The sequence below is a fragment of the Amphiura filiformis genome, unplaced genomic scaffold (assembly GCF_039555335.1).
Source record: "Amphiura filiformis unplaced genomic scaffold, Afil_fr2py scaffold_29, whole genome shotgun sequence".
Classification (NCBI taxonomy): Eukaryota; Metazoa; Echinodermata; class Ophiuroidea; order Amphilepidida; family Amphiuridae; genus Amphiura; species Amphiura filiformis.
In genome coordinates, this window is record NW_027305493.1 from 260662 (window position 1) to 320755 (window position 60094).

At 36.8% G+C, this 60094-nt stretch overlaps 2 protein-coding genes across 2 annotated transcripts; one reads left to right on the top strand and one right to left on the bottom strand.

Annotated features, from left to right (window-relative positions):
* Positions 1–24769: 24769 nt before the first annotated feature.
* LOC140143845 (uncharacterized) lies at positions 24770–35490 on the bottom strand. The gene is made up of 2 exons (XM_072165656.1): positions 35333–35490; positions 24770–25855 (listed from the first exon to the last, which is right to left on the bottom strand). The coding sequence occupies exon 2, from the start codon at positions 25853–25855 to the stop codon at positions 24839–24841; it is 1017 nt and encodes a 338-aa protein (XP_072021757.1). The 5' UTR covers positions 35333–35490; the 3' UTR covers positions 24770–24838.
* Positions 35491–46009: 10519 nt separating this feature from the next.
* On the top strand, positions 46010–52990 carry LOC140143830 (uncharacterized). The gene is made up of 7 exons (XM_072165640.1): positions 46010–46227; positions 47308–47653; positions 47785–47845; positions 48604–48708; positions 49332–49474; positions 50906–50963; positions 51833–52990. Exons 2-7 carry the CDS (start codon positions 47327–47329, stop codon positions 52060–52062), a joined length of 924 nt encoding a protein of 307 aa, XP_072021741.1. The 5' UTR covers positions 46010–46227; positions 47308–47326; the 3' UTR covers positions 52063–52990.
* Positions 52991–60094: the final 7104 nt, after the last annotated feature.

The following is a 60094-nucleotide window of genomic DNA, read 5'->3' on the forward strand; positions in this document are numbered from 1 at the left end:
GTCGTTGTCGAGTTCCTACGGGAAGATCATTTAAAACAAACAAACAAACAGACAAATATAGGTTTTTCACTGATAGTAAAATCTCCATTTTGATTGGGAAAACATTTACGATCTGACTGTCCTCCTTTATCCTGGATTGTTACTTGCAACTTTATAAGCAGTTCTTTACTTCCAATTCTACATAAATAAACGCATGACAAATTCCAGAAATGGGAGATTTTGTGCGATTTTGGCCAGATAATATGGTCCTGCACCATTATGGTCCTGTACATGAGCATGTTTGGCTTATAGATATTTCATTGCATACCCCAGTAGCATGTTTGAAATAGAAACATGCTCCAGGAGCATGTGCTTAAATTGGAAATTATTTATAAGTCAAACATAATCCTGTACCATATGATGCAGGATCATATGGTCCAGGACCATCGGGGCAAAATCGCACAAAATCGAGATGGGATGGCGATATCAGCCTAAATACTACCTTCTATAATCCGTGTAAATATTGCGTTTTGTCTTTTTGTAGGTATATGTATGTATACAAACGCATCGAAGGAACTCTGCACCTTTACATGGACCTAGACCTCTAAGCAAAAACAACAAGTTCTCTCTCTCTGCTTTTACAAACACCAAAAGAATGAAGGTACCAGTTAGCTTCACCATTGTACATCCTATACAAAACAACAAATATGTTAAAATTAGAACTAGCAGACAATAGCTGCATCTTTTAGATCGATTTTAAGACTACATTTTGTTGAAATCGGTCAAAAATAAAGACGCGGTGATCCAAAATGCCAAGGAAGATGCAAATTCAAAAGTTGCAGATTGCTCCATTAATATGGATGCCCTATTCATTTGTACACACGTTCTCGAAGAAGAGAACTAGCGCGAACTAGAAAATAAAGTTCAATTATCGTTCACCATTTCTTTAATTATCGACCGATTTCAGCAAACGAGATCTTAAAGCAGAGCTAAAGAGTACCAGGTAATGGCTGCTTGTTTTAATTTTAACGTATTTGTCTTTGTTTAGGATAAGGGGTGAACATAACTGGTACCTTTATACTTTTGTGGTCTGTATTGTATTCTCCAGACAAGACGGAATGGTTGTTGTAAATTGTAATCTTATTCAAAAGTATAACTACTATAAATGCATATGAGTTCGTGGGAGCACGTGTGGCCGAGTGGATAAGGCGCCCGACCCATAATACATAAGTTGTGAGTTCGAGCCCCGTTCGTGCCAACGTTTTGTGTCCTTGGGCAAGGCACTTTATCCTCATTGCCTACTGGGGATGGGGTTGGGTTGGATTGGATGTTTGTATAGTTGTTTGTTTCTATGTTGCAATATTGGCGCTGATTAAGCTACTGCCTGCAAATTGCATTGTGTCTGTTTAGTTGTGTTTAATGTACAATTCTAGCATTTTGACCTGCGGGTCACCATTAGAGTTTGAAATTGCTTTTGAAAGTATAATTTAAGCTAATAGTTTCTTATTGTGTTCTTTATATTTGACGAGTTATATTTTTTTCAAAATCTCGATTTTTTTTTCATCTGAAGTCTTCGTTCTACACAACAAAAACACACACCTACACCTTTATACAGGTAATGAGGAGTCTGTTCTATTTCATACTGTAAAACAGTATGCAGACTCCAAGTATTAGATGTACAATATTGTATGTAACATATCTACGTTATTTAATCCATTGCCATTCTATTTCCAGTAATGTTGAAGTTCTAACGAATGTTTGATGACGTAAAATCGATAATATGTTACGTATAATATCTGGTAGAATTATATTATCGATTTTACGTCATCAAACATTCGTTAGAACTTAAACATTACTGGAAATAGAATGGCAATAGATTAAATAACGTAGATATGTTACATACAATATTGTACGTCTAATAAAAAGTCTGCATACTGCTTAATTTTGGCTGGATTGCCATGTTTACATCATACATGTCATGTATGTGGAGAAGGGCACCTTTTGTCTGGAAAAGCTCAATGGAACCAAATTAGTTCGATCTATCGATCGACCATCTATGCTTGGTCGATCCTTATTATTTATGCTTATTGACTATTGTCAATTGTGATGACATTATGAAGTATTGACCAATACAATTTACCATTAATTCTTATTAACTTCAATCAATTTTGTTCCGTGATATCCTTTTCGTTCTTTTTAAACAACATGGGAACCAAGGGAGAACAGTGCCAGTGCATTGATTGGTCACCCAGGTTAAATAAGTAATAAATAAATAAATAAATAAATAAATAAATAAATAAAACATGTTTCTTGCAAAACATTTAATTAGGATTCATTCAATTTGAAAACGATATTAAAAATGAAAGCTTACATGAAAGATGATGCTCGGTACTTGTAAATATCAAACATTGCATGTATAAAGAATTATTACATTAAGAATTCCAACTGGCTTAAAAAAATTCCCTTTCCGTTTTCTATAAACCATCACTATCTAAAACACGTGAAGCAACCAAGCGGAAAACAGACAAAATTCATACAAAACAGGCTATATAATCAGACGGTATTCAGCAATACAGGGTGTCCCAGAAAAAAATACCGATTGAATAAAATTGAACGTAAGTCGAAAAATGGACATCAGAATCAAAAAATATTGTTTGGACATATCAGAACAAAAGGAAGACGTCCGCAACGGCAACAAAAAATTTATATCGATATTATTACACATACAATATTTTTAAATCCTTTAAGGGCTGGGGTATGAACGTTTGGACAGTATTTATTTTAGGACATTAGAGCACATCAGACATATCGAATTGCATTCTGAATACGGAGAATGTCTTTCTGATATCAAATAATTTTGATTTTTTGAAATTCGCAATTTAATACACATTTTATGGCGAATCATTAAAATTGATATTTTGATATTTAACAGTACTCGAAGTAAACTTTATAAATCTGATGATTTATACTTAAAGTATGTAGGTGGGATGAAAAGCCGACGATCAATTGAAAATTTTGACCTTTCGTATTGAAGATATGGATTTTTTTTCCAAAACACCAAAAAAATTAGGTCTTTTTGGGATAAAAATTCATATCTTCAATATGAAATGTCAAAATTTTCAATTGACCGTCGGCTTTTCCTCCCTGCTACATACACTTTAAGAATATATCATTAGATTTATATAATTTACTTCGAGGACTTTTATATATCAAAAATTTGAAAAAATATCAAATTTGTATAATTTGTCATAAAATTTGTATTATATTGTGATTTTCAAAAATGAAAATTATTTGATATCAGAAAGACATGCTTCGTATTCAGAATGCAATTCGATAGGTCTGAGGTGCTCTCATGTCCCACAAAAAATACTGTCGAAACGCAATAAACGCTCATTCTAGATCCCTTAATGTGGATTTCAAATTCAACAAATTTCCCGTCACAACTATTTACAGTTTTTAATAACTGGAAATTACTCTTTCAAACTTTTAATGCAAACAATTCCTTTTATTGTTTGATAAAAATATGTTTATAAAATTTCCTTGTTGCTTGTTTCACCTGTTCCAACTGTTTTAATGGTAGTATTAATCACCTACCCCTTGCAAATAAAGAAATATGATTTAGGATAAATAGCGCCATCTATAGTTTGCATTTAGTAAATAATGAAGCCAATTCTATATACATCAAACAACCGTGAAATGAGGGGTTAACAAAGTAAGCGGAGTGGGGCCAAAGCTGCACTGCTACCAGAGATATAGTTGATATCATGGGATGCGTACACAGCAAACACACAACGTTTTACAGAAAGATTTAAATGTTATATAAAGGGTATACAATCGTTTTAATTACATTCATATTTTGTTATATTAGGGTGTTAATTAATAATTCGTGATACTTCTGACAAGTTGTCACAAGACAATTCTCGAAAGAAAATATATTGATATTAATCCACGATGTTAAAAGGCATGCCGATTACAAGCTGTAGCCTTTAGCGAGAAAAGATCATCATATACATAACTTTATACTGGGTCAAATTTCAAACGTGCGCAAATTTATGTTTAAATCATACCAATGTATTTCTCTAGTTATAAGGATTCAGAAAATAGTTGTTGAGTTTCCAAAGCTCAAGAATAGTACATCCTAGAAAGGTCATTATTATGTTTTGATGAGTCCAAGTGTGTGAAAATATTTGATCCAAAACATAATAAAGATAAAATTTGATACTTTACGCCCAATATTTATTGGTCTCGCTATGAGTTTAAAACTCATAGCTCGACCAATAAATATGGGCTTAATTGATCCAATTTTATATCAAACTAAGCCTATATATTTTCTTTATCTTTATGGCTATATGATTGTTAACACAATTGGAACAAGTTTGAAATTTGACCCTGTATAAAGTTCGATGACCCTCTGCTACCAAAAGCTACTGCGGTAAGACCAGTTCAATTACTTGCTATCATGCAGTTCCGTACCTTTTATGTCATCTCTGGTATAGCAGTACAGCATTGCTTGCTTATTTTGCTTATTTGCTTCCTGAAAGTAAGAGACTTACTTCCATGCTTGGACTTACTCTCTAAATGTAAAAAAGTGAATTTCCACTCGTTCAAGGAGTTGAACGACGTACAACCCGTTTTTTAGCGGAAAACACTCCAAAATGAAAGAAAATACATTTTCTTTAGGCAATATTCACTCTTTTGAGAGTATACAAATTACTTTTTTCAATCCTTTTAGAGTGAAAATTTTCCACTCAAAAAGGGGGTGTCGTCCATTTCACTCTTTTTTCCCCCACTCATTCCACTCGGTGTACATTTACAGAGTACTGTGTCTTTGCGAGCTTATTAAGGGCTTAACGTTCCTCTCGTGCTTCCCTGATAACAGCAATTGCGTACTGCAGTTGTGTCCACTTATCTGCATCCCCTCCCTTGTCAGGATGGTATATTAAACAGAGCTGTCTATAACGGGTGTTGATTTCATTGTTAGAAACGGTTGGTTTCAAAAATAAAACTCTATATGCGTTTTCCAGAGCTTCAGTCTTGGGTAATCCAAATATCCACTGGGTAAGCTTGTCGCTGAGTGATTGTGCCGCGAGCGACGCGCTCATTGATCCAACTGCTGCCCCTGTAATACCCCCAACTACCGTTCCTACAGGGCCGGCTACACTTCCCATGGCGGCGCCTATCATTTCACCTCCTATACCACCGGCGAGTCCGGCGGCAAGACCCATACCACTATCAATTATATTTTTGACACACCTTACGCCCGTTATCTCGCCTTTCCACCATCTTCGTATGTTGCGTATAATATTGATATGCAGCAAAGCGGAATCTAGAGCATCTAACAAGACAGCTGTCCTTTTCTTGTACACGTCTGTAGTGCCAGGCGATGCCATATCTGAAAAATAAGAAGAATTACTGTTCTTAAATAAGACAACAACGCCACAGATGAAGACCATGTTCATAATAAAGTTTTGCATAGATATTAAAGTACCTGGAATATTGGTAATGTTTCGGGTAGGAAATAATTAACCAGATGGTGAATACCGGTATTTCTTGGTGAATACCACCAAGGACATACTGATATATACCGTGAAATGGGCCTACTTTTCATGTTGAAAATTGAATTTACTTTCACAATGTGTGCCAAATACAATTCCAACAAAAAGCTCAATGACGATTACATCTGTTCCAACACTCTATATTCAGTTGACCTTCAAACTTCTCTGCTGGAGGGTGATCATATCCACCAAGTTTCATGACAATCCAACAACATATACTCACTTTTACTTGGATGACCTTGACATAACCTTGAAACATTTTCAGTGCTTAATTGTGATGGAGCTAGTAAATCCTGGAGGAGCACTTACGTAGCGCATTGTTCCTTTGTGCCGATTTGATTTTCCGACTTGCATCGAAAGGTACCTTTTGTTCATGACAAAAGAGTTCCGCCATTAAATCGGTAACTGATCTGACATAATAGGGTCTAATGCATTTAGAAATAGTCTGGCAACCGCAAGTAGATCCCCCCACCCCCTTTGCTCACGACAGTGTTTACAACCAATACAATTTCTGAACAATTTCTATTAATTTTGCCAACGTGTGTGGTATACAGTGGTGATTACGACACCGCTGGCTATTGCAATTACAAAAATGGGAGAGAGAGACAGGGTAAAAACTGTACAATTGAACCCTATTAGGTATTGATATAAATTGGGCCTGTTGGAGTACATCCTTGGGCCCAGTATAGTAGTATCCAATTATTGGATACATACTGGGCCAAAGGATGTTATGGATGGCAATGATGGGTGCATGAAATGATCATGCAAGATTGGAAATAATTATGTGTGAGCTGTCCTCCACCCCTCCCTCCACACCATTCATCAGCGCAAGTGGCATAGGTCCTATTGTGCATACATACTGGGACAGGGGTATTCCCTGCCTCGAAATGCAGAGATACAAATATTTGCGATTTAGCATTTAGTTTTTGGGGTTTAGTTTTGAACTGCATTAACCCTATTTTAAGCCTATTTTAGCATTAAAATTATAAATTTTCTCGCGCCTCTCGCGCATCAGAAAATAACTATACAAAGGTGTATCGATACCGATACATCTGACTGTCATGCATGATGTATAGGTGCAGTGTAATGAATCACTGTTTCTAAACAATTCAATAATTTTGGCCTCATATAATGGCTAAAATATCACTAATTTTGGATATCAAAGATAGATAAATTAATGAAAATCTTACCTGCTTTACGACACACAATAACTTGTAGCAACTAATGTTCCTTTTTTTCCTCTTATGGCTGCCAATGTCATATATACATATAAGGAATATGTAGCAAAATGTCATTGATTGGATTTTCCGCTCCAAAGAATACCACACAAACATGAACACAGTACAAAAGATTTTAGTTATGTTTCGAGTTCAGGTCCAAGGTCAAAGTGAAACTGGTGATCTGTACCATTTCCAAAATAGACACTAGACTACAACGAGTATGACGCAAAAGACAATAATGTTTAAATCAATCATTCTCCTGATTTAGATCTTCTGGGGAAAATGTGTATCTTCAATACAAAGGTCAACATTTTCAAATAAAATGATGAGCGGCTTTTCCTCCCAGCTACATACACTTTAAGTACATATAATTAGATTTAAGTTTACTTCGAGGACTGTTAAATGTCAAAATATCGTGTTTGATAATTAGCCATAAATTTGTATTATATCGGGCATTTCAAAAAAATCTAAATCATTTGATATCAGAGGATATTCCTCGTATTTAGAATGCAATTTGGTGTGTCTGATGTGTCTCCTTATATTATAACACCTTCGATTGTTATTCCACCATTTATTCTAATTTAATGTCAACACATGTATAATGCAAAGCTTTTGAAAAGTATTTTACATAATAAAAACAACATACACACATCATTACGTCTCCACTGTATTGTCTCATTAACATTACAAAACAATTACCATATTAACCCAAGCGAACATTAATAAATGTGCGTTACAACTACATAATTAAGAAATAAAGAGTAATGCAGTATCCTAGCCATGTGTCAGATACAGTGAAAATGTAAATATGCGCCTCATCCATTATTTTATACGTTTTTACTGCCGAGGACACATTATTTGTGTGTAAATGATAATAATACACCGTTCATTTCTATAATTAACATAAAATAGTGCTGTTTAAAGAGAAAATATCACTTTTTTTGCCCAAATAATTTAAGTTGTTAACTTCAAGGTGGATCGCGTACGTGTAAGTGACAGCGTGTATCGTGGAAATATTGTACGCGTAACTAAGCGTAATGATATGCGTAGAATATGTTATCACGCATTGTTGCGAATAAAGGTCTCTCACGTGATGTGATTTGACAAATCACAGTCGCGAGGGTAAAATAGTTATACATAATTATGTGTTCTGTTTAGTTTTTGCCTTTTAAAGCAAATTTAAGCAAAAAATTTCGTTTTCCTTTTCAGCTACAGGTAATATGCATTTACATAATAATTCCAACTTAGACACAATCCCTAAACTATGGAGAAAAAAGACATTTCTTATCGTCTGCAATTTAAATTAAATCTACATACTTGGCAAGTATCTTTTCAGCAAGAAATAAACATATTATAAAAAATAAAAAAAACATAATTATACATACCGTAATATCATGTTCTTTCTCCGCTGTACAATGCTCACAAACATTACAAAAGAATATACCACACTAAGTCAAACAGGCATACTAATTGTGCTCGTTACAGGTGCTTTACTATACTTTAGTTTGTTTGTTTTTCTGCCGAAAGCAGTATGTATTCGAATTGGAACATGAAACACGACTATTGGGCGAAATAATGGCCGGATTGCCATGACAAATCATTCTGTCAAGTACATTTGGGCTACGTTTTCCATGTTGCCACGAAGTTCTTACAGTACAAAATGCTCAATGAGTCTGCATTTCGGGCTAATGAATTATGCATTAGAAAAAAAAAAAATGACAGGGACGGTCATAAATTCTTTATACGGGGTTGTAGTAAAATGTTTGCCTTGAAGAGTGATTATAAAATGTTTGACTTGATTCTGGACTTTGAAAAGAATATAAAGCTTTGAATGTGTAAAGTTTTTATTGTTTTAAAGAAGTTAATCTGAAATAAGGTATCTGTGAAGGATTTTAGGGATATTTAAAGGGCCTGCACCCCCCGTCTTACAAAAATGTCGAATTTTTTTGTGAACGGTAGCTAAATAGTTCAGCCTGAGACGAATATTTAGGGGAGATCGGGGCAAAGTGGAACACGGGCAAAGCGGAATCATCAGTCGGCTGCGGAGCAGGTGACTACAAGCTCCTATCTTTGGCTGCATCCTTTTTTGTACTTTGTGTACTTAACCCTCTATCTTTTTAACCAAATATCCCACAGAGTCGTGCGATATGTCAAACTTTTCCTCTGGTCATAAAGAACAAAAAGTCAGTGGTCACATCTCTGTAGGATCATTGGTTGATGAGATATAGTCACTTTTTTCTACTTTGTGCATTTAACCCTCTATCTTGTTAACCAAATATACCACAGAATCGTGCGATATGTCATACTTTTCCTCTGGTCATAAGGAACAAAAAAGTCAGTGGTCGCATATCTGTAGGATCATTGGTTAACGAGATATAGTCACTTTTTCTACTTTGTGCATTTAACCCTCTATCTTTTTAACCAAATATACCACAGAGTCGTGCGATATGTCAAACTTTTCCTCTGGTCATAAGGAACAAAAAAAGTCAGTGGTCGCATTTCTGTAGGATCATTGGTTTATGAGATATAGTCACTTTTTTCTACTTTGTGCATTTAGCCCTCTATCTTTTTAACCAAATATACCACAGAGTCGTGCGATATGTCATATTCCTCTGGTCATAAGGAACAAAAAAGTCAGTGGTCGCATATCTGTAGGATTATTGGTTAATGAGATATAGTCACTTTTTTCTACTTTGTGCATTTAACCCTCTATCTTGTTAACCAAATATACCACAGAGTTGTGCGATATGTCAAACTTTTCCTCTGGTCATAAGGAACAAAAAAGTCAGCGGTCGCATTTCTGTAGGATCATTGGTTTATGAGATATAGTCACTTTTTTCTACTTTGTGCATTTAGCCCTCTATCTTTTTAACCAAATATACCACAGAGTCGTGCGATATGTCATACTTTTCCTCTGGTCATAAGGAACAAAAAAGTCAGTGGTCGCATATCTGTAGGATTATTGGTTAATGAGATATAGTCACTTTTTTCTACTTTGTGCATTTAACCCTCTATCTTGTTAACCAAATATACCACAGAGTTGTGCGATATGTCAAACTTTTCCTCTGGTCATAAGGAACAAAAAAAAAGTCAGTGGTCGCATATCTATAGGATCATTGTTAATGAGATATAGTTACTTTTTTGTACTTTGTGCACTTAACCCTCTATCCTTTTAACCAAATATCCCAGAGTCGTGCGATATGTCAAACTTTACCTCTGGTACGTGAAGACGGCCCGATTGGCGCGAGGTTCATATTTATCTGTATCTTGTAAACCTTAAATTTTGCCTTGCCTTCCTTCGTAATCCTGATTGGGCCACAAAAAAATGTGTTCCACTTTGCCCCGGTCTCCCTATACTAGGTATATTCGTCTCGGGCTGTCTCCGGTTTTAAAGCATCGCTCGATGGGTTAAGCTTTACTGATTTTCTTTATTTTAATACTAGTATATTGTAAAAACCAAGTAGCTGTGGTGTTAGCTCAATATGCTAGGAAAATATTATAACCGATGACTTCATGTTCACTTTGGCTAAATCAGCTGTATTTTTGCTGATAAGGGTGCATAAATTAGCATTCGACATGTTGGAGAAATTCGCGTCAACTGTTTCACTATTGAAGTAGTAGCACTCACAACGTTCTTCTTCTTCTTCTACCGGTGAGTACATTCCTCTCTTCGAGAGTATCGCCGTACACACGACGAAATGATTGCAAATTTACACATTTGTAATCATTTTGACCACAAAATATGATGTGAAAATACCGGGGAAAATACAGGTACCCCCGGGTAGGCCTAAGCAATGAGAACAAGTCCTCAAACATTTGAAATTTGTAGCGTTACTATAGGTATGCCAGGCAAACCTTAGTTAACACATTTGCTAGTCAGCCAAATTCGCCTAGAACACAATACATATATTTACATAGAAATATAAAAGAACTGGCCGGTCAAGGAAACCTACATAAATATGTTGTCTATACTTCACTGGTGATAAGTCACTCGCACATGGAATTTTAGAGGATTTTGATAGCAGTTCCATTAAAAAGCTGCTATCAACATGAGGTCTAAGATCTAGAAACACCACCGGGAATTTTGCTAGATGAATCTTTTTGATGAAAGTCAATCTTTGACAAGATGTAACTTTACTATGGAAAGTGCTATGAAAAAAAGGTTTTCAGTTTTGGCTTTCTTTACTCAAGGGCTTTAATTTGATATATAAAATGATGCAGTTTGATGGCAAATTTGAATTCACCTGGCATACCTACTTGCTACAACCGGAGGCTGAGACTTTTGAATGAATTAGGGGTTCATTCATATATTTTCATGACTAAACGATTGTTTATGCCCGAGGGCTTTAGCCCGAGGGCATAAACAACGTTTAGTCATGAAAATATATGAATGAACCCCGTTCATACATACGCAACATTTTGCGTGCTGTTATTTTCCTCCACAACTAAAAAATATCGTCATTTTAGACTAAAAACTACCAATTTCTTATCCTTTTTAAACGTTTTCCCATCGCTAATTGTAAGAAAACGTTTTCTTGCTCAGTCCACAGTCCTTGGACGCGCGCGAACATCGCGTACATCATTCGCGCTTTGCGTAAATAGCTCGCGAGCTTACGCGCGCATATCCTACTCGCGAGCGTCCATCGGTTCTGACGCGGCTTGTTTACGACCAGAAAGCAGGGCATAAACGTTGTTTATGCCCGCCTATCGACCAATCACGCATGCTGTTATATAGCGCGTATGTATGAACGCAGGTTTCAACAGCTGCACTCGATCCAACCGCGATCGTATATCGCGTATTTCAAACTACAACGCGAACGCACGACCTTGGATACAATGCTAACCAATCACGAGTGCATTCCCAGACAAACGAGCACCTAGACCAGTGACTTTGACTCGCGTAGTGAAGCGGACACTGCTTAGCTAGGTATGTTCATAAAATTTTGAAGTTCAATATTTTTAGCTGAAAGTTCTTTCATTTGAAAGAGAATCAAATTACCTAAACAATAAGGGGTCAATCATGTTTCTAGTGCATATACTTTTGAAGTTACAGACAAAAATAGTGTCACCAAATTGTCCAAAATGTTGTGTGTGAAATTGTGACAGCAGGCACATGTACAATGTACACTACTGTATGTGACCCCAGATGACCTCCTATTCTTTACTGTAAGAAAGCTGTTTTGGATGGTCTTGATTTACACACAAATTGCTTTTGAGCTAAATCGAGTGTCGACTTGGTGGAACATGGATTGCACTATGTGATAGTTTATGAATCCATTATTATCCCAGTACCAACATAAGTCAACATCACTTAGGTTTTGGTTGTCAAAATTAATTTTTAGTAATTTTTTCCATTGAGCCCCACAGTAAAGCCATTTTTGGACCGTACAGGCACATTCCACTTCCCTATGCCCAGACAAACAAGTACCTAGACCTAAACAAGTACCTAGACGCGTAGTGAAGCCGACACTGCTTAGCAACGACTTTGACAAGGACGCATACCCGGACGCAAGCAAGCAGATATGTTCGCGTCTATGAAACATGTTGCATTTGACGCATGCGATATTGGCGCAACAATCACGCAAACGAGCGCGTCTTTCTCTCCAGACATGAACGCTTATTTCTCCGCGTTTGACCACCCGACCAAAATCACCTTGGATACGTGGCTTCACCTACTGCCACAGTCAGGGATGGGCACTCATAGGTCTAGGTTGGTATGTCTATGTCCCTATGGACGAATAGCGCCACCTATAGTGTGAGATGTGAGCCTGGCTAGCTTAGCAACGACTTTGACACGGACGCATACCTGGGCGCAAGCAAGCAGATATGTTCGCGTCTACGGAACATGTTGTATTTGATGCGAGCGATAATGGCGCTGGAATCACACAAACCAGCGCGCCTTTCTCTCCAGTCGCGTGTACAGAACATGTTGCATTTGACACGAGTGATAATGGCGCAGCAATCACGCAAAGCGCGTCTTTCTCTCCAGATATGAACGCTTTTTTCTCCGCGTCCGACCAACCGACCAAAATCACCTTGGATACGTGGCTTCACCTACTGCCCTGGTTAGGGATGGGCACTCATAGGTCTAGGTGGTATGTCTATGAGTGCGTTGGCATGGTTGGATTCACTTCCGCGATACTCACACACAATCGCACACGCTGGCGTATATCGCGCAGTGTACGCAAAAATTCGTCACGCTATTGAAAGTTCATTCAATTGGAATTCCCTCAGCCGAATTCCTACTGAAGACATAAATCATCTACACATGTCAGATGTATATATTGTATTAGCAAATATCCACAAAAGCATTCATTATAAATTTATTTTGATGATTTGTCATATTTTATGCCATATATTATATCCTTAAAACTAACCGGTGGATTTGCGAACAATTTGTCGACATAAATGACGTTATTTTTAGTAATTTAATATGAATATGCAGACGAATGGCCAAATTACCTGTTGTGATAAATTTATCTGTACAAATTGTCGCACTCTGAGTGACATATGGTACGGTATATTTGCAACCCTGCTGTGGATATGTGAACAATTTGTCGACATAAATGACGCTTGCGGAGAAATTATTAGAAAAAAAGGGTTTTTTGCCTAGGCCTGTCCTAGGCCTATGCTAGGTATGATCATCAAATTTCGAAGTAGCCTTTTTAGTACTTTTTTTGGGCCTGGTGACAACCCTGCAAGTAGGATATTTCACATTGAAATTGTTTTGTTTAGAAAGGTGATTATTTAACTTGGGCAAATGTATTTTTCCCAATTCTGTGACCATCATTGATGGTACCTTACAATGAATACCTGTACAAAAAAGCAAGTACCCATTATGCAACATTTTTCAGCACAGCAATCAATTTTACAGAAAAGAGATTTTATTTGAAAAAATCTTACTATCACTTAAATCTTACCACCACCGGCGTGGTGGCCTAGTGGTTAGAGCGTCCGCCTCACGATCGGCAGGTCGCGGGTTCGAATCCCGGCCGGGCCATACCAAAGGCTTTAAAAATGGTACCTACTGCCTTCTTGCCAGGCGTTCGGCATTGAAAGAATGGAGTAGGGAAAGTTGAACACATGGCTACCAGTGGACTAACCCCCTGCTGTAGTTTTTCTGCTTGCAGACATGTGGCCTAGGGTTATGAAACGGAGATAGGCACCGCCAAATGGGCCGAAAGGCTTGGGAAGGATTTAACTTTTTTTAACTTACTATCACTGTATGATAACTTCTGCTGTATAAAGGTGTACCAATTGACACTTTTTGACTTTCAACCTTAAGTTTCTGGTGTCCAAATTTCAATTTTTTTTTTTTTTTTACACAGTTATTAAGCTATTTCTGTGGTCACAAGTTGGGAGTTGAAGGAGGCCCTCTATTATATATAAGCATCCGGGGCTCATGATACGTGATTATAGCCTAGTTTCCTTGTGTGTAGCCTCAGTACGAAGGCTACAGCATCAATGTATTGAAAAATGCAGGGTCCATCGATCATGTCATGTCATTTTGTTTTGGGACTGATTATTCGGACTACCACCCGGCATGCAGGTATTCCTACATTAAATACAACAGAATTATTACCATTGCAAGATGGCTTAAAGCTAGCATTTCAAGTATCTCTTATAAGCTAATAACAAATGGTGCCCGCTGGAATCTCTTGAGGCATTGTCTTTTTTAAAGACATTTCTTGTTTAAGTTATTTTGAATTTCGGGGTGAAAGAATATTTTTATAGTGCAAATACAACATTTATATCTATGCATATTTATAACGGCAAGAGGGTTATACAAATGTATTGTACGAATAGCTTGAGCATAACATTCAAAGCAAATCGCTACATACTTTTGTTGTAAATAAATTATAATGAATAACAAGCATGGTTAAAAAGATATAAAACATGGACTCAATTACAATGTTTCCTTTTTCAGCTACAGGTAATATACATTTATATAATATTTACAACCAAAACACAATTCCTACCCCCCGATCAGAAACAAATCGTAATTATATATCGTGGATAAAATGACATTTCTCACTACGTCCGCAATTTAAACTATATCTACAAGCATGTATATTTTCACCAAATAAGATATAACGTGTTACCTTTACTACAAACTCCATTGTCCTATCGACAAATATACTTAATAGTGCAAGTAAATTATAATAATTATATTCAAATACGTTTATTCAGTGGAACGTTTGGTACTAATACAAAGAACTAAGTGAAGATGCACTTTTAATTTTATGCTCTTCGCTCGGCTAAAATTTAATTAGGCTTTCACGTAATAACCTTACCAACGTGTGCATTAACTTTAGGAATTCCTTTCTGGTTTGGTTAACTATAGCTTGATAGAGAACGCGCTTCATGACGCGCGTGTGCTTTAATTTATTTTTATCTTATTTACACATGTTATCATGCATGAATATAATTTCTGAATAAGTCCGCTATATACATGATATAAGTAACTGTTTTCACAAAATACATATCTGTCTTACAAGATACAATAAATATATAAATATATATATATATATTTATTGTATCTTGCAAATAAATATATAAATATATATATTTATTGTATCTTGCAAATAAATATATAAATATATAGTTAGTGCTTGTAAACTATATAAATATATTCGAATACATACATTCAGTGGAACAATTGAATATATGAATACAAAACCCACCCAAGTCCATACTTCGGCCAAATTGAGTTAAACATGGGAAATTGTTGCTTTACATAGACCTGTTATATGTATGAAAGAACAACTCAAATTCATCCGCTGTGTCTAATGGGCATGTGAAAAATAGCATGTATGAAAGAACCATCCAAATCCAGGATTTGAGTCTTGTAACACATTGATTTAAACCCACTTGTAACACATTCATTGCTGGCGAGTGACTTTTGAAAAAGAAAATGGGTTTAATCAAGGAAAGTGTGTGGTTTATTTTACATGGCAGTATGCTTATCAACATTATACATACCTGTGTGCTTTATTTTGTATTATCTTACTAGTGGTAATCTCATTCCAACATTGTTGTCATTTTTATGATTAAAAAAAACACCCAAGTCCAGAATTTAAAATGAACCCCACGAAGTCCCTGAAATGCTAATCGTCATACCTAATACAGTTTAACCCACTCATTTGCACATAAAACTTACCATATTGACCAGGTAAATCTAACTGAAGGAATTAAAATGATACACATGTTTTTTTCTCAAAATCACTTCCCATGGACTTGGGTGGGTTTTGAATTCATATATTCAATTGTACAACAACGACAGAAGTAAAGACACTCTTAATTATTTAAGTCTTGTATCTGTTTTACAATCCAATTACTCTTAAAGCGTGTCGGAGTCGTTGTGAATTGGTCGAATCTAATCACAATATACATTAAGCAATGTTAAGTGCATATCGAGGACTTAGAGCCAGAACTATAGCTATGTTCATTTTGTTTTCTCAATTTATACATGTTACTCATTTCGGCAACATTATGTACGGTTAATTATGCCCTTCACAATAAATGCAAGTGACTTTGGGGTATGCATGGTCACTTGAACAGTTAGACGCAAGTGACCATGCATATACACCAAAGTCAATTACTTTTTCCTTGGAGGATAGAATTAACTGTCCATTTGTTACCAACATGAGTAACATGTAATTGAGAAAACAAATGGACATAGCTAGTTCTGGCTCCACACCACTCTTCGCCATACATACATTCTCCCAGCCACATTTCCCTAACATAATATGAAATTTAAAAAAATAAATGAAATTTATTTTGTCAGAGGCGCCGGCGGGGTTCGAACCCACGCTGCACTCAGCCGCTATAATGTACTCCTATACGATATTGACATAACACCAGCGCCTTAGACCGCTCGGCTATCAGGCTTGATGGTGTCATGATGAAAATTTTAAAATATAATCGCAACTTCATTACTTCAACATACCAAGTGACAAGCAAAGACAGAAAACGTACCATATTTTGGAATTTTATTTGTTTAAAACATTAATGTGTATTAATAGCGCTCAATTGTTGATAACTACGTGTTATAAATGAGGCTATACACGCACAATAGTCGGGACAATAGTATATCGATTTTGATTCACACGTGCGCTACGAACTCGCCGTATACTAATTATCAATGTGGCGTGGCCTACCATTTTTCTTGTAGCTTCTTTTATACACGTCGATGTTTTCATCAATTATACAATTAACCCACATTAGACCCATAATTTTATTTCAGGAAATAAAAGATTAGATTACCATAAAAACGAAACAGTAATCATTTGTTGGGTCTAATGTCATTTATACATGGAATTTTCAACGTTTTTTCTATCGCCATTCTCGCTCAATTAGAAAAATATTTTGGCGTATATAAAATTGAAATAAAATTCTCTGCCTCTCAAACGACATCAAATGTGCCACAATTGGGTATCACGAATCGTTATACATGATGTGCAGTTAATATTCATATTTTCTTTTATACAGAGGATGCTTCAGTTTTGACAGGAAAAATATTTTCTTGAAAACCCTCTCACTCGGTTATTTTAAAAAGGTAACCACGCTTCCCTAGAATGTGCAATAAATTAGCATTAAAATTTTTCTTATTCTAACAGCAAGCGTTTCTAGAATGCAGTATGGCGAAATGTGGTGTGTTCTGGCTCTAATTCCATACCCATTCAAATCTGTAACTTTTCATTAATCCCCTTATCATGCTTATCTAAACAATATTTGGGGCGGGGGGGGGGGGAGTTGAACGACCATGACTACTCCGATAAGCCTTAAGGTGGAATTTGAGGAAAATTAGGAAATACTCTGAATATGTTTTAAACAGAATAATTGAGTAGGGCAAAGTACACTGATCAAAAGGCTTTTTCTTTCAAGTAAATCGAACATATATTATTTATACTTTCTTTGTATCTTATTATTTTTGTTTATTATAAAATGACTGAAATGACTGAAACTTGGTCAAATTGTTTCTAGTATGTTCTAATGTTTCATTTTGCCCAGCCGCCCTCTTATTTGCATATTTGCATAATTGATTAGCATTTATGCAAATTAGCTTATTTTACGGTTATTATCAGAATGGGAAGAGGGGAATAATACATGGCCCAACTTGTTTTCTAGATCCTTTAAATAAATTCACCCCTAATCGTGCCATATCTGGAGAAAGGAGAATGCCCAATTTCATAACATGATGTTTTATCTTGGGTTTAATGGCCCTGTATTTCAAACCATTTCGATGTGAGAGCCAGAATGTTGCTTCTTAAGGAGAATACCGCGTGAATAGCAAATGGGTTAACCCACTTTAGACAATCCGAACCAACATCTTCCAGGTTTATTAATTTCACTGCAGCAATGAGCAATATAGGTTTTCCACTAATATCAAAAGCGCCATTTTGATGGAGAAAATGCGGGGATGAGGTTATTGATCGAACACCCTCCTTTAATTTCGTTATTGTGTTGTCATTTTAACCTGCATTTCTTGTATTTTAAGAATTTCAAAATTATAATGACCCTATTGTCCTTGTTTGTGGTTCACGCGACAATGTTTATTTCAACCACTGAATTTAAGTTCGCAAAAAGTCTAGTCATTTAAATCTATATCACTCTGCACAAAGTGTTTTAACATTTTAGCATGTGTTAGCATTTTAAACACTTTTCTAAGCACATTCTTGCCTCCACTTTGTAAATGGGTTAAATACCAAAGAGAGTATTGGTGGATAATATTTAGCCATTGCTATCACAGATTGTTGACATCATGGGGAGGGGGCGGTATAGCAATTGAACCGGGATGGCCTTTGGCTGGAAAAGGGTATACAGGGTTAAATTTCAAACTTGCTCAATTTGTGTTACAACCAGGGTTTTACCTACAAAGGGCAGCAATTTTAGCACTGGGTCCACCCATTCAAGATGCCAAAATTTCACAATTGTATTGAATTAGTCAAGAATGTGGTCAATTTTGGCCACAACTTGCCAAATATGTAAGATTTTAATCAAATGCTATCCACCACTAAAAATATCTTAGCTACAACCCTGGTTACAACCCATGCCAATGGAATTCCCGCTAGTTATAAGGATTCAGAAAATAGTTTGACATTATCTAGGATGTACCGTTTTTGAGTTATTAAGGCCCAATTGACAGCGACCTGTGTTGATGCATTACTTACTGAATGCAACATCCTATATTATGCAATCCTATATGTATTTAAATTTTTATATCAAAACTAATATTCTGACATCTCTTTGTGAAAATCGGAGCGGTTTATATTTTTCCCCACACGTCACATCCAAAAATTTGACCTTTGACAATTTTGGAAATAACTCAAAAATGGTACATTATGAATAGGTCAAACTATAATCTGTATAAAATCCTCGAATCAGTAACGTAAAATCAATTACTGACTCGAAGAAGGTATACAGACTATAAAATATATTTTCTTCCTATTTATGACTAGAGGATTTTTAACACAATTGGAGCAAGTTTGAAATTTGACCCTGAGTAAGTTCGATGACCCTTTCCCGCCACAACCTATTCCGATTCCATTGCTATCATGCAATTGTGTGTATACCCCATGTTGTCAACAACCTCCTGGTAGCAGTGCAGCTTTGACCACCCACCCCTTGTGGTACCTCCCAACATGTGGCTGGGGGGAGGGGCACTTAACACAGATGACCATACGGGTATGTTCCCCCAGAAAGACCCCTTTTTCGATTTCGCAGCTCCAAAAGACCCCCTATAAAATTTGACCAAAATAGAGCTCCGAAAGACCATTGATTTTGAAAATTTCAGCTCTAAAAGACTCCTAAATTGCTCATTCCACATTTCTGGCGATTGTCAACAAGAAAGCCAAAAACCCTTGATTTTGACTGTTTGCAGCTCCAAAAGACCTTCTTGTACTTGCAATTTGCAGCTTCCAAAGACCTCCTTTTACCGGTACGACGTCAGCTCCCAAAGATCCACCACCTCCAAATGATGTACCACCCCCTCCCCTATGGGTGCGGCTCACCCACTAGTCCATGATTAGGCTAGGCAGACTGTGTCAGCTTGTGTCTTTGCGACCTTAACGTTCCCCTCTTGCTTCCCTAATAACAGCCATTGAATACTGGAGTTGAGTCCACTTATCTTCATCTCCTCCCTTGTCAGGATGGTATATTAAACAGAGCTGTCTATAACGCGAGTTGATTTCACTGTTAGATGCTGTTGGGTTCAAAAATAAAAATTGATATGCTGCTTCCAAAGCTTCACTCCTGGGTAATCCAAATACCCACTGGGTAAGCCTGTCACATAGTGATTTTGCCGCAATAGAGGCGCCAATTCCTCCAACTGCTGCCCCTACAAAACCCCCAACTACTGTTCCTACGGGCCCGGCAAAACTTCCTGCAGCTGCGCCTATCACTTCACCTCCTACACCACCGGCAAGTCCGGCAGCAACACCAACACCACAATCAATTATATTCTTGGCACACCTTAGGCCCGTTATCTCGCCTTTCCACCATCTTCTTATGTTTTTGATAATATCGTAAGCCAGACAAACGGCAACAAGAGCGACTGCCACGACAACAGCTGTTTTAGCTACGGTTAGTGCCCTACTCGTGTAAACAGCTACAGTGCCAGCGTTGCCGACTGCCTGAATAACATGTTGAATTGCTAAAACACTTGCTTGTGGTAATCGAGCTACAGCGGCGATAAAAGCATACTGCGCAGTTCCAACTGCGAAAGTGCTAACTTGCGGTATCGCTAAAGCCCATTCTTGGCCATTATCGGATTCAGATAAACTATCCTTCAAAAAGTTGCTCCAAACATTATGCATAAACGCCCTATATTTTGGATCTTCTTCCGCCCTTTTGGTGTCTTCTGCCATTCGTTCCGCTACTTTCTTAAAAACAGTGAGATTATTGATGACACAGTGAAGTGATTTTAGATATGGGTCTGCAACACCTTCTGCCTGGGCTGTAGCCAAGAAAAACAAGATACGCACGAGGCTATCAGCATCAGCATCAGACGAGAACGTCCTGGCCAGAGCTGTGTTTACCAAGTCAGCAGGTGATGCCATCTGAAAAATAAAAATTATATGAATGCTCTTTAAACGATGCCATCTGACGACAAAAAATATTATGACGATGAAACCATTTATTATAAGACATTTTACAGCAGATAAATAATACAGAGTAAGAAGGTTAGATTCTCATAAAGTGTAGTCGGTTTTAACACGTGTTCAAGGATTCTACACAAACCATGTCAAAACAATATATATACGCCACTACGTCCCCCGAGTATGACATCATGCACGTCATTGCTGATATTAAGGACAGTGGCCCATGTGTCCATTATCCCCAGAGCTGTGGGACTGCCTGTTTTCCATGAAAGGTTGGCATTCCCACGCATTGGATTTGACCAGGGGCGGAGCACGTGCCCCCTAATCGATTTGAAAATGTAGAACATCCCATAGTAAAATTGTTGAAAACGGCTTGTGCTCTACCCCATCAGATCCGGTACCCCAACATTCATGGTAGGTGTACCTCCACCCTTCATAGAACGAGTTATGCTACGTCACTGGATTTAACCAAGTCTGCCATTTTACCCCTGCATAAACATTTTACATTTTGCATTTGCACAAATTAGTCTGACTGTTCTACTATTTAGACTTTCTTAGAGTTTTGTTATGTTTTTGGAGACGTATATACATGTGAAATGGATTCTTTTAATTGCAATTGTTGTTTGGTCGTTTTATTTAGTGTTATGGTCACTAAATGGACCAGACCAAAATCACCTGCTACCGAATTCACTCAACAGAAAACACACAAACACACTGTTTATTATATACATGTAGAACAATTTATTATTTATTAATTAATGCAGTATGGCTATCAATCAAATCACGATCCAAAATCATGTAAGAGTACAACTTAATTATTACAAAGATTTCTTTATATTACGGTTAATAGCTAAGCCTGGAGATCTTGATTGGCTGACTTTCTGATGAGATTCATTTGATGGCTCGACTCGACTCGAGACTCGAGGGCTCCATGACTCGACTCGACTCGGACTCGACTTTCAGTGACTCGACTACAAGTCTGCCCTTGCCCGGGGGAAATTTACCACGCAGTCCCTGATAGCAACTACAATGTAGTATACAGAATGATTAAATAACAAATACTTACCTCTATCTATCCAGTTAAAACTGCAGTGTGACCATTAGCTCATATTTGTTTCGAAACCTAATACGGTGAATTGTACAATATCTTGATAAATCCACGAAGGGCTTCGATCACAAAAATTATTTCAAACAAGACTATTTGTTAGGAGACTGGCGCGCTTGCGAGGGGCTCAGGCTGTGCAATAATTACGAGTCCCACTCGAGGGAAAAATTTTTCAAATGGCGTGCCAAAAATTGCTTGTGTCCCCCTCTCGGAGTGCCTAAGATTGCTTCCCCCTCTCGGCCTGCCAGGAATCCCCCCCCCCCTCCCTTTGCAAATGACAAATTGTTGGGTTCCCAATTGGCAAACTTTAAGGTTAGCAACTATTTTAAACTGTTGCGATTTGGTAGTTCACAGCAGCTTGCGAATGGTAGTGAGCTTTGGCAAAAATTGCATTGATCATTTCATAGCGAGTGTGTAGAAGAATTCAAATGTACTTTTATAGGTCCTGTGGTTCTTGATGTTGTAAAGAGGGCTGAAATAAGAAGCAAGTTTTCAAAGTATATTAAGTATAAGTTTTCAGAGTATATGATTTGTAGAATGAACTTTTGTCACTGTATTGTGATATTCAGCATTATTCTTTCCATTGCACGTTGTGCTGTTATCAGTTTTTCACCTACTATTGTAATGCTTCCCGATGCGCGCACTATACTCCGCGTACACTCCCGTTGATACTCGCGATAGTGCACCGCGAGAACGCGTTAGCGCGCGGACGTACGGACGGACGGACGGACACTATGTGATTAGTATTATGATGATAACTGCAAGATGGTATACATACATTGTACAAATATATACCATCTAATTAACCATTGTTATAGATGAACCTAATTGCTATATATTGTCGTAAATATAATTAAACACATAAATGAATAGACTACGTTAAAATGTTTCCTTTGTGCACTGGAAATATACTTCTACTGAAGAGGTAATTCTTAGCTGTTCTTGTCTACAATTCGAGTACTCGTAATTACAGTACGGACGGCGTCATTAACTTTGTATTTATAAGACGTCCTTTTCTGGCTTGGTTTTATATATCCGAACACTTGCGTAAAAATCCCATATTTTAAAAATAAACAAGAATTAGTCACATCTTTAGGTATAAAAGACATCTACAAGCAAAGTTACAAGCATTTGAACAGGCAAAGGTATGATTTTAAAAGTAAGAAACAGGTATATACAAAGATAAATGTCTACGAAACAAAACGACCTGACATTGTCTTCAGAAAATGTTAATTGAAGCAGTTTGTTTTAGTTTACATTTTCTGCTCTGTACTTTTTACACCTTATTTTGTTGTTGTTTTTTCGCTTCCTCCAATATTTTGAAACTGCAAACGGTTGCGCCCATGTGATGTAAGTCGACTTTTTATAGTTTATAGTATCGACTTTATATAATCCATTTCACTAAACTTTTTGCCCTTCGTAACTCAAGTAACCCTCCCTCAGTTACGAATACGCTTTTACTAGACGTAGCATTACGAAGGGACGCCCTTGTAAGTAAATTACTCTTACTTACGAAGGGTGCCGACCGTAAGTCAGTTTAGTGAAATGGACCGTACAAATAATTAGTATTATACGTCTTAAGTTAAGATTGATTTTGAGACTTTAAGACTAGAACTTTTAGTCAAATAAGCCACTGGTATTTCAAACCATTTCGATATGCGAGCCAGAAATGTGCATTTGACGGTTTCGCAGAATAGTAAGTTGGTTAACCCACTTTAGACACATTTGCTTACAAATGTTTTATCTTATTTTACGATTTTTATCTGAAAAATTTGTTTTGGGAAAATACCAGCCTGAACACGTTCACAATCTAACTAAATCTATCAACAAGTATTTTATTTTACAAAGTTATAGAACTCTCTATCTCCGTTTATTACAAATTATATAGGTAGTGCTTTAAAATGATTATTTCTAGGCCAAATTTGATACTTAATAATGGCAAACACATCATATTTTAGGGCACATTTTGACTCGAGTCTTTACCCTTAAGGGTCCGTTCACAAACACTTTTTAAGGGAGGGGTGATGTAAAATGAAAAATTCACATTTTTTCAGGGCCCCTTTTGGGCCTCAAATTATTTTTCAGCCCCCCCCCCTTGACCATGAAATATGTACGTCAACCCCATATCAAATAGTGTAAACTCATGTTCTACGATAAAAATTAATGTCAATTTTTAAAGCCCCCCCCCCCTTCAGAGGGATAAAAAAATTCAAGGCTCCTCTTTTTGCATCACCCCCACATTACAAGTGTTTGTGAACGGTCCCTAATATTAACATGATTTATATTGATCTTATCATGAGTCAAGGAAGTCAAGGCATCTGATCGATGATGTTGTGACGTCAGATGTCAATCATCATCAATCAGATGCCTGACGAAGTCCGATGTTTTCGTGCACATCGTAGCAAAGTGAGTTGCAAATTTTAGTTCCAGTATTAGATTTAATTTACAAAATAATGATTGCATTTATACATACCGATGTCTTATAACCGATTAGTTATAAGGATTCAGAAAATAGTTTGACCTAGGTATCTAGGATGTACCGTTTTTGAATTATTGAGGCCTAATTGACAGCGACCTGTTTTGATGCATTACTTACTTAGCACTGACTTTTGACATTTTTGGAAATAACTCAAAATGGTACATCCTAGATAGGTCAAACTCTATATTTTCTTCATATTTATGATTAGATGATTTTTAACACAATTGTAGGAACTTTGAAATATGACCCTGTATAAATTTCGATGACCCTTTACCGCCACAAGCTAGTACTTGACCACCCCCTCTTCTACCACCACCCCACCCCTCGTGGTACCTCCCAACTTATGTGACTCACTCAAAATTCCATGCTCAGGCTAGACAGACTGTGTCTTTACGACCTTAACGTTCCCCTCTTGCTTCCCTAATAACAGCCATTGCGTACTGAAGTTGAGTCCATTTATGTTCATCTCCTTCCCTGTCAGGATGGTATATTAAACAGAGCTGTCTATAACGCGAGTTGATTTCACTGTTAGAAGCATTAGGGCGCAAAAATAAAACTTCCTTATATGCCTTATCCAGAGCTTCATTCTTGGGTAATCCAAATACCCGTTGGGTAAGCCTGTCGCTGAGTGATTTTCCCGCACGCGACGCGCCGATTCCCCCAACTACTGCCCCTGCAATACCACCAACTACTGTTCCTAAAGGGCCGGCTAAGCTTCCTACGGCGGCACCTATCATTTCACCTCCTACGCCACCGGCGAGTCCGGCAGCAACACCAACACCGCAATCGATTATATTCTTCAAACATCTTTTGCCCGATATCTCGCCTCTCCACCATCTTCTTATGTTTTTGATAACATCGTAAGCGAGGCAAGCGGCAACAAGACCGACTGCCACGACTTCATGAGCTACGGTTCGTAGTGCTCTGTTCGTGTACACGGCTACAGTGCCAGCGTTGCCGACAGTTCGAACTATCTGATATATTGCTATTTCCCTTGGTTGGGGTAATCGAGCTACTGCGCTGATAAAAGCATACTCCGCAGTTCCCGGAGTGCAAACTTGCAGCACCGCTAAAGACCATTCTTGCCCATTATCATGATTATCGGATTCAGATAAATCATCCTCCTCCAAAAAGTTACTCCAAACGTCATGCATAAACTCCCTGTATTCTTCATCTTCTTCCATCTTTCTGGTGTCTTCTGCCAGTCGATTCGCTACTGTTTTAAAAACAGCAGGCCTTCCTATGACACTCCGAAGTGATTTTAAGTATGGCGCTGCAACTCTTCTTTCCAGGCTTTGACTCAAGAAAAACAAGACACGCGCGTGATCATCATAATCACGACCATCTGGATCAGAAAACGCCTCTAACAGGGCTGTGCAGATATCATCTGGTAAATCTAGCGCAGACGATTCCATCTGAAAAATACAATGCAAGTATATACAGCTATAAAACATTTTAGTGCTGTATTTTCTCATTTTCTGCAGACATAAAAAATTAATGTCAGCCGCCATCAATAATATTTTAGGAATTTGATAGCCTCTGAATGCACTTTTTATATAACTACTCATACAAAGATTTTTTGTCATTTGATACTATTGATTATTTTTGCTATTTTTAGCGAAACAAGATATTCCTGAAAAAAAAGTGGTGTCAGTTCCAATTTACAATGTAATTATTATTTGAATGTAATGTTAAAGATGGAATTGCATGAGAAGTTTTGCACTGCAGCACTGACAGGAACACTTAGTGGTAGTTCATTTATCATTAAATAATTATACACTTACATACGTGTTTTGGCGCAGCGTCAGCCTTCTATTCTAGCTAAAAACGTTTTTAAAAATAAAAAATATGCAAATGAGGTAGCTAATTTGCATATTTTGCGACAAAAATCACATGGGATCTTAAGACTGCACCCCCCCCTTCCCCTTACCACCATCCAACCAAGTTAAATCTCTATACGCCTCAACAGTTCCAAAAAATGGCAAAAAGCCTTTTTAAATAAATATGCAAATGAGGTGGCTAATTTGAATATTTTGCGACAAAAAATCACGTGGGATCTTAAGACTGCCCTTTGCCACCACCCTATCAAGTTACATCTATATACCCCCTACCAGTTCCGAAAAATGGCAAAAAGCGTTTTTAAAAATAGAAAAAAAAATGAGGTGGCTGATTTGCATATTTTGTGACAAAAATAGCATCTGATCTTAAGACTGCTCTTAACCATCACCCCACCAAATTACATTTCTATATGCCTCACCAGTTCCGAAAAATGGCCAAAAGCATTTCGACAAATAAACAAATAGGCAAATGTGGTGACTAATTTGCATATCTTGCATCTTGCAAAATTGCATCGGACCTTACGACTGCCGCTTATCACAACCTCATCAAGTTACATTCCTATACGCCTCATCAGTTCTTCGAAATGGCAAAAAAAAACACCCAAAAACAATTTTTAAGTTAAATATGCAAATTAGCTACTTAATTTGCGTCAAAAATTGCATCAAGTCTTAGGGCAGCCACTTACCACCACCCTACCAAGTTACACCCCAATACACCTCACCAGCTCCGAGAAACTGTCGCTTACCACAACCTCATCAAGTTACATCCCTATACGCCTCACCAGTTCTTCGAAATGGCAAAAACAAAAACAAAAACCCAAAAAAACAATTTTTAAGTTAAATATGCAAATTAGCTACCTAATTGGCATATTTTGCGCCAAAAATTGCATCAAGTCTTAGGGCAGCCACTTACCACCACCCTACTAAGTTACACCCCAATACACCTCACCAGCTCCGAGAAACTAACCTGGAAGCCAAAGACATTTAAAAACAAAGTTCACACTCACAACACAAATGTATAAGACCCCATTATAGCATAAGGCAATTTATAAGTCATTTTAAATGATTTTAAATGTGACGTATCAAATTTGTCTAAAACACAGGGAGATATAAAATGTAGAGATTTTGGGTACTTTTTGTTCAATTTTCACAGAAATTGAAGGATTTTCACCTATGTTTTTGTTTCTCTGTTTACCCCAGGGTCGCTGAAACAAAGAATTATATTAATTAAATTACCTAATTTATAATTAATAAAGGACAAAGAAAGATAAAAGCAAAAGTATGCTTTATTTAGTTAATAGTAACATCCCTGTTGTGTACAAAAATAACTCTATACGACAATGCAAAATCAGGATCAATTCATGGACTATTAAAGTGCACAGGGAAATGTTGAGTATGTAAATTAAATGGAACAGCCAAAATGCCAATGGGTATGTAATTTAACTAGAACAGCCTTAAATTGATATCGATATTAATATTGACGTCACAGATTCGATTTGTCACGTGATCGTCAAACCTGTAGGAGAAGGTGTCAGGATAATTCTGAAATTGAACATTTAGCTACAGTAATCGACAATTTTGATTGTGATAGAGCTAGCCAAGTTGACGTGGATAATTTGACTAACGCAATTTGTCAAACGTATATCAAACCTGCCATTGATGCGGGGCTTGCTACAAATCTGAAGAGGACTAAAAGTCACATTGGACATGAGGGATCCAAACGAAAAAGCTTACAAAACAATGTCATGGATTAAGAAGTGACTATTTTAAAACCAAAAGAAAATTCAAGAAACTTAAAGGTCAGAAGGCCCTTAAGGAAGAACTTAGTGAAAAGAGCTTAGTTTATAAAAGATGTATCAGGAAAGCAAAACAAAAGTATGTAAATGAATTTCAGGAAAATCTGCGTAATCTGAAAACCTCCAGTCCAAGAGAATACTGGAAACTCCTTGATAACGCAGCAAAGAAAGATGTTAAGACAGGGAACATTGGAATATCGGAGTTTTTCAGCCATTTCAGTAAACTTAACGACGACTCAAAGGAAGGTTGCCACTCTGATAAGAATTTCGACCCGCGCTCAATAGACCATGGTATTAATGATGAAATTAACAGGCCCGTTGAAGAGGTTGAAATTCGTGATCAAATCAAGAAATTGAAAAACAACAAATCCGCTGGAATTGATTTTCTCACTAATGAACTTCTGAAAAACAGCCCGGATGATTTGATCACTATCATTTGCCAATATTTCAACTTGATTCTTAACACTGGTAATAGTTCCAAGTGATTGGACAAAGGGCATTATCAAGCCTATCTTTAAAAACAAAGGCTCTTTAGATGATCCAGATAACTACAGAGGTATAACTGTGCTGAGCTGCCTGGGAAAACTTTTTACTTCCGTTATTAATAGTAGACTATCCAATTATATCGAAGCTGATGGGATTCTTGGTGAGGAACAGGCAGGATTTCGTGAAGGATATGCAACTACAGATCATGTCTTCACTTTATACTCTATTATAGATCTGTATCTTCATAAGAGAAAACGGGTATACTGTGCTTTCATTGATTACAAAAAGGCGTTTGACCTTATTGACAGAACGTCTCTCTGGTTGAAACTTATTTCAAACGGTATCAATGGAAAGATCATTACGGTTATTTACAACATGTATAGTAATGCTAAATCGTGTATTATGAATGGCAATGAAAAGTCTGATTATTTCAATTGTAATATGGGCGTAAGACAGGGTGAAAACTTATCTCCACTTTTATTTGCAATGTATTTAAATGATTTTGAACTTTTCATAAGCAAATATTTTAAGGGACTTACAGATATTGAGAAGGATATAAGAACCCATCTTAGTGATGATGATGTAGAAGTATTTTTGAAGTTATTAGTTTAATTTCAAAAGCTAACAAACTCGACCTTCCTATTGATATCCAACTTGAGCTGTTTGATCAAATTGTCCAACCTATTCTTCTCTATGGTTGTGAGATTTGGGCGGTTGGTGACATTTCTGAAATTGAACAACTTTATTTGAAGTTTTGTAAACAAATTTTAAGACTCAAACGCAATACTACAAATTGCATGGTATATGGTGAATTGGGAAGGTATGGAATGAGTACTGTTATCGACAAAAGAATGGTCATGTTCTGGTATAAACTAGCCAATAGTAAACACAGCAAGCTTTCAAGCATGGTGTACAGGCTGACACGAGCTTTATATGACAAGGGAATTTATCAATCAGCGTGGCTGACAAAACTTAAGTCTGTTCTTGACAACACTGGTCTCTCATATTTATGGAACATGGATTTAGAAATGGTTAATCAATCTTGGCTTAAGAATACTATTGGTCAAAGGCTTGTCGATATCTCTAGGCAACAATGGAATGCTGAAGTAAATGCCAAAACTTCTTGTACTAATTACAGAATTTTTAAGACAGAACTTCAGTTTGAAGAATATCTCACCATCCTCAACCAACGCGACCGTATCAGACTCTGTACTTTTAGATGTAATAACAGTAAAATACCGATCGTTACAGGGCGTTACCAGGGCATTGAACGGCAAAATAGAATATGCCCTTTGTGTACAAATGCTCAACTTGGGGACGAGTTCCACTATCTTTTCCAATGTCCGTCTCTGGCTTAAGAGAGGATGCTGTTCCTAGAACAATCTTACATCTCCAGACCAAACACTCTCAAAATGAACACTCTTTTTAACAGCCAGAGAGGTAATGAGTTATCAAAACTTGTAAAGTTTTGTCATTGTATTATGAAAAAGTTTAATTGAATCATATTCTGATATAGATGTCATTGCAATAGGTCTAGGCCTATAATGTTTGGGTTTTGGTTTTTTTGGACACTAATAATATTGTATGATATTGTAGGTTATGATAATTATGTCTTATTGTAACTCTCTTATACCAAATGTTTTGGTGGCATAGAGACAAATAAAACTTGTAAACTTGTAAACTTGCAGGAACTGACACAAAAAACTTGCAATTTTCCATCGCACTAGCGCAACTACCATAATCCTGGCATGCGTGTACATGTAGTGATCGCGGTGACCATTTCGACTCATCAATTATATTTGTTGGTGTCGCTTCTAAAATAACTATAATTTATGTTCTGTTTTTTAATTAATTTTCTTTTCCCGGTGATTTCTAAATTAAATGGAAGAAAAGGAAAATGTGTATGAATTTGGTAGGTTTCGTGTGAGTTACTATGGGGACGGATGCATGTGAAATGGATTTGGTTGCAATTGTTGTTCGGTTATTTCATAGTTTCACCAATAGACGAATCCAATTTCACGCATTCCTACACCTCAATGGCAGCCATAGCTGGGTCCATCTCACCTAGAATGTGAAATGATGCGGCATTGGAGGGTATTTTAAACTGTATTCTATCTCCCGTGTTACACCTAGTCAAAAGAACGATGACAGTTTACAACACAAAAAAATCTAACATCCATTTTCAGTGGCTTTAATCGGCCCAATTGGGCAGTTACAACACCAGGTTGGTGCTGTTGGGACCCAGTAATGGCCGACCAAATCCTGACCATGACTTGGCTCGTTGAATTCGTCTATAGAGAGTTCTGCGAAATGCAGTTCAAAAGCAGAAACTTCAACGTCTGGAGGATTATGTATTCAAAACCTCTCTGCCATTAAAGCCTCTGGAAGTCGAAGTTAACGCGAAAATCTATAGTGACCCATAGCAAAAAGAAAAGGTATCGGTATAGTTCCGGCTACTATATGGGGATAGTATCCGGTAGGTATTCTGGAGCTATCCGAAAGTATCTGCTAGCAGATACTAGTTGGATACTAGTATCGGTATAGTGGTACTATAGTGGAATAGTACCCGCTTTCAGCTGGCGCCAATCCATGTCACATGACTAATTAGAATAACTGCCATATCGGCTTGGAGCCAAATTGCTATACAGTCAAGGAATGAGTTCCTCTGATTCAAAGGATAATATATACTGTTGTACAAGGAATTGTACAGTGTGTTCTATTTCTGGGCTTCACAATACAGGTATGATTGTATTGGGTGACAGTTTTGAACAGAACTTTATATTTTATCTAAATTTAGTATAAGCTTAAGAACATCGTACAATGTAGGCTATATCAAACCACGGAGTATGTTGAATTCTGCACCCAAGACAAAATGGTACGTGCTCAATGTTTTTAGCACGCAATTGAGCATTCATAATGTACATTTTCAATTGCTTTTTGCCACAAATTTCAATGCTGCATGTATGTACAATAATCAATTGCTACACATTTCACATTTAATGTATGTACAACTATAATCATTTGAAATTTTCCAGTGACCTTGTCCATATACCATGTAAATCTCTGGACATATCTCTATGACCATATTTGGGCAAAACAATTTACATGCGAAACAAATAGCATCAGGCACTATCCCGATACTAGTATCAGGTACTATCCCGATACTAGTATCGGGCACTATTCCGATTACTATTTATCAGTGTCTCCCAGTAACAGTATCGGATACTATCCTGATACTATATGTCCATATATGGACAAAAAAATTGCATGTGAAACATATCCGGATACTATACCGATACTAATATCCCACTAGGTAGCGGGTACTATTCCGGTATTAGTATCAGATACTATCCCGATACCTATTATTGCTGAACCATGAAATGGTCTCAGCCTATAGTAGTCTATCCCAGCAAACACAAAACGTTTTCGACATCATTCGCAAAAGGTTATAAAAGGTTGTCAGAAAACGTTTAAATGACGGGTTATATAAAGGGTATATTAAGAGTATAAAACGTTTTCATAACCTTAAAAAACATTTTTTGATAATCTACTGCTCAGCAAACAAACATGTTTTACAGAAAACGTTTAAATGTCGGGTTATATAAAGGGTATAAAAACGTTTTTATAACATTCCAAAAACATTCTTGAACACTTGATACAAAACATTCTAAACAGAATGTTATTTTGGGGTTGAAAAAATATTTTGCGAAAAATGTTTGCCCAAAACATTTGCAATAACGTTTTAAAAACAATTTCATGACCTTTATATAACCCGACATTTAAATGTTATTAAAAGGTTTTGAAAAAAACATTTTAAGAACATTTCTGTGTTTGCTGGATTCAAATATTGTAACATAATGTTTTCTATTTTCAGAAACAGAGATGAGGTCAGCAAATCTGGCAAATAACTCATTTTCAGTCCAGCTTGACACCCAACATATTCATATTGGTCTGATTAAATTTTGATGAAAATATATTTTTTTAAATTAACACTTGTCCATTTGTTTTTCCCGTATCAAGCAAATGGCAATGAAATTCCAAATGGCCAAAGTTCCCTGGTATCCGATTTTTTGTGTATTATACTCAGAAACGTGCTTTATTATATGAAAATTTATTGCACGTAGTCTCCTTCACAGCGGTTTCTGTCGTGTATATTTGCGATTGAGTCACATGCAGGCTGGGCAAAGTATCTGCTTTTCGTACACTTAATTTAGGTGTGATTTGTCTTGGGTCCAATATCTCTACCTCGGAAATTCTGCTATATCTTTAGAAATAAATGATTGTTTCTACTAGATTTGGGTTTTTACGTCACATATTTGAAAAAAAAAACCCACAATGTTTCATTGCAATATTTTGAAACCACAAACCAAAAATGGGTGCTAAAACGCTAAGATGTACGGGATTAAGCTATGAGTATACATTTTAACAAGTTGGCAATAGGAATTTGTTTCATTTTGCATATGCATGACTTTCTTGTGATGACCTCCAAGATGTATTTATATATTTTCAGTAAAAGTGATAAGGCTGTTTATTGTACTAGAATACATTAGGAAACGAATTTGGAGAAAACCTTCTGTTAATTAAATACTATACTGAGCCACTAGCCTGGGTGGCTCACGCTCCAGTAATTTCAGATGATTGAGCTCAGTAATACATCAAAGAATGTCTTCCAATTCATGAAAACAAATAGATAATCAGCTTATCGGATTAAAAGCTTAGAGGGAAGGTCTTGCTGTAGGGAAGGTCTTGCTGTTCAGCGATTGTTTGTAATTATCAGAAGGTTTTCTCCAAATTCATTCTCTAATGAGTTTAGGCAGATATGAAATGTGATGGATATATGTTTTTTGTTCATGGATGAAATTTGCTGTAATCAACCAAATATGTCGAATGACTCATTTTCAGTCCAGAAGTATTTAATCCTAGGAATCAATACATTCAGAAAATACAATTTTTGGATTGATTATAATCAGTCTTTTTGATTATAATGTGCCTGTAACTAACAGTAAACATTGCGAATAAATATATTTTAAATAAAATGCCATGTTTTTAAGAGATTGTATGAGCCATATTATTTTAGATTTAATCAAAAAAACTGTGTGGTAAATAATGGTAAATGGTAAAAGCCAGTAAAGACAGAAGTCAGAAGACAGAAGTTTGGAGATTGTTATGGACATGATGGGTGAAAGCAAGCGCAAAAATGTTGAAGGTCAGGTCAAGGTCATCGAAGTTGATTTGAGTATAGATTGTTGATCACAATTCTGCGCCAAAATTATTAAAGGTCATTTGAGGTCGACTAAGTATATATTGTTGGATTGTCAGGATGTTCAAAGTCGTGTCAAGGTCATTTGCTGTCAACTGAGCGTTGATAGGCGGATTATCATAAAACGTGATGCAACCAATCACAATTAAGCGTCAAAACCATGCATCCAGGTCATATTAAAGCAATATTATAACATTATCATACAAAATAGATTAGCATTTCTTTGACATAAAATGTTAGTTTTTACTGTCAGATATATCCCCTTTTATTTTTGAGCCGAACAACTACGTCAAAGCAAAGAAAATTGGAATTTACTACCAGCGCGTATGTCACCAATACGTACCACTCCTTCGGTCATGTTATGGTATGACCCTTTGTTGTGTAGATCACCGTCCCGCACTGTGTGTTATGAACATCGTGTATGCGTTCGACTAATAATTCCATCGTAATAATAAGACGCCGGTTCCGGCGCTTTATTCAAAATATCGGATTTTGACAAAACTACAGCACCTAGAGTCTTGATTTTTGCAGGGTATATTGGTTTAATAAAGTACAATATAATTGTGTAAAAAAATGAATTTTAAAAAATCAGTGAGGGCGTCCTCAACAGCAAATGTTATAATATGGCTTTAAAGAAGTATTTCGTGATCCTCGTTTTATGACATTTTTCAATAGCTATCCACGAAAAAGGTTTATTCCCAAAATTTCAGTCGATTCCGATAATGCGTTTGTGAGTTATACATGATTATGTGGATTACACTGCTCCATAGGCTACCATGTTTTAAATTGGGCGATATTTTTGCTAAACGAATTAATCTGCAGGAATTTTTTTTCCACATAAACATGAGGTAGCCGGAGGTTTCCAGTGGTATAAAACTCTGAATTTTTGTTTTGAAAAAGGTAGGGGGATGAGGCTGTGGATCAAGAAATGCCATTTTAAGGGTTTAACTATTTGAACGTTTCTGTACTATTTTCCAAAGCTTTTTAGATTGTTTTATTTGTGTGCCCCATGAATGTGTGCCAAAAACTGCTTCCCCCATATCGACCTGTCAAAAATTGCCCCCCCTCCTCTTTTTACCCCAGTATAGGCCTATACTGTACATTATACGAAATAGCATTTTTAAAAACAACTATCTGTCAGGACAATACGGCTATTTAGTTGTTGTTTTTTAAATTTGAAGATGCAACACTTTACACACATACACAAAAAATAAACAAATATATACAGTCTAACATGCATTATTTTCAGTGAACGGGTAATTCAATTTTACGGTAAATAACTGTAACGTTTAGACCTACGGGAAAGTGCCGTGAAATAACGGTAATATTTTACAATGTCGCCCCTTTAATCTATCAACTAGAGTGCGGTCGGTATACATGGTATACAGCACTGGGCGCTGGGCCTCAAGGAAGAAAAGATGATTAATTGTGTTTTCAACTGATGGATTGTCCCAGGCTAAAGAAGAAATAAAACAAACAAACAAAAAAATGATTAAATAAATAAATACTTACCTCTACTTTGATTCCTTATTATATCCAGTTAAAACTGCGACGTGACTATTAGCAGACCTATCAGCTTGCTCAAAAACTTGTTTCGAAACCTAAATAGCTGTGTATTCCACCTTAGCTTGATAAAATAACCCGCGTAGGCCTCCGATGACATGCAGGTCCATATTCATTCGTTTCGCAAATGAGAAAGAATATGCGGAAAAAAAACCCCAAATTGAAAAACCCCTCTATTTCGCAATAACATAAGGGAACAAACCAAAACTTGTGTCTTTTAAACGAACGTGATTTTGTTAGGAGACTGACCCCTCCATTTCTGAATCGTAGTGTGAATTTGTATGCTCTCGTGGAAAAATTGAGTTAGCTTGAAATTCTCCTGGACAAGGAATTTACTGCTAATTTGTCTCGTTGTTACCCGTACGAAACTCGGGGAGCTGATCCTGGTTGCGAAGGTTATTTGTGGAATGTCTAGGGTGTGCGCTCTTGAAGCAGCAAAGTCCCTGAATTGTTGTTGAATGGTTTATGGAATGATGTGGGCCGTAGTCGTCAGCGACAACCTGTAAAGTGTGCTGAGGCTTGTGGATCAACGTCTAGGCGTTGTGCCTGTGCGTATCGCACTATAAATCACTGCGCCTTTTTTGTGACATGTTGAAAATTCCAACCGGAAAGATCAACTTTTTGACCGATGTTTTAACTGCACTTTTATCAACATAATCTAACTTTTTGACGCCCAACGAAAGGATTTTCGTTTATAAGACGTCTTCGAACTTTTGGTTTGTTCCCTAACACGACTGGAAAATCCCCATCATTGAAATAGGCTATAATTCTACTTTCACACTATACATACACCAAGCACATACCATTCATACGCAGGGGTGTTTTCAGTCGCCAGTTATATTCACTCACAAACTAGCGCTGGTGGCGGTGGAGATTAGCGGTGTCTTAAGTAAATATTAGAGAGATTGCGATATTCCATACGTGCTGCGTCCGTGGACCGTGCGTTTATACGGCGTTCAAAACGTGCGCACACTTCTCGGTTCCACGCTGGATTGTGCTCCTACGTCACGAAGGAGAATAAGGTGACTGGAACAAATACTAACATCTGATCTGGTCACTAGAGGGCGGAGCGCTTGACATTTAATTGTGATCACCAGGTCGTATTTAAAATTTATTGTATTTCAGTGCTTCCCAAATATTATGGTTGCCAAACAACAAATACTTTGGTAGATTAAGGGCCACTACATCCATATATCATGACTTTACTTTCAAAATGCGACTTTTTCGTGGTGGAAATTAGGCGCGTTGCATGAACCGTCGCGACGCATTACAAAATATCAAGTTAAACTTGGAAAATGCGTATATACCGTGTGTTTGTATCAAAAAGGCAAATGGCCAAAATGTTCTAAACTATACGGCCAATCTCACGCGCATTTCAATGGACAATCTGTTCGTATGCACTGCGCGTATGAATAAAGTTTCTTACAAACAAAAAGAATCATATCAGTTAAACTTTCTTTTGCATGTTCATTATCCTTGACTGTCTTTAATATTGAGCTAAAAAAGAAACTTGTGAATCACAAGGTCATATCTTAAAATTCTGTCAATCAAAGTTAACCAAAATAACACACAATATTACTTCAATACTCTACTCAAAACACATGTCAGTAACCAAGCAGTTGTCCAACACAACAGCAAAAAAATTGTAAGTTTCTTTTTGAGCTCAGTTTATATTGTTAAATAGAAAATTTTGGGCATTTTCAACGTTGTCTCCACGTTCATTTCGTACGTGCAAAATCTTCAAAACTGGCTAAATACCCGACCTCGCTTCGATACAGGAGAGTTATTTTGAATAGATAGGCGAGCGTACGATCACGGAGTTTGGAAATTGCAATCTCTCTGTTGCCTATTTTGCGTGCTATTGGTAAGGAATCGGATATAAACGTTTGCACAGTATTTTTTGTGGGAGCTGAGAGTACATCAGATTTATCGAATTGCATTCTGATTTATACGAGGAATGTCTTTTTGAAATTCGCGATATAATACAAATTTTATGACAAATTATTCAAATTTGATATTTTTATTTTTTTTATATATTTAACAGTCCGCGAAGTAAACTTTATAAGTTTTTACATTTTAAACAACAACAACCTACGTACACTTTAAGTACGTATTATTAAAATAATACGTACTTAAAGTGTACGTAGGTTGTTGTTGTTTTGTTGTTGTTTTGGGGAAATCTTCAATACGAAAGGGAGTACGTATTATTAAAATAATACGTACTTAAAGTGTACGTAGGTTGTTGTTGTTGTTTTGGGGAAATCTTCAATACGAAAGGTCAAAATTTTTAATTGATTGTCGGCTATTCATTCCAGCTACATACTCTTTAAGTATATACATATCATTAGATTTATAATAAATTATTTACTTCGAGGACTGTTCAATATCAAAAATATCAATGTTTAATCATTTGCCATAAAATGTGTATTATATCGCGAATTCCACAAATCAAACTCATTTGATATCAGAAAGACATTCTTCGAATTTAGAATGCAATTCGATATGTCTGATGTGCTCTCATGTCCCACAAAACATTCTGTCCAAACGTTGCTACCAGAGCCCTTAAAGGGTAAGTAAGCACGAAAGCAATAGTACATACATTGACTCACCAGACAGCAGTGTTACATGAGATTCGGGGTACTCAATTCAAGTGTTGCCATTTAGTGATGGTCTAAGAATAGTGATGTGTTGCATGAGATTCGGGGTGTATTCAATATTCATGAAAGTGTTGCCCTATTTGATGCTGATGTCTTTACGAGACATTAAAGTGAATATTCAGTGATCCCAGCGAAAATGTAAACAAACATTTAAAATTGTGTACAATTCCTAAAAGTGAAGGATAAAATTTGAAATGACAAATTTGGCAACACCCATTTCAAAAACATGTTATTAGTTTTTTGTAGAGAAATTACAGATTCATGAGAAATGTCTTAATTTTTAATACCACGTTTTTCGGTTATGTTAGCACGTGTCAAAATTTGCATTTTGATGATTTTCACCACGATCTGGATGTGCAAATTACTGAATAGGTTTTAAGTTTAATGTGTAGCATACAAATCAATGAACATGAACGAGAAATATTCGATATTTTTGTTTTTGTTTGTTTGTTTGTTTTTTGCCTGCCATTGTTAAATGTGACCGTACAGCACGAATGAGCCGTAAATGTCCTCAATTGTATTCGAGTTACAGTGTAAAATGGGCATGAAGGTCATATTCATAGGTATTTCAATTTGGTGCTACGTGTATCTCATTAAATGAGGTACACGTAGCACCAAATTGAGGTACCAATGAATACGACCTTCATGCCCATTTTACACTGTAACTCGGAATACAATTGAGGACATTTACGGCTCATTCGTGCTGTACGGTCACAAATGGTAGGTAAGCACGAAAATATAGTCTGTCTAGAAGGACTACACGAAATCAACACTACATACAGATTTCCCAGAATATCCCCCCGCACACACACCCCTGACTCACTCGACAGCAGTATTGCATGATATTCGGAGTAAATATGCATGAAATGTTGCCATATTGCACCCTGTCTACATGCCTACGAAGTTCCACACAGAAATACAACCATGAATGCGGATGTCTTAAAAAAAATGTTTTAGCATACAGATCATCAACTTGAACGAGGCATTCGATGTTTTTGTTTGTTTGTCTGTTTGTTTGCTTGTTTGCTTTTAGTGCCATTGTTAAAGGGTAAGTGTAAGCACGAAAGCAATTTACATACACATTTGCCACTAAGGGAATTCCCCCCACTTGACTCACCCGACAGCAGTGTTGCATGAGATTCAGTGTATTCAATATTCATAAAAGTGTTGCCATAATAGTGATGGGTCAAAGAATGGTGATGTTTCAAATTTCTTAAGAAGCCAGCTTATTAGATGCAGTATGATCTCCTGAGCATTTTGGCACCTTTTTCATCCAAATCGGCCAAAAAAAATAAGTTGGTGCCGGCCAAAAACAAGTACCGGTATTTGGACTGGGAGGGGAGAGGCTGCTGGGGGTCCGAATATCAATACTTCCAACAACAATCATTATTGTATGCCTGATTCTTTTAAAGTTGATTTCCATTTTTGAAAGTTGCATAAAAATTGGAGTTGTCGTTTTCTTAAAATGGCCGTTTTACGTCCAAATAAGAATGTGAGGGCGAGTTAAACATGCAAACGATCTTTAAAACGGAAATTTCAATGGTGATGGTATATGTGTGAAGATATTGTGGTACCTGCTCAAGAAATTTGAACGGTTTACATAGTAGGGGCATATGGTTTGCTTTTGGCAGCCATTTGAACATTTTATAGAACACTGTCAGTTAATTGTACAGGGATCAAGAAATATACAGTAATACCCAAATTTCTTGAAGATGTGCCACATGTAATTATCTTCAAATTTGGGTCATTAAAATTTCCTGTGAAAAGAGCTTGTCTTTGTTTTATGCAAAGCGCCCTCACATCCTTATTTGGTCTTAAACAGCCATTTTAAGAAAAAAAATTATGCTTTCAAAAATGGAATTCTAGCCACACCTGAGACTAGTATACCTAAAGAGATAGGAAGCAATGCATCGATCTATTTTGTCCCTGTGTGCAAGGTCTGTTGCGGCATTGTTATGTAAATAGCGCTATCAACTTGACCTAGTACCAGCTCATTTCCGCTTGATAGCCCGAGCGACGAAGTGCGCATGCGTAAATCAATCAACTGAGACCTTTAAATTACCCCGGGTCATTTCACTCATTGACAATCTGACGTAAACAACTCGCGCTACTCTCCGATAAACATGGAAAATGCGTTCATGAATTGGGACGATTTAGATCTTGATGATGTTCTTGGAGAAAATAATTGGAGTGATAATGATGAGAACGGCAATATCGTATTTCACGGCCCACTATTTTGGCGCCAAAGTTGGACCCCCTAGCTTACTGAAAATTGGTCGCACTATACGCAAATAGCAAAAATGATGATGTTTTTGAATTGTTTAATGTGTTTTCTTGCTGTATTGTCCTATAATCTTGTTAAAAAATTTGTTAAGATATTATATTTAATGTGTAGAAATGTATCTTGGTGAAAATTATAGTAAATTAAAAAAATGAAATAAAATACAGTTTGCCAGTGTTGCTTTTGTCTTTGAGAGCATTTTCTTTCTTGTATTGTCCTATCCTACTATGCCTATTAAAACAAAATTGGGAGCGGTAAAAATGAAAAGCATTTATTCCGTTGTTTAATGGTAATAGTTATAGGTTCATCATCCAGTACATTTTGTAAACGTATGCGTTTTTAACCCGGGTTTTTAACGGAATAAATAGCAATCCAGAGGGCCTATACTATGGCATGCCATTTATTCCGTCAAAATTATGCAGATAAATCTGTTATTGTCGCGTGTCGGCTATAAAATGACGGAATAAATCATAGTAGTAGGCCTAGGCATAAAGTATGCAATTTATTCCGTCAACATTTTGTCTGTAGGCCTAATAATATAAAAATGTTTTTTTTTTTAATTATCAGTTTTATTCTTTTAACGGAATAGGCCTAAATCGAATCAGTGTCACTTCCCAACTTTTAAACACGGGATCAAGTCATAACATGTTACAGTAATAACGGAATAAATCATAGTAGTCCTAAGCATGAAGTATGCAATTTATTCCGTCAAAATATTGCCTGTAATAATAATAATAATAATAAATCTTTTATTGTCGCGTGTCGGCTATAAAATGACGGAATAAATCATAGTATAAAGTATGCAATTTATTCCGTCAAAATTTTGTCTGTAATAATATTTAAAAAAAGCAATTGCTGTTTTAATTATCAGTCTTATTCTTTTACGGAATAAATCGAATCAGTGTCATTTCCCAACTTTTAAACACGGTATCAAGTCAAAGCATGTAACAGTAATAACGGAATATGCAAATATTTGTTGATTATACATGATCATGCTGATATTAAGTGCCGGTATGGTATGAGATATAGGCCTATAGGTAATAATAATTCAAGCGCAGTTGATTAATTTGCTTTATTCCGTACCTACCGAACGGAATAAATGTAAAAATTAGGAATGATTTCAAAGCAGCCTACATTGGCTTAATCATACAGCAATATTCTGTGTTACAGTCTTAACGGAATAAAGTATAAATCAAGTTATATTGCGTTGATTTATAATTATTTTAATCATGCTAGGGGCCTGTTTTTTGTGACGGCATGATATAGGCCTATTTTTAACGGTTTATTGTTGAGCAATCTCACAATATATTATAGTGTCATAGAATAAACAGTTTTATAATTTTCCCGCCTTTTAAAACTTAAGTTTCCCGCCAAAATGTTCCCTCTTTCTAGTTTAAGCTTGTTATAGCCCCGCAAAATCTTCTAAACCCCGCTTTTGCTGCGCAATTTATCCCCCAAAGGAAACCCTCTTTCTCGTCCTCCGGACGGGACTTATTTTAGTTTTAGCTTGTTGGAAAGCCTATATATATATAATCGTGTTTGGCGGCCCACCCTATGGGAATATTCAACTATTTGCGTGTAGGTGGGCCGCCAAACACGATTATATATTAAGCTTGATGATGTTCGACCCTATAATCGTGTTTCGCGGCCCACCCTATGGGAAAATTCAATTATTTGCGTGTAGGTGGGCCGCCAAACACGATTATATATTAAGCTTGATGATCCAAGTTCAGTTTTATAATTCTCCCGCCTTTTTAAAACTTAAGTTTCCCGCCATAATGTTCCCGCTCTTTCTAGTTTAAGCTTGTTATAGCTTATGGGGTTTAGAAGATTTTGCGGGGCTATAACAAAGCTTAAGTTTTAAAAAGGCGGGAAAATTATAAAACTGAACTTGGATCATCAAGCTTAATATATAATCGTGTTTGGCGGCCCACCAACACGCAAATAATAGAATTTTCCCATAGGGTGGGCCGCGAAACACGATTATATATAGGGTCGAACATCATCAAGCTTAATATATAATCGTGTTTGGCGGCCCACCTACACGCAAATAATTGAATATTCCCATAGGGTGGGCCGCCAAACACGATTATATATTAAGCTTGATGATGTTCGACCCTATATATATAATCGTGTTTCGCGGCCCACCCTATGGGAAAATTCAATTATTTGCGTGTAGGTGGGCCGCCAAACACGATTATATATTAAGCTTGATGATCCAAGTTCAGTTTTATAATTCTCCCGCCTTTTTAAAACTTAAGTTTCCCGCCATAATGTTCCCGCTCTTTCTAGTTTAAGCTTGTTATAGCCCCGCAAAATCTTCTAAACCCCGCTTTTGCTGCGCAATTTATCCCCCCAAAGGAAACCCTCTTTCTCGTCCTCCGGACGGGGACTTATTTTTAGTTTTAGCTTGTTGGAAAGCCTATATATATATAATCGTGTTTGGCGGCCCACCCTATGGGAATATTCAACTATTTGCGTGTAGGTGGGCCGCCAAACACGATTATATATTAAGCTTGATGATGTTCGACCCTATATATATAATCGTGTTTCGCGGCCCACCCTATGGGAAAATTCAATTATTTGCGTGTAGGTGGGCCGCCAAACACGATTATATATTAAGCTTGATGATCCAAGTTCAGTTTTATAATTTTCCCGCCTTTTTTAACTTAAGTTTCCCGCCAAAATGTTCCCGCTCTTTCTAGTTTAAGCTTGTTATAGCCCCGCAAAATCTTCTAAACCCCGCTTTTGCTGCGCAATTTATCCCCCCAAAGGAAACCCTCTTTCTCGTCCTCCGGACGGGGACTTATTTTTAGTTTTAGCTTGTTGGAAAGCCTATATATATAATCGTGTTTGGCGGCCCACCCTATGGGAATATTCAATTATTTGCGTGTAGGTGGGCCGCCAAACACGATTATATATTATAGCTTGATGATCCAAGTTCAGTTTTATAATTTTCCCGCCTTTTTAAAACTTAAGTCTCCCGCCAAAATGTTCCCGCTCTTTCTAGTTTAAGCTTGTTATAGCCCCGCAAAATCTTCTAAACCCCGCTTTTGCTGCGCAATTTATCCCCCCAAAGGAAACCCTCTTTCTCGTCCTCCGGACGGGGACTTATTTTTAGTTTTAGCTTGTTGGAAAGCCTATATATATATATATAATCGTGTTTGGCGGCCCACCCTATGGGAATATTCAATTATTTGCGTGTAGGTGGGCCGCCAAACACGATTATATATTAAGCTTGATGATGTTCGACCCTATATATATAATCGTGTTTCGCGGCCCACCCTATGGGAAAATTCTATTATTTGCGTGTTGGTGGGCCGCCAAACACGATTATATATTAAGCTTGATGATCCAAGTTCAGTTTTATAATTTTCCCGCCTTTTTAAAACTTAAGTCTCCCGCCAAAATGTTCCCGCTCTTTCTAGTTTAAGCTTGTTATAGCCCCGCAAAATCTTCTAAACCCCGCTTTTGCTGCGCAATTTATCCCCCCCAAAGGAAACCCTCTTTCTCGTCCTCCGGACGGGGACTTATTTTCAGTTTTAGCTTGTTGGAAAGCCTATATATATATAATCGTGTTTGGCGGCCCACCCTATGGAAATATTCTATTATTTGCGTGTAGGTGGGCCGCCAAACACGATTATATATTAAGCTTGATGATGTTCGACCCTATATATATAATCGTGTTTCGCGGCCCACCCTATGGGAAAATGCTATTATTTGCGTGTAGGTGGGCCGCCAAACACGATTATATATTAAGCTTGATGATGTTAGACCCTATATAATTTCACTTGCACAACTACGCAATCTCTCGTCTTTGTATTTTACCGCGCACGACAGAAAAACATCCGTTTATACAGCTCGCAGATATTATTGATTAATTTTCAGTAAGCTAGGTAGTCAAATTTTGGCGGCAAAACAGTGGGCCGTCAAACACGATATTGCCATGAGAACGATGTTTTAGGGTCAGAAAATGAGTGGGTTACCAGCGACCGACAGTGATGAGGAAACTACATATACGGCAACTTCGGCGCAACAAGATGGGAAAGAAAATAAAAAACCAACAACATCTCAAACCACAACACGGAAGACATACCAATGTCCACTTTGCGACATGTTCTTAAAAGACATGAAAGACCAGACTTAAAAGGTTCGTTTTTTTTTACTTTTATTTCTTTCTACGGCCGAAAAAAAGTTTGCACACGTTGTCCGAGACTAGGATCTCCCGTTCACCACGCAGCTACATAAAAAACCACTCGGCGGCGGTTCAAAATTCGGCAACCTGTTTTTCGTTTTTGACACTTATTTTTATATTATGGTTCCAGTTTTAAGTAATTGAATCGATATGGCTCTCAAATAAGTGTATGGATTTACAAAAGCGTGTTTCATCTGGTGTTTCGTCCAAGTAAATGTATTGTAAATTGCCACAGGTAAGGTATACTAGTCTCAGAGCCACACACATAGTCATCATCCTTATATCTTCGTGTCAAAAATTGCCGTGATAGTACAGCGAATCCTCTCGTTTTTCAACAGCTACGCATCGCGATTTTGTTCGAGATAGGCCGAGCGACTCAGGCTAAGCATACCATGACTATCATATGAGATACAACAGTGTTTCTATATTCTACACATTATTACGATTTGTGCATGCTCTAGTACCCCATATGATGTTTCTATTACAAGAAAATCGATTTGTTTTCAGGTAAAACCAGGGTTTTGTTTCCAGTACACTCACTCGAAAAGCAATACACTAATTAGCGGGGCCTTGCAGCTTGCTGTGGATATCTTTTACTGCATTTTAAAAGTAAAAATTTTGAAATCCAAAGTAAAAATTGTGATATATTTAATTTTGAGAATTACAATTAATACTTTACAGGTATAAAGGAACACGTTTCGCCCATTCAGTTAAGTTCCAGGTGCAAGCCCTATAACACAATGCATATGTAAACTTTCTTTATCTGTGTCAATAATAGAATATTGATTTCAACGGAGTATTGAGCTGTATGGAAAAAATATTTATAATACAGGGTGTTGACACTGTGCCACAATTACATAACAAATCAACGCCAACTTAAACGATAAATTAGCCTCGTTCTTCAGACAAGGCCTGAAGAATGAGAGAAATTGTGAGTTAAAAGTTTAAAAAAAAGTAAAAGTATGAAATACATAAATGGAGCCAGTATCAACAAAAAAACATCAAGACCACAGGGCCGGCAGGCATGAGACAACTAAACACTCCAAGTGGGACCCAATATAAGGGTCCCGCGGTGCAAGAAAGCAAGAGTATAAATCTTAGTGTAACATTGACCAACAGTAACATTAATGTAACATTGCTTTACAACAATCTTAAATGTAAAACAGAGGGCGCTATTTACTGCCGTATATTCAGTCTCATAAAGGATTTAACACATACTTAAATAATTTATAGGGTAGGGCATATTGTAAATTATACATAATTAATAAAAAATGAAACAGCTGGTTCCAAGTGTTTATTAAACTTGTTAAATGGGTCGTTTCATTGTATTTTGACACTAATTTCGTGAATAAAGGAACTGAACTGTATTGCCTCTCAGCAATCACGTTGCTTGTTTACGTGCCATTATGATAAGGGTTTAATGACTCGAAAGCAATTATTTCGCACATGGGGATTTTCCCCATATGACTAAACCAACAGCATTGCATGATTCTGGGGGAAGTGTTGCCATATACGGTAAATATATCTACGAAGAGAAAGTGATTAAAATTATGAACTACAGATCAAACTATATGCCGTTTAGGAGAAATTTAACATGCAGATCGACTTGAAGTAAAAATCATTAGATTTTTTCCTTGTCAACACTTAAATGAATGTAGCCATTAAAGCATTTTATTTCTCTTGTATGTTGGATATATACTAATTTTAAATGGTAAGTTACATTTTAAACGTATTATGTATAACGTTTAACTGTATTCCACTACATTGAGATAACATTATTTTGTCATTAATTGCATAAATAACGATGAATGACTGACTGACTGACTGACTGACTGACTGACTGACTGACTGACTGAATGAATGAATGAATGAATGAGTGAATGAAAGAATGAACGAATGAATGAATGAAAAACATTGTATAACTGAATATGAATATTGTCATGTTGTTTGAAACCAATAAGTTAAAATAATACAGCTGATTTTATGCAATTATAATAACGGAAATCGTAACAACATGTCACAGCCTTTGTCAAATTGTATCGCGCCTTGTCCCTGTTCATGATAATGATGGATAATATCCAAATAATGTATAAGCTTGTATAGTATATAGGAAGGCCTGTTACATCATCGTCTACATCATCGCGATGTTGGGGTTGGTCTAGCAATTGTCCCGGAGTCTACTGTAATTGCCACGCGTGGTTTGGATGGATCCCGGTAGACGGATCTTCTGATCAATCAAAAACGCTACATATTCCTGTAAAGTTTTCAGCGATTCTCCTTGAATCCCAGAGGATTTCTTCCAGTTTGTCACATATAGCCAATTTGACTCAGATCATCAGATGACCTGTCTAGTCCTGCTTTCCAGAAAGTGACCTTCGCTTCAGATAATTGGTTGTCAAATGTTGACAGTTGGTAACAGGTGTCATGCTGGAAGCATTTTAGCCATTATAATAGTATGATTGTAATACCCCATTTTCAGCTAAAACGTTCAGGTAAAACAGGACTGATTGCTTAAGGAATCTCTAGCGTAATGTGACAACACCAGCCACCCTGTCGTATGTAATTTGTGCAAACGGGATAGGGGCAATTATTTTGGCATACCAATAAATAAGGAGGATAGGGAAGGTACCTTCGCATGGGCATGACATTTTGGGCACGACTTGGGAAAAATTGCCTATGCCTGGACAATTATTTTACAATCACAGCCTCCCGTTGTGACAGATTCGCGATTATTTGTCAACTTTTTTTTTTATCATTGTTAAGAAAATGATTTTTTTTTTGTAATCATCAGTTCTGTAGGTCTGTGTCATATGGATTTGTCACAAAACATCATCGCCTTATTTCTCCTGTCGCTGATTTATTTCCTTCTCTCTGGCGGAGGACTAGTATATCTATACTACCACTATCACGAACAACTCCATAATTTGAAGGAGGAATTAAATCTCCAGTCTCCTGTGGGAGAGAATGCTGACCTTCCGACCACAGCAGAAGTTCCAGTTGGGTGTATGTGCTTAGATGATGAGCCATCTGGTGAGACTGGTGATTGGGGAGGTGACAGTAGTAGTGCCTGGAGTAGCAATAATGACAACGCAGAAGTGACATACTGCTGCACTACAAACGAAACGCAACTCAAACAGGTGAGCCTGAAAAAGGACGATCACCTTATATGTAACTTGTGAAAAGCTAAACCCTAACCATGTTCTTTTGACCAACCTGTAATAGTATAACATTTCAAAATAAAATATTGGCTATATGGGGTTTTTTTCAGTTGGTTGATAAGTGGACGCAAAACTCTTTGAACAGATTACTGCCACATGCCTCGCCCTCAGGTAAGATAATTCACTGTATTAACATAATTGGATTACTACCCATCAGATTTGATCTTCTTCTATGTGCCGCCATTAGCCTTGGCGGGCACAAAAGGAGAGGGCGTACTTTGGTTTGGGTAATCTTTTGTATGCCTCTCAGCTGACAAAAGATTACCCAAATCAAAGTACGCCCTCTCCTTTTGTGCCCGACATTTTTCAAAAAGGTTTTGAAGTATGGCGGGCACAAAAGGAGAGGACGTACTTTGGTTTGGGTAATCTTTTGTATGCTTCTCAGCTGACAAAAGATTACCCAAATCAAAGTTCGCTTTCTCCTTTTGTGCCCGCCATTTTTCAAAAAGGCTTATTGTGATGAACGATTGGTTACAATTCTGCGCATAGAATCGACAATTGAGGCAACCAATATAGCTCCAAAATTAAGCTCGCTAAATATAACATATTAGGGCAAAAGATTAACAAAAGTTCTAGTATATTTAGGCACCAGAAACAAATATGTTCGATCTTTGGATCGACCGTCGATGCTGCTTCGATGCTTGTTATTTAATGAACTATCAACTAATTAATCAGAATTAACTCTACGTTTATATTGGTCAATATCCCTACAGGCATAAATTACTATTTTATCACAATTAACAATAGTAAATTAATTGATTTCATAAATAATAAGGATCGACCAAGCATCGATGGTCGACCGAAAGATCGAACTAATTTGTTTCTATTGCCTTAATATTGCTAGCCAATTTTCTCTGTTTCTCCATCAGGGGATAGGCAGACTTTGGGCAATCAAGGGAATGTTCATGGAAATTTACCACCGTCTGCCCTGTTGTTGGGGAAAAAGACGAAGAAAGGCAATCCTCGGCTACCAGGTAAACACGCTTTTGTATATATATATACCGGTGGAACTGTCCCTAGTGGCCACAGGGTTGATAAATTAACCTCGAATCGACAGTTGAAATAACTGTTGGAGCAGAAAGTTTGCTTCAACGTCAAATAGACGTCCAAGCTGACGGTCAGAACTGGGTCAAAAAAGTGCCAAATTCGGCAGCCAAATGAAAGGGGCACGTTTGGATAGGTCTTTACTTGTATACTAGTTTGGAATTTTGATTTAATTATTTAAGGGTTACAAAATAGAGTACACGAATTAGGGCTAGGTTGTTGGATTAGTGCTAGAAATATGGATTAGGATTTGAAATTAGGGTTAGGCCTACGGTTCCAGATTAAGAAGACACCCATAAGAGAACTATAGTTGATACGTCGTCATGGAATCGACGTCGATTCGACATCGACTTCAATCGACGTCTACTTCTCAGCTTGTGCCCGGGTCATGACCGTTTATTGGGTTAGTACGGTTTATCGGATGCTCCCCAAATGTTGATAAGGTATTCTTGTCTGTAGTGTTCTCCCCTTCCCTTGAATTAAGCAAGCATTGTGAAAAGATTTTCCAAACGAAATACCTGATTATAATTATCATAATACTCTATTTCTTCAGCCCCTGACCCTGGTGGTCAGACTATCATTACGTCATGGGTACGTGTAGCGAGTAATCAGCGCAAAGGTTACGTGAATGGAGTGCAAGTGACAAGGGGACGCTTGACTATTTCTGTAGAAGGATATTACTTGGTGTATTCAAAGGTAAGGTGTCGTCCAAAAGGGGAACATTAGAGCGAAAAGGGTTAAAGTTAGAGATTAGGGCGTGTTAAGATATAGGATTAGCCTATAGGGTTAGGGTTAGCCTTTAGGTTATAGGACAGGGTTGGGATTAGAGTCAGGGTTATGTTTAGTATTGTGGTTCTGGTTAGGTTTAGGGGTTTAGGTCTTATGTATAGGTTAGTTTTGGGTGAAGTTTTGCGTTCGGGTTAAGGTAAGGATTATTGTTTGTAACTTAGTTATTGAGTTTTTGGACTATAAAAACCCTTAGGGAAAGAGTAAATTTCGCAACCATACATTTCGAAAGACTGAAAATGAAAATTAAGGGGAGGGATGCACAAGGTTTTATGTTTATGAAAAAACTTGCTCTCCCCGCGAAATCATCCCCCACCAACCTGCACCCCCACGAAACTATAACGCCTCTCCCCTGCATGCACCACTAGCAGTGCGCCTCTGTTTCCGAAGGGAGTCGTTGCTGATGGCTATATCAAACCCCCGCATATACGACCAAGAATGAATCTCGCTTTTTGAAGATTTGATTAGGCCGTGTAAAATTAATATTTTGGTTCTCGTCCTCCCTCCTCAATTTCTGGGATTTGTCAGATTTTTTTTTTTTTTATAGATTTTTCAATTTTTAAGACTTTGGAATGATTTATGAAATCTTCATACATATAAATAAGTTTATTAAAGAACAAGCATCACTTCCAAGTCTTTTTGTGGTACTCTAGGGGGTTTATCCCTCAGAATCTCACATTTGAAAAAAAAAAAAAAAAAAAAAGGCCTCATCGTTTCCTCGAGCACTGTTGGAGAAGACCGAAAACTACTGACAATGCTAATTTTACATTGAAAAAAAAAAAAAAAAAAAAACACCTCCCTCCCTCATCAATTCATGAAAATCCTCTGGACGAGAACCAAAACATTAATTTTATACGGCCTTATCTTTGTAGTGCAACTTCTTTTGATCTAAAATCAATTTATTAATTTCATCGGTTTGGAACATAAATATGCCTATTAGTTTTTTAAATTTCAGAACGACTGTCAAGGCCAGGTTTAGCACAAAATGATTGGTTATAAAGTTTATGAAAAAGAAACCAGGAAAGGCTTTCTAATATTATTATTGGTATATGTTATAAGGAAATCGGTACTGTTTAATCATTAAGTTAATCACAATAATATTGTTTTACGTAATACTTGTATTGTTCTTTCCATTGTTTTATAATCAATCATACTTTCCACTTGGTCCTGGGTAATGACGAAATACTTTCATTGTTGTTTCCTCTTGTTTTGTAATAATTACTGGTTTTAATCCTCTTTCTTTAATAGGTCAACTTGGACCTGGGTAATGACTTAACACTTTCACTGTTCTTTCTTTTTCTTTTGTTCTTATTACTGGTTTTAATCATCCTTTCTTAATAGGTCAACTTGGACCTGGATAATGATGTGTCAGGTTCCGTATTTCATAACACTGTTGTTGGTAGGTATTTTGTCATTTCTTTTAATCGTTAGCAAGCACAACTTTTGCCCTTTGCTAATGGATAGTTCTCTTATGGACATAAAAATGGTGACAATTACTAATGAGATATACAGTTACGATACCTTGATCGAAAATTGCCGAAAATGGCTTCTGCCTCCATCCTCACCATCAGACCCGGTGCCACGCCCTAATTATAGTCGCCCCCAATAAGATGACTCACGTTAGCAGAGCTATGGTAGCTTGGTGACCGGCCTCTTGACTATCAGATATATTTGATTGCCTTTGGGCAAGTGACAAAATCACCCTGTCTCTGAATGATATCGCTGCCTAGTGGCGTACTGTGGCCGCCCCAATACCGGGGGGCTGAAGAGAATTCAATTTTTTTGCCGCCCCCTTCCTCAACAGCCCGAAAAGGTTGACCCAATTTTTTTCTCGGTCGTTTGAAAAAGTGAAGAGCAAAAAAAGAAAAGAAAAAAAAGGGGTTTCAGGCGCTTGCGCCCTAAAAGCAGGACATTTTGATGTACAGTACCATTTTTTTCAAAATTTTTTATGCTTTTTCCGCCCTTTTTTATTTACTAATTCTTTTTGCCGCCCCTGTTTTTGCCGCCCCTTCTTCTTCCGCCGCCCCTTCATTTTGGCCGCCCCTGCTTTTACCCCGGGGCTGGCGCCCCAAAGCCCCCCCAAAGAAATACGCGCATGGCTGCCAGTTCTCCTTATTTGGATAGATTCCCTGACACATCTCCTCATCAGTCTTCTTCATAGTCAATTTATTTATGTTATTTGAAGAAAAATGAAAACATACTAAAATGAATACATACCACATTGTTTTAATCTATAAGACAGTTATGTAACTCTTATCTTTTGTTCAGAAAATCAACAATACAGACCAGAACCTGAAAATCTGATGAGAAGTGCCGCACAAATCTGTTCTTCTGAGGACAACATCGCCTCTCATTCCAGCTTTCATTCAGGAATCTACAGACTGTTCGATGGAGACGAAGTCTTCGTCAAGGTGTCTAGTCCTAGAAACGCACAAACTGGGTTTACCTTTATCTCAAAAGACAGTTTTTTCGGTATCTATTTATTAAATGAAACTTGAGGCGATTTTAAAGGGGTAAGAGAGAAAAGAGTGTGTGTTGGGGAGGGGTGCGTTTGCCTTGCTATTACTTCCGAGGACGACACATGATAACACATCAACATAACGAGGACCTTGTGCACACCCAGGACCTAAACTTGCGTCCTCGAAGTGCATATAATCAATTCCAATGCGCCTCAGGGACACGGACACATATGAACGTCCCTGAGCTCGGAAGTCCTCGGAAATGCGGTACTTGAATTTTTACCCCAACGTCGTCGAGTCCCTCCATCCAACGCCCAGAGGGCGTCGCCCACATTTTGTGTAATTACTGTATTTCAAGATTCCCATCTATTGTTAACTATAGTAATACTTGACAAATCCTCGGTTAGAATGCTATGTCGTTTTAATTAAATAAATTTCAAATGCATGCAGTGTCCAAAGTCTTATTCACTTAGCTTAAGGGGGTACTACACCCCTCGATAAATTTGTGTCTATTTTTGCATTTTTCTCAAAAACTAATAACACAGTGGTAACAAAAGTTATTTTAAGGTATATTATTGGGGGCATGGAATCCAATTACTACACTGGAATTTCAGTGACCAGACAAGCGGTTCGTAATTTATGATAAGAAATAAGGTTCCGCTAGGATGTACCTCATTTCCTTTCATATAGGCCTAAATACTGAACCGCTTGTCTTGAGTCACTGAAATTTTAGTGTAGTAATTGGATACCTTGCCCCAATAATATACATAACTTTTGTTACCAGTGTGTTATTATTCTTTGAGAAAAATGCAAAAATAGTCACAAATTTACCACAGGGTGTAGTACCACCTTAAAGATATAGGCCTACCTATTTTCTTATTTGAACGCGGTCCCAAAGTAGAGGTCCTCGAATAATGGTAAGTTGTCCAGGTCCTCGGTACTAATAGTAATGCAAGGGGTATGTGTGTGGGGGTGTGGGCGGGTTGTGGGGGTGTGCGTGAGGAACAGAGAGAGGGAGGAAGAGAGAGAGAGAGAGAGACGGAGAGGGAGAGAGATGGAGAATGAAGGGGAGGGAGAGAGGAGGGAGGGAGGTAGGGGATACGGGGAGAGGCAGGGAGACATGCAGAGAAGGGAGAGAGTGGGAAACAGAGTAGAGAGGAAAGAGAGAACAGAGAGAGGAAAGATAACGCGTGGGGATAGAGTGTACTAACATCAGAACATGGTGAAGGAGGAAAGAGAGAACAGAGAGAGGAAAAATAACGCTTGGGGATAGAGTGCCGGGATAGAGTGTAAAATCAGAACGTGGTGAAGGAAGTGTCCATGAATAGAAGAGTTACGACTGAAATGTAGACAATGATAAAAGGCAGATGCTTGCAAATGAGATTTATTATTGGGTAAGGAAGAATATTAAATGATGAGCGGCTAATGAGGAAACATATATTAAGCCTTTGCATCGGGGCCTGAGATTGGAATTCCAGTTTCCTTTCTCACGAAGTAAGGGCTAAGAGTAAAATTGTACAATTGTGTTTGGGAGTGGCCTTCTCTCTTTTCTCTTTTTCTAGCTATTTTCTTCCATTTCTTGCTTTGTTTATCAAAGCTATCTAGGCCAGCATGCATATATTAGCCTACACTGGCTATCCAGGCTTGTGCATTTGTATGAGCTTGGAACGGTTCATGGTTTTCCATGGATTAGCATGTGTTCCTCACGGACCAACCTGGGTAAACAAACAAACAAAATATATACCGTATTGAGACAGAAGATAATTTAGTCGAATGTGTAATAGCATAATGAAATAACAGAAATAAATTAAACACATAAGTGTAGTGTACGAATACATAAAAGACAAATAAATATACTATATTGTATTGTATTCAATTATAGCACACAAGTATTAGGCCCTAACGCTTTATATAAACTACCGTAAAACCTCGTCTACAAGCATATAGGGTTTTTGATGAAAGCTTATTACTTTAACGAACCAGGCGTATTATATACCAATACAATAGATTGGTCTTACAATAATACTTGTTTTTATATGCTTGGATTTGTAATTTATTTGCTCAAACTCCATAATGGTGCCTGGAATAATTTAGCTTTCATCAGAAGCACTTTATATGCTTGTAGACGGGGTTTTACGGTCCTATAACGAAAATATTGTGTATTTTTTTCTTCTTGCTGTAATCATGGTAATAGTTTTGTTCGGTATTAAAACACACTCGAAAGAGAAACAGACACATTTTTTCATCATCATCTATTACAGGCCTACACGGAAACACTGCACCCGTATATACAATTAAAGAAACACCCCACCACCACACACCCCACCCAGTGTGCTTACACCTATACACCCCCACGTCCGTATCACAACCATGACAATGTTCAATCGAGATAACGACAAAAACTTAAGTTATCTTTCTATTCCGTGGTCCGAGTTTCCTCATAAAAATATTATAGATAAAACAATACAACACCCACCATGCCCATCACCCGACACCCACCAATTACAAACACCCACAACACGCATACCCCCACCCACCCATCATAAAACATCATTTTTTTTTATCGGAGCTGAGAGTACACCAGACATATCGAATTGCATTTTGAATACGACTGATATCAAATCATTTTGATTTTTGGAAATTCGCGATATAATACAAATTTTATAAAAAAATTTGATATTTTAAAATGTTTGATATTTTACTGTCCTCGAAGTAAACTTTATATATCTAATGATGAGCACTTAAAGTGTATGTATATAATAGCTGGGATGAAAAGCCGACGATGACTTGAAAATTTTGACCTATCATATTGAAGATATACAATTTTCCCCAAAAGACCTAATTTTTTGGGCTGCTTTGGGAAAAATCCATATCTTCAATACGAAAGGTCAAAATTTTCAATTGAACGTCGGCTTTTCATCCCAGCTACACACTTTAAGTATATAATCATTAGATTTATAACGTTTATTTCGAGGACTGTTGAATATCAAAAATATTATTTTTTATCATTTGCCATAAAATGTGTATATCGCGAATTTCAAGAAATCAAAATTATTTGATATCAGAAGGATATTCTTTGTAAAATGCAATTTGATATGTCTGATGTGCCTTCATTTCTCACAAAAATACTCCAAACGTTGCTACCAGATCCTTAAATATACAATGTATATTGATATAATAATAATTATGGTTGTAAAGGGGGATTTTTCTGAAGGTCTAGGCCTATACCGATATACTCGAAACACAAATAATTAAGTTTCTTTGCGAATCGAGTTAATATTGCAAAACGTCCAAACTATATATGAACAAAGCCCGGGAACAAAAGTGATCGAAATGACGCACGTGTTTTTCTTTCATTGTCGTTTGTTTCTGCCATCTATTTCCCGTTTGCAAAAGAGTTTTATTCTCTGCATTCATATTATTTCCTTGATCTGAAATATGAAATGGTGTTATATTTTTATCTTATTAATTTTGTTTTGAATTGAAGCAGTTATCATATAGTTATAGGTGACATTTTATTCACTTGTATTTCAGCGCAAAAAACAAAAAACAAAAAAAAGCATAGTAAAAATAAAAAGTGCGAACTAAATTGTATAGTTTATATGCGTTGGCACAAGTTTTATTTTCGAGAAGAAATTTATATATTTGATTATGCATGTTAGGGCCTACATAATAAAATGGCGATTATGTGTAAGTAATAACTTCTTTAATTTTAATTCATCTACTCTTATATCTTATCTCATCTCATAAATCTCATCTTATCTGATCTTATCCTATATCTCATCAATCTTATTTTATCTTGATCGTATCGTATCTTATTTCATCTCATCTCATCCCATCCCATCCGATCTTATCTTTATCTTTATCTTTATCTTTATCTTTATCTTTATCTTTATCTTTTCTTATCTTATCTTATCTTATCGTATCGTATCGTATCGTATCGTATCGTATCGTATCTTATCTTATCTTTATCTTTATCTTTATCTTTATCTTTATCTTTATCTTTATCTTTATCTTATCTTATCTTATCTTATCGTATCTTATCTTATCTTATCTTATCTTATTTTATCTTATTTTATCTTATCTTATCTTTATCGTATCTTATCTTATCTTATCTTATCTTTATCTTTATCTTTATCTTTATCTTTATCTTTATCTTATCTTATCTTATCTTATCTTATCTTATCTTATCGTATCGTATCGTATCGTATCGTATCGTATCGTATCTTATCTTATCTTATCTTATCTTATCTTATCTTATCTCATCTCATCTCATCTCATCTCATCTCATCTCATCTTATCTCATCTCATCTCATCTCATCTCATCTCATCTCATCTCATCTCATCTCATCTTATCTTATCTTATCTTATCTTATCTTATCGTATCGTATCGTATCGTATCTTATCTTATCATATCTTATCATATAAATATCTTAGGCCTATCTTATCTTATCTTATCTTATCTTATCTTATCATTATCTTTTTTTTTTCAATTATTTTCCAGAGTCAGGATGTAGGTATCATTCATTATGCCTCAAATCACTCTAAAATTTATTGTCAAATCAGTACAGTGCAGTGTATGAAAATTGAAAGTTATAATAAATTACTATACACCTGATCTATGAACTTGACTTTTTTTAAAGACTCTTCTTGTCTTATTGATATTAAAACAAGAAACAGCATGGCAACAAAGAGTAATCTTCTCTGCTTGCAACCTTGGCAGGAGTTAATTATCCCTTTCTTGGAAGTTGCAACATATCGGGGAATGCCCTTTCAATCGCAATGGTTTCCTTTCTTACATCAATAAGGAAGAATTATGTCACAGTGAGGATTCCCTCCTATCATGCAATCATGACAGCGCTCAAACATTAGAATCCGTTGGCAATTTAAAATTGAAAGTATGCAAATGTAAGGTCACAGCCTTTTTCCTTATTAAGAGACTTCAGCAGTATCCCAGTGAAGCCTACATGTATAATGGGTCCCTGCAATTACCAACATAATTGGTATTTGAAGGAGTGTCGCCCCCCCCCACTTATGGAAATCATATTTTTTCCTCTTTGATTTGACCCCGGGTCTTGTGAATACTAAGGAGTGTCACCTCCAGATTGAAAAATATTTTTACCATATTCTTTACTGTTTTCACTTTCATTTAACACAACCCGGGGGTCATACCTTTTTGGCATTTCAAGATTTAGGTATTAAAGGGGGGAGGGTAACCCTATTGGTTTTGGATATGGATTGTCTTTAAAACTACATAATAATATCAAATATCGTCCCCTTAATGCTGCTTTGTGAAAAAACGAGAGCATTTTCAGCGTAAATGTGAATAAATAGCAAAATTTGCAATCCAATACGTTTGGTATGCGTGAATTGCATTCTGGGCAGGCAAGCAACAACAGCATGTACCGTAATTCCCGTTCGTCATGTGCCGTGCGTGCGTGGTTGCACTGATCAACAATCAAGCTGCACTAGTACACGTTCCGATACTAAGTTGTGACACTAGTTTTAATAATTATAATAGGCCTACCACTCACCACAACCAGTTTCATCTTTATATCGTTCATGATAGATTTTTGTGTATAAATTATTGCAATAGCCATTATCGACGAAAGCAAAACAGACCTGACGCCAACGCTGCAAATGCACGTATTGAACGGATTTTTTTTGTTTTTTTCTCTTTTTCGTACCGTTTCAGAAAAAAAAGGAAACAAAATATATTTCCTCTTGCAAAGCTTTGCAATATGTACATTTAAAATGAATGTAAAAACTTTGGGTTAAAAATGGAGAGGAAAAGAAAACTACTACCGGGTATTGAACCGGTACCTCTCGGGTAAAAACATAACGCGCTAACCAATTGTGCCATACAGCCCGCTTCCTCCATGATGGAATTTTTAAAGCTATATAGGCCTACTATGGCCGTAAAGCTGGAGTCTCCTCAGCAGTTAGTGTGGTTCGCTCTTTTCACAGAATGTGAATGAAGCGAAACCAAATGAGCTGTTGAGGAGACTGATGATTCATTCATAATTCCCTGCCCAGAAATCCGAAGTACTTTTTAGTATTTAGAAATTGGTAGCCTCTAAAGGCCGCTGAACAACATTTTGCATGATTTCTCCGGAAATACATCGACTTGGGGCGTCAAATTTCAGGATAGTAATGAGAAAAATAGTATCTAGGCCTATTATGTGATCATGATGCAGTCATGTCTACAGTAGAATTCACCACGACCTTTACAGGACTTAAACCCCATTAAAAGCTATTAAACCAAGATAACACTCATTGAAAACAGCTCAACTATGTTACATCAGATCTTCTCTGGTTAAATCCACACACACATGTGTCTGTTTTGAGCAATGAGCTGGTATTATAGTTTCAGTTGGGTGAACGATTATAAAGCAAACGCAAGGTAACAATTACTGTGTAGCTTTTGTTCACGAAATGAGACAATACTGTGCATATTATGAATGTGGGCCGTAACACGGTTTGGAAATATTTTTTTTTTTTTTTTTTTGGTGTTATCTGTCGTTTACATATCCTTCCTAAAACACCAAAGTGCGAATATTTCCAAACACCTAAATTAGCTAAAATTTAGGACATGTTACAAAACTATATTTTCTAGAATTTCAGAAGAGTACTTTTAATATTGGCCGGTTATTTTTCACACAGCGACGTTAACTAGGCAATGCACTATTACCTATAACATACACTAAAACACCAAAGTGCGAATATTTCCAAACATCTAAATTAGCTAAAAATTTAGGACATGTTACAAAACTATATTTTCTAGAATTTTAGAAGAGTACTTTTAATATTGGCCGCTTATTTTTCACACAGCGACGTTAACTAGGCAATTACCCATACTTCTAACATACGCTATTTGTAGAGGTTACGCGTCAATGGTAAGAGCACTGTGTATTGTGTATAGGAAAACGGACAGTAACTGCAGTATGTACCAAAACCTCATCAACAATGAAAAATATCGGGGGGATGATGCTGTCGACCGGGTTACGGACCGTTAAACATATAAATGTTATCTTAATGCTCCTAAACACTAAAGGATAAACACAATACGCATCCAAGTATTTGGGTATTAAAAACACAATACCGTAAAACCTCGTCTACAAGCATAGTATTTTTGATGAAAGCTAAATTAATACGATACATGCGTAAATATGCCAATACAATAGATTGGTCTTACAATAATACTTGTTTGTATATTCTTGGATCTGTAATTTATTTGCTCAAACTCCATAATGGTGCCTGGATTAATTTAGCTTTCGTCAGAAGCACTCTATATACATGTAGATGACTTTTTACGGTATATAAAGACAGCAAAAAGAAAAGATGGGCAGGTACAAAATATTAAACATGTGTTTGCTTTCAAGATTAAACATACTATTCATGAACTAACTGTCTATAGTAGGCCTAATTTTAAACAATAGGTGTTTATAGTTCTTAAAAATCAACATGTTTAATCCCTAAATACATTGATGTTTATCATTTAGTGTCTTATGGTGTTAAACCTCCTCAGTATACATTAACTGTGTAAAAAGTGTAGCACGTAAACATATTGAAGTGTTTAGATATGTGTTTAGAACTAAACGTTTCGATTTAAGCTATTGTAGGTCCATAATTATGTTTTGTAATATAAATACGGGTATTTGCAGTATCCTTTACCATGTTTACACCCAATGCCCTTTCAATCGCAATGGTTTCCTTTCTTACATCAATAAGGAAGAATTATGTCACAGTGAGGATTCCCTCCTATCATGCAATCATGACAGCGCTCAAACATTAGAATCCGTTGGCAATTTAAAATTGAAAGTATGCAAATGTAAGGTCACAGCCTTTTTCCTTATTAAGAGACTTCAGCAGTATCCCAGTGAAGCCTACATGTATAATGGGTCCCTGCAATTACCAACATAATTGGTATTTGAAGGAGTGTCGCCCCCCCACTTATGGAAATCATATTTTTCCTCTTTGATTTGACCCCGGTCTTGTGAATACTAAGGAGTGTCACCTCAGATTGAAAAATATTTTTACCATATTCTTTACTGTTTTCACTTTCATTTAA

What these genes read in the sequence shown, in the direction of transcription:
- LOC140143845 (XM_072165656.1), bottom strand. Translation starts at nt 25,855, where the DNA reads ATGGAATCGTCTGCGCTAGATTTACCAGATGATATCTGCACAGCCCTG.
- LOC140143830 (XM_072165640.1), top strand. Translation starts at nt 47,327, where the DNA reads ATGGATTTGTCACAAAACATCATCGCCTTATTTCTCCTGTCGCTGATT. An exon ending in ACGAAACGCAACTCAAACAG is followed by an intron (nt 47,654 to 47,784) that starts GTGAGCCTGAAA and finishes GGTTTTTTTCAG; the next exon opens with TTGGTTGATAAGTGGACGCA. An exon ending in ATTTCATAACACTGTTGTTG is followed by an intron (nt 50,964 to 51,832) that starts GTAGGTATTTTG and finishes TCTTTTGTTCAG; the next exon opens with AAAATCAACAATACAGACCA.